Here is a 72089-nt window from a genome sequence, read left to right on the forward strand (position 1 = left end):
AATGATTAAAAGCTGACTGTCTCTGCACCTTATCCCTTATTTTGAACATTAACCAATGGAAGAAGACCTGGATATCTWATGATATTTTGTATGAAGACATCAGTGAGCAAAATACAGAAATGGCCTTTCAGAACAGGGACCAGAATATGGAATTGCCTTTTCCAATMTCGGTGCCCTGAATTAACATACAGAATCATGCCTATGGTTGGACTTCTGCTTTTTCCTTTCATTCAGGTAATCTCCATTTCTTCCCCAGAGACTTTCAGAAAAATGGAGGGTATCATCTCCTCTCCTCACATAACCTATTATAATCCAACTTATTACCACATTAGTTACTGATTCAGCACCCTTTGGGGAGGTAGCAGCTGGTAGGTTTGAAACCCATTGGATAAAGAGGAAATTGGTCTGATTTTTGATTTCTCTATTATCTATTCCAATTAAAAAGGCTGTAGCATGGTCATTGATTCAAATCAGAAGTTCACATTTTCTTTATACAATCTAGCGTATCTATCATTATTACAAAAGCCATTTTATCCCTGACTGGTGTGAATCTCCAGTTAGCATCCCATTGTGAAGTATGCCTCAGCCAAACTCACTGTTCCAAAGAGGTGATTTTCGTGAAACATCCAAACTGTTCATTCATTGCAACACTCTTCATAACTATCAAATGCTATATTTRTCATTTGAGGCCAAATTAATGCATAGTGCTGAAAAGAGGCAAAGGGGTATGCAATGATGTTAAAAGATCTCAAATAGAAGAAAATACTGTATTTCAGAAAAATTAAAAGCTATTGTATATTGTATTTTGTATTATATTGAATATTGTATATTTCATTTTAAGTGCGACAGCATAAATATTTTCATGTCARTTACTGAAGACATTTAATTGAGCATACACTGGCAGACATTCGAATCTTAACAGTTATTTTAGCAAATAATATTAAATAACAAAAATTGTCTATTCGAACTTTTTCTTGATTTTKTAAGTTTACAAATATTTTAATAATTTGGAAATATTATAGTCCTCTGACTGTGTAGTCCTGTAGCAGTAATTTGTATAAAGATGATCCAAGGTAAAAGAGATAGTCCCAAATCACACTTATAAAACATTTTAAGGCTTATAATTTTTAAAATAATATTTATAACATATGTAAGTATTCCTTTTTCCCATTTTTTTCAACTTAATGATGACTTATTTATACCTGAGGACACATAATGATGGCTCATAAAAATCTAGCTAGGTACTCTTCCTCTGAATTAATTTCAGAATAATTTAGAAAGATTACAAAAGTAAAAATAAAATTTAGTTCAGTAATTATAGAATAAATTGTCACTCTATATATCTATACATCTTATTATACCTCACACGTGAAAATTTCTGTCCCTGGTTTACACAGAGAGAAATAGAGGCATAGGCTGATGACTCAGACTTGCTGAACCTGACACAATAAATGAAGGAGTGGAAGCTKATGTTCTCATTCCATTACTGCTACCCTGTCCACTTTGTCTTCCTGACAGAAATGAAACCATGTAATTAGATTCCGGTTGAAATTGTGGACAGCAGCTTATACTTGTGAGGAAGCGCTGGGTCTGACCTYAGTATAAATACCTAAGAACTTTTATGGATGGGTTTGGATCTGAAGTTAAACTTTGAGGTTTTCACCTAACTTCTAGTTTCAGTGACAGGAAATCCTAGAAACAGACTGGCACTTGTGCCTCATCGGAATGATCTCTCACTGATACCTTTTTCCATAGTGTTGTTTAAGACTTAGACTGTCAAGCACATTCACATGAGTTCATGTGAATGTTCACATTTGCATGGAYGAGCCATGCAAAATTCATCCTATACAGGTGTTATTCTGGGGGACCTTTTCTGGTGTAGTAGGCAGGAGCAAGGGCAATGTCAGTTCTTAYAGAGAAGATAATGAAAAATGGCTGAGCCTTTGAAACTCGTTTGCTTGGAGAGAACATGATATGTGGGACAGATTTAAAACAAATTTTGTGTCTCTAAGAAAAATACTCTTCTAGTGGAAAATGTGCATGACCAAGGAAAACCTTCTAAGTACATGCAGCTGAAGGAGTTAAAAGGAAAGCAGAGACTTTTATTGCCAGAGGAGAAATCAATGCACAGAAGAGGAATGCCTAGAGTAGGCAGTGTGAAAAAAAGTTTAGGCACCAAAGAGGTAACGGTCACATTACAATTTATTCCTTTATCTAAAGTAGGGCTGTAATTTATTCTTCTAACTCAGCAAAGCCCAAATATTTGGCTTTTAAAACTGTAGTACAAGGCATTTTTTAGAGATGTGTTGAATAACCTGAGGATGCATAGTGGAAARGGGGCACCTTCACTGGTTTAGTTTGTTCAGTACCCTCTACGTAATCAGTACTGATGTCCATTGCTTATGCCACCAAAAAGTTGAAGATGGCTRTATGACTAAAGCAATTAAAAAAAAGCATTAAAGAGAGTCTGTTTATAGATTACCTAGCAAATAAAATATTGTGATTAGTAATTAAAGATAGCCCAAAGGAAAAATTGCAAAGGCCTGATGTCCTTGTATTGCTGGTACCTACTGGAAATGGGGTGTTGCTTTATCGCTCTGTCTCTGCTGTTGTATCTAGTGCATTCTAGCAGAAAGGTGACCCCCTTCAGTGATGTTGTACRTATAGGTGGTGGAAACAATCTGAGATGCTTCAACTTTGAAAGATTAAAAATATTACTGCTMTTATTACTTTTGTCATTGATAGCCAATCCTAGATAGATTCAACATGCTTTGGAAAACATGAAGAGAGAGGAAAATTGTTGTTCTGAGTGCCCAGCTTTGCACTATTTACAGTGCTAAGGGGTTGATCTTTGCCCAGACCTACAGGAAATCTGAAGTAAATGGAATCATAACAAGCTGAAGCTGGGTTTTTTTATAGATCTACGGGAAAAATAGAATGAAAGAAAAAAAAAACAAAACACCATACCTAGTATGATGCATGTAATTTCTTTTAAACATAACTAGGGCCACTTTATGTGCTTTTGGAATAACTCACAGTGAATCAGACTACAAGGATTAGGCATCTTGGATCCATGGTTCATGAATATTAATGTACATTGATGAGGCATACAGAGATGCAGGCATCCTTGTCTCCTGAGAAGTAATCCAGAGTTATGTGGTTCTTGGCTGTAGCATAACAGTTAAAATTACAGTCTGAGTTCCTTCCCCAAGTTGATTTAAGTAGCCAGTAGTGTCTTTTCCTATTTGTATTATCTAAATGTCACTCTCTTGCTCACTTTTCAGATGTTCGGTGCATTACTTCTTCACCTAGCGTTTTGAAAGAAATCGAGTATTTTTTTCATGCTTGTCATGATAGGCCTCTCAGAATTACCAGAACATAAACACTGATTAATAATAATGATCGTGCAAGATCTGAAATACTGCTGAAACTTTTTACTCTGTTACTAAATTGGGATACAGCTGTAAATGAAGTTGTCAGTATTTCTTACTGTGGGCCAGCTTAGACATAGTAAGTGAGCCTTAGTTAACCAATGCTTTTAGAACAGCATACACARCTCATTTCTGTTCACATTTCTCTGCTTGAGGTGTATTTTTCAAGTACCTATGCAGATAGCTGGWGAGTATTTGAGGTGAGTACTAAAATGGGTCAAAATAGCAGTTCCTCGAATGTGAAGATGTACTCCATGGTTTCTATTGAACTAGATTTGTGACAGGGAGCAGTTGTGCCAGGTGACAGGTGATCAAAGCTGAATGATTTCAACTGTGCCAGGCTTTTTTATTTGCYTCCCTTAGTTGTATAATGTGGGTTAGACAGCTGAAACCCCATACTAGCTGGCTAGCTGACATCCCAGGCCCTCTTTTTTGAGCTATTGATAAGTAAACAGGCTAGCTAAGTGTATTTTAAGTGAATTAATAAAATGTATGCATAGGTGTCAGCTTACTTTCTACAATCTAATTGTAATACAATTGGAATCAGTGGAATGACAATAAGAGAAACTGAATAACACATTTCCTTTTCCAGATACACTCCCCTGGCCATCAGTAAAGTGACGGATAATTCTTGACAGTGGGGAAAGACGAGTCTTTGTGTCGCAGACAAAAATACTTTTCTGATCTGCATTTAGGACATTATAACATAAGGGGAAAAAATTCTCCCRAAGATCACACATGGCTTTCCAGCAGCTTCAAAGCACTGAGACTGATGTGAAGGCAACAGACTTTGAAGGCTCGTCAGGAAAGCCTGGATGTGCCTTCTGCTCACTCTAGTGCGGTGGTTCTTTCCACAGAGTCCCCAAAARGGAACCACAGTTCTCCATTCATTCCCTGCAGAGCATTCCAGCATTATGCTGTTTTTGAGCCCTCACATTTGGCATAGAAATTGTGTCAGTAGGTGGAGAAAAATCAAGAAGAGACCAAGCATGTTTCTGAAGCTGTTCAAATATGTACCAGTCCTTTGAGTTCATCCCACATGTAGTCCTGAGTAGCACAAAGATAATGTAATCTCATGTTCCTGCTGTCCTGCTACTGTCCCCCTCCTTTGATAAGTATAGCAGAATGAAGAATTTGGCTCAGAGGTTTTATGAGTGTCAGATGCGTGTGGCTAGTTGTAAGAAAGAAAAGGGAAGGTAAAAAGCAGAAAGCCTGTACAAAATCCTTGAGTAAAAAAGCTATAGTTCTGAACTGAATACTGCAATTGTAATGGCAGATGCAGCTAGGATTTGTGTGGTACCCTACAAAACTCAGCGTTGAATATAGATTTGAATGGAATTTACCTTTATCTCACCTGCAGTGAATGAATAATATTTCATTTCACCCTTCATTCAGCAATTTGGCAGTTGTGCATCCTTTCAGTAAGGTAACATAAAAAAGCTTTACAGTTCTGATCTTTGTAGAACTGTTTATTTTAATCCAGTCAATATAATTGGTAAATTTTCACCGGGGGGGGGGGGGGGGGGAACACTTTTGTAGGTTCAGGAATTAGGAATCTGAGAATATTCTATTTCTGAACAAGATTAAATGGTAAAGATATAACTGATGGTTAAGCATGCAGACAAAATCCTTTCAGTAATTACAGCTTTTCTGGAAGTGACAGACTTTTGTAATTTAGGCCTTAGACAGTAATTACAAAACAGCTGCTATTTTAGGCACAGTCTGAAGCACACCCATGCTTCTTCTTTTGGAATTCAAAATAAATAGAAAAACACTGTTGGAATAGAGAGATCAATGGCAGACTCATGGCAGAGAGATTAATTAAAGTCACTTTTCTAAAAGTAACGTGGCATCATGTGTAGACACGTGTTACTATGACAGTGCTGTATGTACTATTGTAATAAGCTCCATCTGGGTTCACTGTCATGATRTCTTTTTGTTGGAATTATTTTTTAAGCTTTGTGTTGAATCTTTTGGGTCAAAAAGCTCAGATTTCCTTTCTAGACTGTTGCATAAGAACCACTGTGTCAGTGGTTGACTTGGCAGAATCTGGGTAAATTTCTTCTTGCTAGCATATGGTAAAGGCTGTTACTGTAGTTTTACAGTAGTAACTTAGAAGAGTCCATACAAGACACGTGCTGCAGCTTAAGAGCAAGGTAACATCATATGCTGCTCCTGCACCTCGGCTCCTGCGACATTCAAAGTGGTGTGCATCCTTAAGAATAATAAAGGATGTGTAGTAATCAGTTGTCTTTTAGTGCTGCCTCGTTTGTTGAGGCAGCAGGAAGGCTTTGGTAAATAAAACTGGGAATTTCTCAAAGTGAAAGGATTATCTCCTAGCTAAAGACAGTAACCTGTGTGCTTTGCGGCTGCAGCCTGCTATTGCACAGGTGTATTTTTCCTCTGCAGCAGCACATTTTGTACCTATTGCTTTGAGTATGAGACATGAAAAGTGAAGCTTGTATTTTGGAGAGCCACGTAAGATACCTCTCTCAAAAAGTGCTATCAAAATTTATTATGAACTTAAAGGCCAGGTTGTTCTTGAGCTGTTCAGGATAATTGTTCAATCAGCTAATGTGGAATTGTCTTTAAATATCATCTGTTGGTTTGTTCTGCCTGTGAAAGAACTGAGAGAAAACCAGTCCAGCATGCAAACCTCTAAGGAGATTCGCAGGTTTTCTTCCATTCTTGTATCTTGCTTGTAGCCACCTGCCTGATTGTCCTCTGCTGATCTGAGTGATGTACAAAGAAAATACTGAAGTGCAAGTTTTTTATAGTAATGTGGTTCTATCTGCTGTATCCTGACAACAGGAGASAAAATTAGCTAATACATTTATTTTTGTGAGTAGCTAGCAAATATTACTACTAAATGCATGATGCTTTGCATTACTCATACACTGAAAACTTGCTTGTCTTACCCTCTAAAATACACTTTCCACTCAAGCATCTTAAACAARTAATGGTATGGAAATTTCAGATTCTTTACTTTGCCTAAAGTTATTACCCTTACCGGAAGAGTTCTTAGAAGGCACYGGATGTGGCAGAGAGGAAAGAAAATTAATATAGAACAAGTGTTGTGTCAGTTCGCCTCAAATGTTTGGTAACACTGTTTCTAAAGACAACTATCTCACCTGTCCTTCCCTTGCTCTGTGAGAGCAAACATTACTGTATTCCTGAACYCTCCTTTGGATAAATGTCAGGATGCTCATATGTTATGGTCTGAAATACTTTATTAATGTATTAATGTACCTTTTTAGATTTCACATGTATTGACRTATGTCTGATGTTTTAGGAACAGACATAAGTAGCTATTGATTTTGTGATTTGCTGCAACCTTGGATTTTGCAGCATTCATCAAAAGTGGATCGAGTATGATATTASTATTAATTCTTTACATTTCAATCTGGCAATTTATTCTACCATGTTCTGATGTTCTGAAGCAGTGCTTGTGGCCTTACGCTTTTGATCTGTCACTGGAAGACAAAATACACACCTTTCTAATGAAAGTATTATTGCTGTGAAGTAATAGCAGACCAAGTGTGAGTAACAGTTGGAACAGATTATTACTAATTTTGTCTGTTGGAGCTGATCTTGCTGGCAAAACTGCAGGAGAAATCTACATGTTTGGGAAATTATTCTTACATATGAAGAATGAGAATCACTGTCTAGTAAAATCACTGATGGGAAAAGCACTGAGAGAAGGATGATAATRGAAAGGTTTTGAAGAAAGGAGAAGCAGAAAAGACATATCTGAAGTGGAAAAAATGAGGKCGAGAAGAGTAGAAAATTAAAAAAATATTACGAATACATTTAGATGCAACTTAGGTCTTATTTCTACTTGGAATGGAATTTCCAAGCCAATGCATCTTAGAAAATTACTTGAAATCTTCATTTCAAGTAGTGAAATAATGGGAAAAATGGAGACTAAGGACAAGAAACCTTAACTTCTGCTACTGATAGCAAGAAAAACATCTGTAATAGTAATATATTTGTTTCCAGTTGTTGCTGGAACTGTGTAGTAGTGAGCCAAGTCCCAGATAAAGAGTAGATTTCTGCAATCTTTACTGCATAGTACCAATTTAGGAAGTCTTCCACTACTTATGATAGCCTAAACGTAATTTATTTACTGACCAAAAATGTGYCTACTGTTCTAATTGATGAAGTCCTGCAATTGACATAAGACTTCCACGTCTTTGGAAGTAKCTTTCCAGTATCTCCCAAATTCCTTTCTAATCCAAATTAAAAGCTTTTTTTATTTTTAAGATGTTGGTAATGAAATACAAACTGAAACAGAATATCTTCTAAAGATCTTTTGAACTTTACAATTATGTATGTTGCTGCTGCAAGGAAGTGCAATGCTTGAGTGCTGAGCCAGTGTCAGATGCACCAGTGCAGCCGACCTGACGTTAGAAGCTGGTGAGATTCCTCATGGGTAACTAACCACAGAGAACCAGGACCAGACTTAGCAAAGATTTTTAGAATAGTTAATATTCTTTCTCTGAAACGTGGTATACGTTAGAGCATTTCAAACTGAAAATAAAATGCTATCATGTTTGGAGAGCTGGGGTTTTGAACTGAGCAAATACATGTACTGAGATCAGAAGATTGTTTTTTGGGAGGAGGAGAACGATTTCTACTAGAACTGTGCCTATTCTGAACTGAGTTTTAATAAGATTGAAGGGCTGACTGTGGAATTTGGAATAGTTTGTTTAAGCTAAATTATGCGATTATTCATCAATTGCTATTTAGTGATGTTACTTAGTACTGATTTGAATGATCACCTTAAAAAAAAAGCCATTCAAAAGGCCTCTTTGAGAAACTATTGTGTTTTAAGTGATTTTTTTTTTAATTATATATCCTTTTTGGAGTTACTAGCTGAAATCTAATAATCTATTGTTTTAAAAATAATTGTGTCAGTTACTTACCAGGATATGAGTGATGTGGTTACAGTAGCACTCTAGAAGAATTCTGCCTGCTAAACTGAAAATTACAAAAAATATATAAAGATCGGTGTAGGATGTTGTCATTATTAAGGGTGGTTCCTCACACAAAGGTATTTTTATTAGCTATTTTTCTCTTTGGATAAGAATCTAACACTAGCTGGCTTATTGACATTTCTGAAACTTTAAAATTATTTAATATTGAAGTTGCTTTGGTTATGTTCTTTGGACTAGCCTCTCTGTTTAGGCGCTTATATGTTATGGAACGTTTGCAGATTTTCCCACTTGTGTTTGTCTTGGAACACAAATTCAGTGAATGTTATTTGCAATTATCAACTGGGTTAAGGCCATGACCTTTCTGATGGTGTGGTACACCAGATTGAAGCGTGTAGTAAACTAGCTTGGAAATAAGAAGTGCTTAAGTATAGCCAGCAAATTATTGGATGCTGTTAAAATGGCAAGCACTGATCAGGGTGGTGGWAAGATGTGTTAACTGAAATAAGCTTTGTCACTAGTAAGGAACAACTTTAGCTCTCAGTTCTGAGTGCTGGAACTTCCTATTTGCAGAAGTAGGATTGTGAGGGCAGGATATAGCCCTAATCAATCTGTAATTTTGTTTCACGGCAGAGAGTAGCTTTTTTTGTTGTTTTTGTTTGGAATTTCCACCAAGAGTCTTAGAATAATTTGCATGTTGCTTATATCAGAAACTGCTGCTAGGGCGTACCACAGCCATTTCTAGCTTACTCACAACATTGTCAGATGCGAATGGAATTACTCTGTGGTAAGTATATACAACAATGTATAACTCACTTTGCTGGAGAAGTTGCAAAGTTCACTGACCTTATCATGGCTTTGGATGCAGAGGTTTTGTGACTCCATGATTTATTAAAAAGACTCTACCAATTGGCATTTCTATTAGTTTAACTTGTAAGGATGTAAGCTGGACAGAATTAATGTATGGCTTTTTTTCCGCTGATCCCATCTAGAAGCTGTTGATACAGTGTGAATCAAAGTGTAAAGTAACTTTTTGGAACTGGCTAACTTAGAGAAAGCTACTTTCTGAGTTACTGATTTCTTACTGTAATGGTTTGTGTCTTAGGTTATTCAGGAACATTGTTCTGCACTGTCCATGCTCTTCTATCGCTTCAGGTTCTTTTTAGAATTGGTCGATAGGAAGAGGGTCTTCCCTCTGTGGAAACTTGTAGTCAGCTGCCAGAAAAGCTTGCTGGCAACGAGGTATCTCRCTGAATTTTTATTTCACTGGATATTAACCACGCAGGATCACTTGGCTTCTCGGGTTCAGTAGTATGTAGGAYGTCTTATGTGTTGTTGACTAGACCTTTGCCATGTTGATTTTCAGCCACCTGCTTGTTACTTTCAGTTCCTTAACAGTCTTACAGGCAAAGGCTGTTGCACTCGGATGCTCAGCTGCCCTGGTTAATAGAGTTCCATCTCTCTTGTTATATTTTACCAGGTCAGCTTTCTGGAGCACATACTTTCCTTTTTTGTGTCTGCATAGAAAGCAGAAAAACAGTCTATTTACAGTCTATAGGTWTCACCATGTTTGAAGATAATATCAAATTCAAAGCTACAAGGCTGTTTTCATTTCTTCTGTGATCTCAAATAGTCCCAAGAAGAGAACAGAACTGTGTTGGAGTCTTCTTTAGTTGCGTGAAATTATTGTATATCTGCGATCCTTTCTTAATACAGTAGATACAAGCAAGCTGGATCTTCCAAATGAGAAAAGGCTGAAGTTATCCTTAAAGAGCCAGAAAAAAACTCTTCCTTAATTAGATGTCATGCRTGTGTAGGACCTTTGCTGATGGATATCCAGTTTCAGTAGCTGTGAAACAAGAGAAGAGCATAGCCATTTAGGTGCGGTTTGGGTGCAGTTTTGTCGTCGCACTTCTCTACATGCTTTTCCATTTGTTTCTGGCCTCTGCCAGTGGACTCCTAGGAATTTCCCTGAGGTACATGTTAGGTGTTCACAGGAGGAATGCTAATTTTATTAATCTGCCATCTAAACACTAATTCTGTTAATTTACCACACTGTCACTCAGGGGAAGCACTTCTGAAGCCTCTTTATGCTGTTCTTAATATTAAATATATGCAATTCATGTTTGATATCTCTAAAAATCTTTCTCTATGATTATGGACATAGAATGAAACAAGGGGGGAGTCTCTCTATTCAGAAACTCAGATCTTGGGGTTTAAGTGCTGTAAAGGAACAGTCACATTAAGCATGTCTCTCTGGTCACATTTATTTTATCAGAACAACATCTATGGAGAAGAGTTGAGTTAAAACACTTCCAAAATGTTTTGTGGGACTTCTTTGAATAGTGACTTAAACTTTTATATATTAAATTCAAAATAGTAAAAATTACAATGGCACATTTTCTTACAGAGTTTTTATTAAGAACAAAATTACTTGTTCAGACTAGATCTATATAAATAAATCACAGTACATTTTTTACTTGTGTTTAGAAGATTGTAATRCATATTATAAAATTAAGAAACTCTTTTATCCCTCAAACCATCACTGCAAAAGGAATCATGCATATTTCTACTAAACAAACCAAATGCCCAGATAATTGAGAGAGCCTTGATACAGATGTGGCCCTACTCCAAAATCAGACATGAAACAGAGAGATATGAGGACTATTTATTGAACAAGAAAGAATAAAGCATAGTACAATGTTCATGTGATATAAAAAAAGTATACCAAAACAACACAGCTCTGTTCACGCAACTTTGCAATGGATATTAAAAATGACAGCTGGCCTGCATGCAACTAAATAAAACATTGCAGATTTACAAGGCTACATTTCAGCAAAGGAAGGAAGAACTAAAAAAGCCAGACAAAACAAACAAACAAACAACCCAGATGCTTACAAGTCCTCTTGTCATCTTCCCCTCCATGCCAGGTGTGCTGTGTTCAGTCATTAGTTGAGGTATATCCTGATGATACCTTTCCTGAGTAGTGTCTCATCACTGCCACCTGGATTAGTGCATTTCATGGACCTTGAAGGAGATGGAGGTCCTTTCAGAGAGCTGCAGGACCCTAGAGTACTTGCAGCTGTAGTTCTTTGCCCAACCCACAATTTTGGCAATTAACTTTTAATGAAGCTCTTGAAACTACTCAGCCTGGAATGTGCAGTGCCATTACAAGATAGTTCACACCTTGCACAGCTTGGTTCCTATGCTCTTAGGCTGTCACTTCAGAGCAGAATTATAGGTGTAAGCAAGGCCTTTCACTAATTACAGCAASAATCAAGGTGAAGTTAGCATTTTAAAAAAATACTTTTTACAAATTCTGTTCTGCTGCTGTTTTCCCCATTGCAGAGTGCTTTTATTAAATCCCACAGTATTGTAGATTACTTTCCCTACATACTTTTTGCCTCCTAGATCAAAAAAAAAAAAGTTATCATTTTTGTTATTGTTTTTCTTGCTTGATAATGGGCTGTAATCATTTGACAATACGTTATTCTAAACAGAAGAAACCTTTAATTGATGGCATTTTCAGACTTGGTCACCTATTGTATGTTTTTCATTTCTTTCTGTTCAAATGAATATATAAAGCCTTAACAGTAATATAATTTCAGATAGATTTCTAACTGGGTCAGACAGACTTTCCAGACAGTTTCCAATCCTTTCCCCTTTATTGTTTGCTACTTTTAAGCCAAAAGAGAGTTTGCAGCTATTTTGTTTTTATGRCAAGTAGGTCCCCTCAGTGCTCTAATGTTGCCAAGTGATAAAAGGGTAAATGTGTCTCTTGTACCTCTTGCTTTAGGTCTTCAGTGTTGATATAACTACATGTAATGCTTGGTGTAAAAAAAGGTTTCTGAGTTTGCTGAAGAATGACTGCCCTTTATTAGCTCTCCCCTCAAGCCCAGAAGAGTGGACTAAAATAGTCATGCACTTTTTATTTTGTCCTTTTCTCTTGTTTCATCCAGGACTGAATCAGCTCTGGCTCAGTTTAGCTGTATGCTATTCAGTTCTGTTAGTGGTAGTTAAATTGGACCACTGTTTAATACCTTTTTTGTAATTACTGCTTTTTCTGTTTTATGAATCAGCTGGGGTAGAATGCTGAACTGCGCACTGACTGGTAGGATCAGTCTGAGCTGTGAGTCTTTTTTAATATATGCCTGGTTTCTGTTCTGCCCAGACTGAGGTGCATGATCCACTGCTGGGATTACGTGCAGGGAAAAATGAAACAAAACAAAACAGAAACATTTTGTGTTTTCAGTGAAAATGGATGAAGAAATATTTCCATACTCAGTTGCAGAAGGGTGGTGCTGTGAGTRTTTTAGCATAAGAATTTCACAGAACTGCCCATTATAATCTGCCTCAGTCAGTCAGTACCTTGGAAGACTTTCTCATTGACACTCATTGCTTTTTCATAAAAGAACATCTGAAGTGGTGGTTTGTTCTGGAAAACTACAAGTAACAGTTTAACAGCACATATTTAATGAGAAACAGGATTAAAATCTTGCTAGATGCATTTCTAAGGGATTTCCTTTTCTATTTCAGAATTGCTATAGTAGTCATGCAGTATAACTGTACATTCACAGGAAATAAGAAAACAAGTAAGGGCAGGGGATTTGGAATTATTTTTATGAGCTCTACTACTAAATCATGTCTGGGAAACGTAGTTCAGAAAAGAGAGAGTGGACATGGTCGGGGTCATGATTATTTCTCTGTCTCCAGTTGCTTTTGTAGCAATAGATCCTCTGTTTCTTCCAATGTGCTGCTGCATTATTGCACTAAAATGCAAAGACAGTAGCAATGTATTGGCCCACCAGAACCCCAACATGTACATTTGTTAGCAAATATAGCACTGGTTAAGTGGATCATAAAGATGAAGAATGAAATATGCCAATATAGAAAATAACTATCATCCCACATGTGCTGCTATTATAAGGCAAATATTTTAAAAAGCATATTGTAGTGCCACAGCCTGAGTAATGGTTTGCAAATTGTGAACTAGAAAGCAAGTAGTTTGAGAATTTAGTAAAAATTAAGGTTTCTTCCTAGTACATAAGCCTTTGAGGTACACTGGCTTCCACCTTAAATGCTCCTTGAACACAGATTTCTTCTTTTTAATAGAAGTGGATTCAGAATCATTCTCATGCTGCCAGCACCTTGAGCATTAAATAAATTGAAGATGGTAATAAAAYCAAAAACACTAGCATTTATAATGATATTACTTTTTTTGTTCATGCCCCTTTGAGTTGCTAGGGACAAATCTTAGAAAGACTTCTATGCTCATTTATGGAGAGGAAATGAGCCTGCTGCATAGGGGTTTTCCTTTTTTACAGAAGCTATACTCCTAACATTGCCCTAGAAATAGCAGTTTCAGTGGGAAAGCATGCAGCTGCCTGCTTTGCATTCCAAGCAGGGATGAGTGTATCATGATTTGTCCAGGGAATCAAAGAATTCTACTCCAAAAGAGAAAATTTACCCTCTTTGCTTATGCATATCTCCACACGTCGACTCCCGAGAATTGTGTCTGAGTAGAGTGCTCAATTTGCCTGAAGTGAGGTTCATGCATGAACAGATATGAGCACTGTACTGTACTATTGGCCTGCTGATACAAAGCAATCTATCAGCTTCAGTTGAAAATCTAGAGAAATATTTTATATTTGTATATAAATATTACTGTATAAATATTTTTTATTTATACAATTTATATCTGTATTTTTGTTTATTTTCTGGACATGCCCAATTTTCTTTCTGGAAATTTTGCTTGGGCAGGCTTTGAAGCATTATTATGCATGGTAATTTCAGACTGTTCCAGACAGCTGCTGAGTCTGGAAATCCTGGATTCTTCACAATATGTGCTATATGCTATGGCTGCATAGCTTGAGGTTTTGGGAAAACATTAGATTTACAGGACCTATTCTTTATAGCTCCAGTACACATTTACAACAGATCCAACACTCTCTAAAAGTCAAGCTGTGCTTCACCCATTAGCAGCTCTGATTTTCTGGGAGATCCTCAACTGATTAAAACTATTTTTTTCTCAGATTTTGGATCAAATTTTCAAGTGTTTTCTCCAGTCTGTGTTTGCATGTTTGTGTCAGCTCAATTGTAAATCCAAAATGCTTGGTGAGCATTCATAACAACATGAAAGAAGGGTGTGTGTGTGTGTGTGTGCGTGCGTGTGTGCGCATGCACGTGCGTGTGTGTGTTATAAAGACAAGGGTTCCATACCTGTAAATTTATTTCAGGCAAAATAACTTGTATGAACTACACATACTTTGCAYGTGCATTTAGCTATTAAAGATCGCAATGTAAAAAACTTGAATCAAATTCTCCCTGCAGAAGTTTGAAGGCAAGTTAACTCCACGYGTGGCTAAATAACAATCAAAAATTATTCTAGCAGCTCTTGTTCCAGGACATAGATTTTTTCATGTGAAAGAGTTTAGTGCTTTGATATATTTGTTTCACGGTCAGAGTTTGCCAACAGTTACAATATATTGTCATGTAAGATGGCCATATTAGTTCTACTATAAATAATAAATAAGATCCTCACAGGCATCATGTATTTGGAACAGCATTTTAAAATGACAGTTTGTGCCTGTGCACACTTATGTGCATGATGGAGCATAGCTACCTGTGATATGTTTTCAACTTTTTGCAGTCTCCTGGATACAACTAAGAAATGTCACTGGAAAATTATCTACATTTTGATTGAGGACTAACAACCTCTATGTTATACAGATGGTTATCGTCTTTCTAAAAAAACATACTGTCATTACAAATGCCATATGTATCTTGTTCTCACCCACAGAATATAGCTTTTCACTTTTCCAGTTTTGAAGGATTTCTACATGGAACCATGTTTTCATGTAAGATGAAAGGAGGCACCAGCTGAGACTGAGGACACAACCCATCATCAAAAACAAATGTCCGATGACAATCATTCTTGAAAAAATCCRTTTACCAAGCTGTCTGTTACAATACTGAATCTTTTTTGCAAAGATGAGAGCCAAATTTTTTACTGTTTCAGCTAYTTGTTGGTTTTCATTGCTATTGTATTGCTTGTAAAATCTTGGTTAGTTTAATGAACAGAACTTATGACTTGATTTTGGGCAATGCTTATGACCACACAAATATCTATAGGTAGCAGTACAGTCAGCTGATGAATTAATGCTACAAGTGAATAACATTGCACTATTTGAAACCAATAGCTCTTCACACAGTAGAATACTGAGGGTCCTATTCAGCAAATATTCAGCGTCCTATGACTGTGGCCACAGAGGTTCCAGAAGCTCTCGCTGAGTCTAATCCTGATTCAGGAACCAAAATGATATGCTGTGTATATATTTCTCTGCACAGCTTGGATGGGCTGGACACCCTCCCCCACTTGATTCCTGGGAAGGAAAAAAATATGTCTGTTTAGCTCCGTTTCATGCRAAGTGATTCACAGTAATGACATCTAAAGAAGTTAGCCAGGCATGTATGAAAAGAACAGGATGCCTGTAGAAAGGGAAGAGCTGTCAAAACTTAATTGTGGGCTCTGGCTGTAATAAAATATATTAGAGGAGTGAAACAGGTTGGATATAAGGATGTAGCCAACTTCTAAGAGACACTTCTCATATTCTGGGAAATAGTAACCATTGCAGTACTCTTCACGTGCTTCGTCAAGCCACTGCTATCACTGCTTGGCTGCAGCTGACAGCTATGTGACGCGTTTTCTAAGCCCAGCTGCCAAATGCTCGTTTCAAATGTGGCACCTCAGCCAGCAGCTAGCTTCTCATTGAGGACATGAACATATGGACAGAGCCACCCCACTCTGCTGGAACTGTTCTTTCTGTTATAATCTTCTACCCTCTTCCTTGGCAGCGTGTGTGTGTGCGTGTGTGTGTGTGTGTGTGTGTGTGTGTGTGTGTGTTGGCACCACCCATGTTCTGAAGAGGCACGGTGCCCTCCAGCTGCAATAGAGTTTGTGAGCACTTGAAGGTCTCTGTGCTGAAGACTGTACTGCTGTGGCTGCCAGGCACCAGTAAATGTAATTGTGTATGGAGACACAGCACTGCTGTGGTATTTTTGCCATTTTGCAGCATCTTCCCATTTCTTGWCGTTTTTTGAACCACTGCTAGTGTTTACAACAAAGTAAATAAAGTCCTCAATTGCATTCTAGTAACATGACTACACTCTGATGCATACAGTATACTCATAGAGGCTGCCCACTACTAGCTTCTGTATCTTAAATGTTTATGGCATTATTCCTGGCTTGGTATGACAGTTTTCTCTATATTTCAGCAGAGGGGTGACATTGGGGCTGTTCATAAATATAGTAGTTTCTTCTGAGTGGGGTTACTATCTGACGTTAGCCAGTGATAGTAAATCATGGTAACTCTTAGGCAGCAATTTAGTTAGATCTCTGATGAATTTTTGTGTCTCATGCATCAGAGTTAGCATCCTCTGTATTGGGAAGGGAGCAAGGTTTAGACAGAGGGATTAAAAGGATGTCTTTACCCCACTGGACTCTGTGGAATAGCCCCTGAGGATATGGTTAAGAAAGAGTTCAACAGGAATGCCAGATTTCTGCTGAATAGGTTATAAGGGTGAGGAAGCCTCTTCGGCAGCCATCCAAGCGCAGAAGACCTGCATAACATTTCTGCTGAACAGGGCCCTAAAGACAAAAAACAAAACAAAACAAAACAAAAAACATAGGATGCTTGAAAAGCTTTTCTGATTGTGTGGCTTCTTATTAACGCCTCAGATCTCCAGAGACACTTAAACATGTTTTTTTCCAGTGCAGTTAGACATTCCTTGAGATGTGCCAGTGGCATAGATATAGTGTTAGTAGAAGTCCAATTAGTTTGCTTTATATAAAAGCAATAGATCTTTATTTGGTCATTCCTTAAACAAGGCCCATTAATTTATATCAATTATCCGTGAAAGTTACCCAAGATCCTATTTATAAAACAAAAACAAATCCTTTATCCAGTGTATAATGTTTGAGTTTTCATGTGTATGTTAAAGATAGAAAGACACATTTTCTGTCCCCCTAAAATTGAAAGGAGCAGACTTTACTTTCATGTTATGTTTGACTTTTAATACTGGTGTTTCCAAGCCCTTTTCTAGGATTTAGTGTGTATGTGTGGATCTGGTTTTTGTTCATAAGATTTTATCCAGCTTTTAATGCCATATGGAAGAATTTTCTCAATTTTAGTAAAGAGGAAGCAAGAAATAAGTCTTACCTCTGCAAGAGGATGCCAGTGAGCAATGGGTTTCCGAGGGTACGAAAGCATTTCATTCCAGTGGTCGCGACCTAGACTTTCTGCATCGTTGCCTACTTGACACACTCCAATGACCTCATTGTGACCTACACTGTGAAAATGTTCCATAATATTTTTTTCTTACAATTTACTTTTAGAACCGTAGCCCTTACATATTTTATTAAAGACATTAATCAAGGCTCTTTATAATTTTATATGATTTTATAAAATTATAAAAATGATAATTATATATATAATAATTTCATATAAATTATATATAAATATAGTATTTACCTATATAATATTTWTATATAAATTATAATTTAATAATTTTATAATGAACTATAAAATATATACATTTGCTCTTTGCATTTTCCAKCTACTCAAGATAATTTAATATTTTCCCCATCATAGCATACACTGTGTGTCTGCATGCAGTTGTGTGTCTTATTTTTGTGCTGAAGAATGTACAAAGTTCTTCATTAATGYTCTGTAATTAGTTGCAAGTATGAGTAAATTCTAAGGCACAGTTTTAGAAATGCAAGTGTGTCTCGAAGGAGTTAGAACACTTGTACACAAATAGGAAATCAGTGTGTGGACAGTTATGGTTATATGTGTGGAAAATCTGATTATATGCATTATATATCTGCACATTASTTATGTCAGTTATAGGTGCAAATCTGTATTTTAAAATTGAGAAGGAAGTTCTGCCTGAAAATTCAAGAAATTTTAGTCTTCTACCAAAATCATCATGACAAAATATTTTGTTTCCCACATAGTGGGGAAAATAATAACTTTGTTCCTGGTGCCGATTTAAGCCAATAGATATTGTTATTTTACAGCTACAGGTATCTCACCGGTCATAATCCATAACAGCTATCGACAAGTTAATTTGGTCAATATTTTCTGGAGGGACATCAAAGACTATGGCTTCATTGTAAACAGGATTAAGGGTATTCCTCTTGGTGGAAGTTTTCCTTTTCTTTAGTCGCCTTCCTTCACACATTAAAGAAACCTTCACATAGGGATCTGTGTGAATCATAATAAGAACATTTGTTTTCTTTTGTTGTTTTTTAAGCAAGCACAAACAGAAAGTAAAGGGGGTCATCTGCTTGTATGCCCATACCTGCTTGCAGAATTAGGCACTTGTACCTGGGTGGAATCTGAGTTTCTTTTTTACAGTGGACTGCCTGGGAGGCAGTGGACATTCTGGTTGAATGCTTATTATAAACAATTTAGGTTCAAGAAGCTCCTTGTTGTGTCCTGACTTCTCAAAGGTGTTAAAATATCCACCAAACTGTTATATACGACTGTTTTATAAATAGTCTTGGTATCAGCCTGTTTAGGACACCCTGATTATATCTACAGATTTGTAGGACATACAGAAGATGACAGTATCATACACATTAGGATTGGCTGATATATGGTTGAATACAGTTACAATTTCAAAGTGTAACAATTAAATGGCTTATATTTCCCAAGAGAATCATAATTATTTTTGAAGATTTGAATGTAGTTAAAAGAATATTTCTTTGTAGTTCCTTTCTGCAAGCTCTACAACTCCATGCTAGCTGAGTACTGAAGTCTATGAGTGCTTATTTCAATTAATTTCTTGTTTTTATTATTAAATCTTGAAACGGTTGCTGAAAACAGATGATAACTGTTTTGTCCATAGGCCAGCAAAGCAGAATTGGCTCAGTGACTCTTGGAGACTATCCAGGGTCAGTCTGCCTCTGTGTCATAGCCGTAACAACTTTCTGCTGTGAAACCAAATTCCTGATGTTATGAACACAAGTTGTCCAATTCTTGCTGTTCTGAACCGTGGTGRTTTTAGAAATAATAACCTTGCTGTCTTTCTAAGAGCAAATTATTTTAAGCTCTTTGCAGTGGCACAAACTAAAATATATTACTTACTTCTCAGAAACTCCTGTACTCAGGTGACTCAAGAGCTTGCACTGTAAGGACCCTTCCTCTCAAAAACCTTCTAGGTGTTGATGGAACTACAGCTGTAACTCAGGAGGGAAACAGGTCATAAATTGGGTTGAGCATTAAATAAATTCCTACCTGATGCTCCTGTGATATCCATTGCCTTTAAATTTCTTGCTTTTATTATTGTAATAGTTAGTCTACCAGCTGTTGGAAGGTAGCAGAGTGAAAACATCAGGTCACCAAGATCCACATTATCCTATTGCAAGGAAAGAGAGACAATGGGAAACTGTAATAAGAATTTTTCCTATTCATCCGCCTGAAAGGCAAGAGCAGTTGAAGACAAAATATGCCTTTGGGGATCTACAGTTATCCAAGCAAAGGCTGAATTCTCATTCTGAAGCATATTGCAGAAAAAATAAACACTCATCTGCATAGAAAGTTCGAGTTGCTATGTTTGATGCTGGAACATCAACATTGTAAGTATAAGTGTGGTTATAATTTTTTAGCTGTCAGTCATTGGAGATAAAACATATCCAAGTAATGAGGTACAGTGTGCAGCATTGAAAGACCTTTGTTCTGTAGTATCTTTTGTAGTGATTTGGATGTAATGTTGCTAGATTGGAGCAGACCTCTGTGCCTTTCCTTCCAGTCTGCAGAAGAATAACCATACTGTGTTCCACAGAGAGAACATTGGTTAGGCAGAAGAAAGCTTTATGCAACTCTCAAGCTTGCACAAACTCGGGTGTGATATTGGGGGTGAAATTGCTGTGCCAATAGGGCAGTCTCTACCAGAAGTAGAATAACTTTACTTTCAGTACCTTAAACAGACAAGTAAGCTCCCTCAAGCTTTTCTGCCTGCTTGGATGTTAGAATGACTATCAACCCCTTCCTGTGTCAATCAACTTTCATGTTTGGTTAGCTATAAAACTATAAATAGAATCCGAGTTTCAGAAAGTTAGCAAAAAATGAGCAAGTCCTGTTTGCAAAATCTCTCTCTTTTTAAGGAAGTCTAGCTCTTTTATGAAAAGGGATAAAGGATTGCATCAAATGAGTTCTAGGATTAGATTTGCATTTTTTGCCTGAACAGTGAGGCTGGTGCTTTCATAGACCTACCTCCTGTAATCCCAAAATTTCATTTTGGAGCGAAAAGAGTTCTTCTGTCTAGCAAATTCAAAGTTAGATTTTGGGTTTTATAGGGAAGGGAAATATAGCTGTTTTGGAATATGTGCATCTTAGTTTGTGGAACACTTTCTTTCCCAGCTTATCTCCTTCTGTGTCAGTTTGGGAGAATGTCAGCAAAATTGTCCCCTCAGTGTGGGGAAAGCAGGCCCAGCAGCACTGATTTATGTGCTAACTTCCCTAGATCTTTTTGAATCAGGAGCTGGGAATGCCCCAAGTGTGATGAACACAGCTGTCCTCAGGTTTTATGTGTCCTCTAGAGAAAGACTGTCATTTGGTGTGGGGAAAATAGCTACAGCATATGAAGTGTCAGGGAGTCATCACTGACATTGTCACTAGACAATGTCAGCATAGCAGAAAATTAAGTTCTGTGTCTTAATGCTTTCTTTTTTCCACTCTAGTATGTAGCACAATCTTTGCTCATCAGTTGTGTAAGTCAAAGTCACATCAAACCAGGCCTTCCTTGGCATAAAATAACAGGGTGAATTAGTGTTTTGAGGAAAACTGCTGATTATGACTAAGTGACAAGAAATCAACTGAATTGCTGCAACTATACAATGTAATTGTATCAATATTCTGAAATGYTGCATTTTGTTTCAAAGTCACTAGTGATACACATTACTTCTGTTGGTGAAGAACAGCCAAAAGATGGGTAGACACAGTTCCCTGAATGGCATTTCACCTGTATGGACCGTGACCATTAGACTGGGGGAAGTTTCTTTATTTCTGTTGTTGAAATTGTTCTACTTTGGAATAACTGGTATTTGTTAGATTAAGTAGATACCGCCTCAAGAGTCTGGGTTTTGGCAGTAGGAAAGCCTGCATTTCAGTCATTCCTCTAATAAATAATTAAATCTCAAAGAGAGATAAAAAAAAAAGCCTCAGAAAGAGTTAATGAGAAAGGGCCTCTAGCCTTGCAGCAAGAATGTTCTTCTCTAGAGTAGGAGACATGGGATTTGAAGAGTTCTCCCACATCCCCGTCGAGTAATTTATTAGTGGGGGAAAAGGAGATGACAGATTCCTTCCAACTAATGTTTTCTGAGAATGGATGGGAGAAGTGTCCCACYGACTGCAAACTGAGAAAAAGTTGGTTGCTGTAATTCTTAAATTTGTTTTGTAAATTTAACTTTTTGATCCATTGAAAATATTTGCATTTTTATTTATGTTCCTTATATAAAACTCAATTCTGCAGCAAAGCCTAACAGGAAGTAGCTAGATGAAAATGGCTGTATTTTTAAATATATTTGCATAAATTTTTGACCCTTGTCCTGTATTTAAACACTTTTATACAGAAATACTGAGTACTTTTTAACAGTGATGGTTCCCTCTAAGCTGTTGGTTCTCAGCATCTACCCAAACTCTAAGCACTCCTTCAATTTTTGACTATGTTAGTCTATGGAACTTGACACAGTCTATGGAGAGAATGAATATCAGAATGGGGACACTGCTCTACCTTGACCCCTTTGCTTATTTTGTGGTGCTATCCTTACTGTTAAGCTCTCCTCCTCTTGACTAGAGATCACGCAGACTAAATCACAGGTAGAAAATTGTTTTAGTGATCTCTAAATATGGAACAAATGAGGGTCAATGCAAAAAAAAATCAGAGAGTCTTTAGAAGCTGTGCTGGTATAAGCTTTTATCCAGTGCGTACATGCCTGTTACCCTTTTCTCCTTCCCCCCCCATCTCCCACACCAAGAAATAAAAGGTGGTAGATGACATAAAAGCTAAGTAAAAATAACTGAGAACAACTCCTAATAGCGTAGTGCTTGTCTCGGAGTAGGATGAACTAGCTACTGCTTAGACCAATGCGCAGAATATATATGGTCACTATATATGGTTTCATGAGTTAGCAGGGGAGACATCCAGAAAAGAAATAATTGCTGTCTCATAGAGTTGTAGAATAATATGTATTGGAAAGTATCTCTAGAGGTTACTTGATTCAATTCCTTCCTCAAGGTGAGGGTCTTTGCTTTAGTTCCCCTTAGCTCATGTAAAGGGAAAATATCGTGTGCATTCAACCAGAGAAATAGATCTTTTCCTTATGCTGCTGTTGGAGAGAGCAGCTGTCAAAGAAGTAAAAAGCTGGTGATACGAGCGCTTTGTCAGTAATAACTAGCTTTTAACCCTGACACAACTCTGTCAACTATCATTCCTTGCACTCTAAAGATCAGTGTTTTGTGGTGGCTGTAAAACTAATAAAGCTTGTGACAATCTCAGGATAGCTGATACAACTCACTCAGTTTAGTGTCTCTTCATGGATCATATTTGGAAGCATACCTGCTGCAACACTGACTCATTTTGACTGGGGGAGGATCAAAGTGCTGTTTGAGAAGGCGATGCTCTCAGAAGKCCTACAGACTAAAGTGGTGTGAACATATCCACAGGAAGTTTTTCTTGGCTAACATCTGCTCACTGGCTAACATTGGCTCAACTTTAGAGGAAGCACAATTGATCTAAGACATTTTCCCAGTGGTCATATAAGCTGGGGAAAAAGAAGCAAAAATTCATGCGTCTTTCCCATTGTGATGAAAAACCTTCCAAAATTTAGGTGTAATTCCCCAGTTCTGGGGTACTAAGATTCGAAGCTGTAGGATTCTCTGTCTTGTGCTCCGAACCATATAACTCTGTGGGGAACAGAATTTTATAAGCCATTTACAGAAATTACTGGGTGTAGCCATATTTTTGCAATTTTGAGAATTTGTCACTCTGGCAGATTTTAACCGAGAGATTGTTTTTCATGAACTGGTCACAAACTTTCAGATGAATATAGCGCTGTTGAATCACTCCATTTTTTCCTGACCAGAAAGAAGCCCACAAAGCATCTATTGTTTTAACTGTGTATATTGTAATTCTTAGATTTTTTCAACTATGGCAAAGTAATTTTATATTCAACTCCAATGCTCCACTTGTTGACTGTGTAATTCATTATGTGAGTACTATAGATGCTTTACTGTAACAACAGAATACAAGAATTTCCCTAATTTCTCCCAGACTTTATCATCCTGAATAAGCATTTTAAAAACTTATCAATTCTTGTCAAAAAGTTAATGGTAGGTAAATGAATTACTATACCGTTGTTTCGAATACATATTCCAAGAAAAAATGTTATACCTCTGCATAAATGAACTAGCTAGAAGAGAAGAGATCACATGTACTGAATGCAGTGTTAAGAATTATCCCATAAAATATTTAGCAATAAGTTTTGCTTTGTGTTTGCTAAGTGATCTTTACCTGCACTGCTATGTATTTTTTAATCAAATGCCACAGTGACAAAATGGCCTCATTAATACTTTTTCAAAATTGTATCTGCCATCATGCATCATAAATTGGAAGTAAAGGCTGTAATCTCCTCAGTCTTTTCCCGTTCTAGAAGTTGTAGGTGTTTTAACAACAGGTTGCAGATGATTGTGCCTGCTCGGAAGTCAGTCCGTGCCAGTAGTGATCTAACCACGATGATCTCAGAATGCAATGGAAGCAAAGCTTGCAGGCAGCAGCTGGAAAGGGATCAACCTTTTGGCATGCAAATCCTTCTTTGAGTCTAAAGCAGAGGACCTGTCTTCTCACACTTTTCTTTTGATTTAAAGGGAATTAGCTACTATGCCATAACACTAGTTACCTGGTAAACGTTATTTTCTTTACACCGAAAAGAAAGAAGTGAGAAGTGAGCCTTTGTGGTGTCCTGGCCATTTCCCCCAGCTTAGCACTATTTCCTTTTATTGAAGGGTGAGCTTTTTACTGTTGTAACATTGTAAACTTTGCTTTTGGGGCTTCAAGGTTCAGCTTATGAGGAATGTTCTTCAAAGGATGCCACAAAACGTGACAGAACCACCGAATTTACACAGTGTGTACATCTGTGCAGGTAAATGTCAGTGGAACAAACAGCATGTTCTGACTGGTGATCAGTGATGTTGCAGCTGTGACCATTGCATTCACCAAGCACAGATCTTACTGTAAATTCAGTTTCGTGACAGAAGAAGCTCTGTGTAAGAGACCATAAGAAGGATTATGGCACATTTTCGCTAGTTTAAAATCCCTGAGCCACATGGCCTGAGCCATGGATAACTGCTAAAAGTGTGCTGTAACTATCAAGAAATCGTTTTAAGGAACAGAATTAACAAGCATAGTTGGTAAGATTTTCTGCAAGGATTACGTTCCTGTTTGAACAATATGCTTGACATAATGTGGGTATAGAAATATTTCACTACTGGAGACCTTTTTTCATTCCTGCTTTGAAAAGGATTTCATAATATTGTAGGTTATCAAGTCATCCATTTGTATGTTCCAAATTTGTGGCTAATTTTGTTTAGTGTGCATAGTAATACCATCCTGTCTATGTTACAGTGCAACCAGGCTAATCCTAATATAACTGGATCAAAAAGCTGTTAATAGTGTTAATAATTTCAAAGGAAAGATTCAAAAGATAATTAAATTACAGTAATTATTTATTCGTATAACCATGTCCTCCATCATTTTACAGCAGCAAGCTGTATAAGAAGAATATAAGACTGAATATGCTGTGATAGACATGCCTAATGTCCAGGCTGCCTTCCCGTTGTCCTTAAAAAGAGTCTATGATCAGAGGAAACAAACAGCTGCCTCCATTTTTAATCTGTAGCCTCCTCATTCCTACATTCCAGAAAAGGTTGATGTCTGGCTTGCTTCTGCAGTGCCCCAGGCTTCAGCACATCCAGAGGTTTGGAGTGATGACTGAGTGCGTGGGTATTGTTAGTTACACCTTGTGGTGAGCTGTTCAACCTGGTATCTGCTTCTGATCATCCTGCCTAGATTTGTCTCTGAGCCCTTGTTCTGTTAATGCAACCCTTTATTCATTAGAAGAGCATAAAGTTTTTTTTTTCCCTGAAAAGTTGTCCAGTGTTACCTGGGAGAGATAGATATTTTTCTGTAGTCAATAATGGGTAGTCAGTCAGCTGGGATTTTCAACTAAAGGTATAAGCCACAAGGTTTGCCTGAAAACTGCATCTCCAGAAAGGGAAAGAGTCCCATACTGGATGCTGAAGGAAAATCCCTTTCATTACTGTTAAGAAGTGTAGAGATACAGCCTCCCTCCCACTTAGTTTCCTCCTTGTTCCATTTATGGTGGAAATATTTGATATATCATAAAAGTCTTATTATTGAGTCATTTTCAGTGGCTTCTACTGAAATGGTTATTGTTCCTGCTAAAACCAGAGAATATTTTTGGTTATCTCCATGTAAAACTAATAGAGTGATAATGTATCTTTTAAAATGCTGATTTCCACTGTTAATAGCTTGTTTGCCTACAGTCACATGCTATTTATAGGTGTTAAAATTACTAATTTTCTTGGAGATTATCCTGCAGGATAAAACATTCCCTAGTATTGTGTCAACAGCTCCATGCTGGTGCTTAGGTGAGTATAGCTCAGCATACTGAACAGGGAGGTGTGTAATCTTAAAGAGAACTGTGACAGTGGACCCTTTCGTGGCTTCACTTTTGACTCCCTGGAGGCTGTGTTAAGAAGCTCAGGTTGGATCAAACCTTCTCAGTGAAATCTGTAAATTGCCAGTAGTTCTGACAAACAGAGATGCCATTTAGGATCAGAGAGCCCCTGTAAATAGTTAGGGTCATCCCTTCTCATAAACATGTTTAGATGCAGAGGACAGATGTGTAAAGTCATGCAAAACAGGCAGCAAGGGATGGAAGAAAACATAACAAATGATAGCTTACAACCTCTCATTTTGCCTGTGGCCTAGGAAACAACATGCCATCCTTGAGTTAGGAACCATAAATTCTGGACCTGTTTCTTCGGAAACTTGCRTGTTATATTTCTGGAGCACACAAGCTGTGTTAGGCCTGCTAGCAAGCAGTTTCTGCACTGCCCTTACTTATTTTAAATGCATTTGCCAGGTTCCTCAGTTCCCTATGAATAAAATGACAGCCACTACTTTATGGTATGTCGCAAAAATAAAGTTAATTATGGATTGTGAAGTGCTCGGTTGTATTTTTATGCACCTCATATACATACCATTAAGGGGGACACTGGCAGGGAGTCATATACTTGCTTATTTGTTTTAAAGTTGCTAATCATTAAATATTTTTTTAAGGTACTAGCAATTTTGAGCTACATGTATGAGACATGCACATCAAGAAAAACTCTTTAGAAATGTTTGATTTTAATTGGATTTKTACATGACTAGAAGAGTGCCAGCTGCATTCTCATTACAGAATGATTCACATTTTAAGCTGACTAGAGAAAATATAAGTGAAAAATTCTATTTTCATGACATCTGAAATCAAAGAAATGAACTGTACCAAGATAAGCATTTATTAATGCCTCAATCAAAACTATTTCTACAGAGGTATGTTTGAGTAAARGTTGTGAAAATGGGAATGCCCTATCTTTTGTAATTATTCTTTCAATACATCAACCTCAGACTATATTTGATGTTGTAAATTACTTTGCAAATTGTATTATTTTCTCAGTATGAGTCTCTTTTTTGCATTTCATGAACTGTATTTTTTTTAAGTGAAAACATTACATAAAGAAGCTTTTAGAACCATGTATGCTAAAATGAGTCTGATTTCTCTTATTAGAAAAAGAACATTAAAAAACATAATTCTGAAACTTCACTACAGTGAAGAAATTATTAAAAARGGTAGAAATGCTTAAATGTAACTCACTCTGGACTTTATACGGCTTTGGATGTACAATGTGATTTTCATGTCAGGTCATAGACTGGCTATCAGCTTGCATGCCTATACAACTGTACAAAGTGTATATACAGAAGCTTATCTGATGGGAAGGGCAAAGAGGCAAAATGAGAAAGGGCACCTTTGAATGACCGGTATTCTCCCATGGGGTTGTCTKTGGCACAGCAATTGTTACTCAGCACACATTGATAAAAATACTGGACATGAGAGATTCTTGCATGACTAGCATAATGAAAAGGAACCTCAGATAAAGAATTTAAGCAAAAAAAGACTTACAAGAGAGAAAGAAAAGYACCTAGGGCTGCCTGCTGACCAAAAGGAGGAGATTCACATTCTACTTAAAAATATATATATTTTCCTCTAACGCAGACAAGTTCAACATCAACTTTGCTGCATTAACTGTTTAACTTTATTTGTCTGTCAGAATTTGTATTCCTGATGATGATACCACAATACCTTCTACTACCTTTCGTCAGAGTATTCTGGAGCATCTTACAGTCAGACTGTAAGATGCTGACAGACCAATTCTGAATACTACATCTTTGTGCTGTACTTCCTAGGGACTGAAAGGAGTCTTTCCTGCAAACTAAGTGGTAGAAAGCCATCACATTTATCAGCTCAGGGAGTGTTTTCTCTTATTTTAACTTTTTCATAGTTTTGCTTAGCATCTTGGTAACTTCTACTTTAAGACAATATCAACAGTAAAGCATCYAGCAGATAGTATATTCTTGGCTATTTTTTGTCAGGTTTAAAACAGTATTTTCAACAAGCTTGGCTTTTTGGACTTTACAACAGTGTTATTGTTCTTACTTCTTTTTCAGTTTGTCTGTCTTCTGCATCAAGCCTCTGAACATGAGGCTGTTTGCATCACAGCAGGGTGGGGGATCTGCACTGTGCCTTTTCTTCCTTTCTCAATTCTGAACCCATCTGTTGGCCAGTGCTAAATGTTGGACGCTCTTGTTTGCTAAAACTCCCAACACGCCAACAAAGTGGATATTCTAAGAAGGTACATTTTTCTTGTACAGAACAGGAAAGTGAGAGACAGAAAGAATTTGATATATTGTTCAAAGCTGTTGGTTGGATCAGGATCAGAGGGCCCAGGAAGATTTCCTTTTCCATCTCATAGAGAAAACAAAGTATAGTTATGCTATGGAGTCTATAATTCTGTGTCTTCACTTCAGAGCCTGGAGATCTTTTGAAGCAGGTTTTTGGTTTTTTTCTCCTGTTCCCATCATCCCATGTCATGACTACTTTTCTTTAAGGAGGATCACTGCAGTCCAGATAATAGGATTCTCCAGATAATAGGATTCTCCAGATAGGACTGTATTGTGCCAGTCAGTCAAGGTATCTTAGGATGTGCGTAACTGGGGTCAAAGGATTTGCCTTTCTTGTTCATATATGGTTCAGAACAAATGTAATTAATGTCTTTGGGAGGAACATACACAWAACTTCCTCTTGCCACAATGTCCTTAGTAAATCAAAGACAAAGGTCTTTTGCTGTAGGCAGTCAATGCACTTCTCTCTCTAAAGAAGCAACATCTGCATTGACATAATTTATATTCTATAACTAGGATGGCAGTGATTAATAGATTGCCTTTCCAGTCAGTTAGCTGCATATTGTCTTCTGTTTGTTATCTGAACGCGTTTGTTCTTACTGAGCCATTTAAGATATTACTGGCAAATTATTCTGTGGTAAGACCCTTATTTTAAAAAGCCTCCATTCAGTAGAGATAAACTATATAYACATACCTAGTTTTAAACATATGCTTAAATCTTCTAGATTTTAATGGATTTGAATACTTAAATAGATTTTCGGTTCTACAGCCCAGAGATTAAAATGCTTTGCTGAAGCCCATAGGCTTAAGAGTGAATATAACAAATTWTCCTATAGATATTGAGACAGAGGTTATGTCTTAATTTGTTCCCAGCTGAACTGACGAACTGGGGAGATAGTCTAAATTGAGCTAATGAAAATTTGTAGAGAAACGATTGAAAAAGCTTGAAATATTTGTTCTGTTTGTGTGTGTGTGTGACAGTGTTAGAAGGTAATGTCACAGGAAAAACAGTATAAGGCATTATGAAAATGAAACTTCTGAAGAAAGATAATAAAGTAATTTCTAATGTCCTCATCAATTACTAAGAGGAGGAAAGAGTGTGTATATAGAGTTGTTTTTGAAGGCTTGCCAGATGGCCTTGCTGATCGAGAAGTCAATTAAAAAAAATTTAAGTTCGTCCTTGCTAGTTAAACAGTTTTACTGAACACTTTTTTGCTATCTAGAATTATTTTTTTATGTAACTCTTCTGTGACTTGTTGCTTTTCTACAAAAACACAAAGCACAATGTGGATTTAATGAAACAAAAACTACCTTCTTCCCTCTGCCCTGACTATTTTTTTCCAGGCACTACAATGTATCCTTTATCATTTTGATCATTATGGAGAAGAGAGGGGAAAAGAAGAAAGTGCAAGAAACACTTTAGAGTTAAAGAAAATGATTTTATCTTCCTGATGTAGTATTTAGAAATGAAAATGTCATAGCATGTAAGATGTGAATTTACAAGTGAGGTACTGTGGRTAGATGATTGTTCCTTCATTTCTTCTAGTATATCCAACAATGTCAGTGTTTACAAGTTACTATCCTTGGTACTGTGCTTCAAAAGTCCTCAAAATTGAAGTTCCTTGAGTGTGGATTGAATGATTTCATAATGCTGAAGTCTTCAAAGGGAAGACTTTAGGACAGAGTTGACTGAAACATTTCTCTCTGCAGACAAGCAGTAGTGCTTTAGAAATGCTGACAAGCTTGGGAACAGGAGTGAAATTAAATTGTTCTATTTAGGAATAGGTGTTTGGAGAGCAACTGTATGAAAGGAAATGCAAAAGAGAACTTCATCTGGGAAAAATAAGAATTTTGATGTTAGGTGAAGTTGGTAAAAATGGAAGAACAAGTAGGTCAGGCAGACAGCAGATGCCTCTGTTTCACAAAGCAACCTGCTGGTACAATCTGCAACAAKGAGCAGGAGTTTCCCAAAGTGAGAACCAAAGCTTTGAATGAATGCCATCAGTATTTGTCATGTCAAAACTAGTAATATTTTAACTGACCGTACCTGATTTGGATTAGACCTACATTTTTTGTGAAATACCAAGATTGAAAAAAAAAAACAGCTAAAAGACAGGTTACTGCCATTGTTGTGCCCAGTATCTTACAAAATGAGTTAAGCTGRTTGGGACAACCCTATTGACTTCAAAGAAAACTCTTGATGAACATTATGCAGATGGAAAGAGAAAAGGAAGTACACCCTTAGGGCTGCCGTGGTAAATGCTGGCCTGTTAGCAGGGGAAACTAAATTACATGTTAAACGGTCACTATCTCTAGGCAGGCATGAGCTTGAAGAAAGTCAAGCAGCAAATCCATTCTAATGCATAAAATCATTTCCACTGTGAGTAATTTGTCAGTTCCCTCTTTTTTCCATTCTGACATAAGTTGAAAGTAATGTTTAATTATCTGGCCTTTCTGTTTCTCTTTTTCTGTTCCTTTATGGTTTCTCAATGTCCCTCTAATAAGGAAAATTGCAAATATGTCCAAGAAAAATAGCAAGGGAGGAAACTAGTTTTCAAAAAAAGTTAACTAATCAAACTATTTTAATCAGAAATGTCTTGCCTGTTAGTATTTCTTCCTTTGTTTTAAAATGAAGATGCCAATTTAAATTACCTTTGTTTGCAAATGAATGTGGTGGCCTTTAATTCTGTCTCTGGAAAAATCTCTGTAACCTTGAGTTACAGTGGTTGCACGTGAACTTACGGATCTACTAAACTATCAGAAAATGCTGTAATTTCTAGTCCCTGTCAATGATGTGTTCCTGTGCAGGGACTGAAAGCAATCAGTCTGTCAGGGCCCTGGGGGCCCTGCCCCTGCCTGGCCACAGCTTCCCTGAGCCCCACTCCAACCCCCACCAGCGGGCAACCTGCGCTGCCTCCCCGCAGCCTGGGGCTGCCCCATCTGCCCTGCTCCCTGGCGGGACCAAGGATGGGCCCTGGCAGCGAGGCCCTGCCCTGCTGACTGTGCCGTGGCCCTCGGCCCCTGCTCCCTGTCCCCCAGGGGAGTGGCCAGCCCTTGCTGCTCCCCGCCACAGGCTTAATTAAGGATAAAGTCTACTGGAGGGGCAAGAGAAAAAAAAAGAATATATATATATATATATATATAGGCATGCTGCTAAACTGAAATTAAATTAAAGCTCTGGCCTCCTAACAGTTCCTCACCTTTCCTTAGCACTGAATGTCATTCTCAATACTGGCATTTTGTGTTGTATAATGCAGCTGTGTTTTGCGTCGTGAATACTAATCATATCATTTTGAAAAGGAGAGAAATGAAATAGGTAAYGCTGAAGAAACATGGAGAGAGTCACAGTAACAGAAAAAAACAGAGATGTCCTTTTCGATCTCTGTAAGCGCCTTGGGTAAGGATGTATTCATTGTATTAGGTGTTCTGACTTCCTTTCTACCCAGACTTATCACAGRTTCTACTCTAAATGGGTAACAGAGACAGGTCATTTTTATAAAAAAAMTGGATCTACTTTTAGTCTAAGTAAAATTTTGCTCTACAAATCATTCTCTTTTTAAACGACTTAGCAGGAAAAGGTCAGAGAAGGGTCAAAATAATGTAGTATAGAAAGCTAGCGTCAAACTTACTTAATGTTGTAGTAATGTGTCATTCTTACTATTCCAGAGATTTTTGTCTGAGATATGGTTAACTTTTTAAATCAGATACCTCTTACTGGGCTTTAGCCATCTGTTGTGTAATTGCATCTCTGTTCTCATTTCAAAAAAGAAGATASAGTGGTCTGGAAAAGTTAGGAGAAGATCATTTTGCTGAGGGCTCGAGTTTAATAAAGCTAGAGAAGCATGTGCTCACTGTTGTACAGACAGCGAAGAAGCACTTTGCCTCTAGATTTTGRCTATTTGAATGCAATGGAATCCTTTCACAGGCCACTAAAGTAACTATTAGTGAACAGTATACTGTCATTAATCCAAACTCCATCTAATCTTTTTAAAATTCTTGTGATATCTGGAAATCAAATAAAACTCAATAAAATCTGTGGTGTGGCCTTTCTGTTTCTCTTTTTCTGTTMCTTTATGGTTTCTCAAAGTAATGAGAAGAGCAGTACCTCAATTATTAAGGTATACCTAAGGTAGGCTTTTCAATACTAATATTTTCCACACGTATCTCCCTTTAAGTTTAGTACCCATATAGCAGGTGGGGAAAGAGGCATGGCTTTATGAATCATTTCTTTAATTTTTTTTGAAAGTTACACAGAGATTTTCTTCATTGTTATTAACTCTTTCAAATAAGCACCTTTCATGTATTTCATAATTTTAAAACCAAAGATAAAGTACCTTTCCATTGAAGTTTCTCTATTTGTTTTGTTTCTCTAGAGACAGTTTTTTTGTTTCTCGTCCCCCTCTCAGCCTCCTACCCCTCTTTCAGGAATTAGTCAGAATGCTTCATGCTTTTCTGGTAGAAACTAACTTTTTCCTAGAACTTCCTGATGTTTAAATCCTGTTACCTCTGAAATTGATATAGTTACTATTAAGTGGTGTAATTAAATGCAAAAAGGCGACTTGTGACCTGTTATGTGTATAAGCAACAACACTGGTGCCATGCCAGACTCAATCCACAAAAGGTATCTATCTATACAAGAGAAATAGTGAAAATCATTACAGCTTAAAAACATGTCTAAGAGCATTCTACATAACCTTCCATTAAGTTGAAAGCACRACTAGATTTAACAACATGCATTTACTAGCAAGATTTCTCTATAAAATCACCCACTTTTAAGAACAGTAAAGCGATTTCCATGAAAAGTTTCATTTACTTCTTATTGATTTATTTAAATGGGTCATCTGGAAAAGAAAATCACTACAAATTTCAAACTGAAGCAGTCAAGGTAAAGAGACTACTTCACTAGTAGCATTATGCTGTTAACGGATTGGGTTAAAAGGTGTGCAGTCGTACTGCTTTGATTGTTCTTGCATAACCATTCCATTTTAATTGCAAGCTAAATGGAAGAAAAATGTAGTCATGGACTCGAAGGCTAACCCTACAAAAACATATCTATTAAATATGGGAAAACTGACAAAACTCCTAAATCTTCCATACTGCAAAACTGTTTCATTTTTTTACTTACAAATTTCTCTGATTTTGAAATACAAATGGAATTAAAATAATAGAGGAAGGAAGAATGAGAATGTCAATAAAATTAGAATGTCATTCCAAAAGTGAAAAATAGGACTGCTTTCATCACTTATTTATCAAAGCATGCTAATACGAAACTTCATATTTGAATTAGGAGAGAACTTGGGTCTATGGGGGTTATTTGGTGGAGGGGCTCTTTTGGGGGGGCTGGATGTGAGAGACGAGAGATAAGGGAGGCTGTTCTTTCTCCCCCTAGAACTGCTCCTGACATTTGCACAACAGATGCTGTGGAAAATTTGCTAATGCATCATGTGCCCTTATGCTGTTGGGTATATAACCCTCGCAGGACACACCTCCCTGACTGACCTTCAGAGTCAATGATGCGCTGTGCTGACCAAACAACGAGGGGTTACTTTTAACACTTCTCTTAGGCAAAGCCAAAAATATTTCAGTGTTTCTCAGTATTTTAGCTAGTGATACTGCTTGAAAAGCCAGTGTCATAGAAATTCAGCTATCCTCTTTTCTTCTGAGACAGTTCTAGATTATCACCATTACGATACTAAGCTRCTCAGATGCAAAGGAGGAGAGGTTATGCTGCCACTGTATATCATTCACCTCCCTTACAAATGAATAGAATATTTTAGTCTCCAAACCTGTTAGGCAGTTTACTGATCTAGCACTACATCTGTTTAGGAACTGTAAAGAAAAACAGCTTTAAAATAAAACTGAAGAACATGAGGAAGCTAAAGAAAGGGAAAGGGAAAGAGAAATCTATTACAGAAAATGCAGACTCTGAAATCAAGTGCATCATCAGGTGTCTGCAGTGTGAGCAGGGGAAAATGTGATTGTGTGGAGTGTGATAACAGTTCATTTTCTGTAATACTTGTTCTCTATCAGATGTACTTGTGGATCTCCATTATAGTTAGACCGGTATTTTAGGACTATTTTAGTGAGTATTTTTTATCTTTTAAAGAATGCACAGAGGGCAATATAAGATGTCAGGTGAAAAGAATGCAGCAAACATGGATGGAAGAGCTTGACTATTTTAAGTCCATAAAAGTGARTCAACAGAATTTCCTTCTCTTAAAAAACTTTTTCTAGTATGGTTTACATTTGTACTCAGTTTAGAAGGTACTTAGAGAAAAAAAGGGATTTCTTTTTATGGCTTTCTGATTGGCCTCATGTACATTGGGGAGTCAGGGTGAGCTGCTCAGACTTCGACATGGTTGTTTATATGTAGAATGACTGACTGATGTTATTATATACGTACTACCCTATGAGTAGGAAAAAAAGTTACATTTTTAGAAAGCCTTGAAGTGACTTTGAAAGCAGTGTCTTGCAGTCGCTTAGGAGCCTTCTTATTTTCTCTTTTTAGCAGCTTATAATATAAAAAATCTAGTAGTTTCAAAATGAAGAAAAAGTTGGAAGTTGACTTGTCCTAAAGAATGGCTTCACTTGAGGATTGTTGCTCACTGAGAATGATCGACGATTTTGGATACTCAGTTTGACACCTTAAAAGGGCCTGATTTCAAATTTTTGGAAGGGAGTATGATTTTAAAAGAATCTAGTATAGTTATCKGTGAGCATCCCAGCTCATAATTTCCAGAGCAAGGCTGTCCGAATGGAAGGATAATATCCCTTTTTTGTTCTGGTCTAGTGCTGAAAGATTTCCTGAAATAAATGATTGGTAAGAACAGCAGAGTAGTGGGATGGAAGAGAGTATCTACCACTGTATTTACTGTTCTGTTTTTAAAAAATACATATATTTTGTTGAAAAGCATCATGGTTGTAGACAGTGTGAAAAGCTTTTTCATATGTTGTTTTATAATAAAAACTTCGTGTTGAATGCACTTTTCTTGCTGCTTTCCCAAGACTGTTGACACTCTTCATACTCAGTAAAGTGAAGGATTTGGAGAAGTTGCTGGCAAATGGGAAACTACTGAAGGAATGGGTGAGGGGTGCTCACTGCAGAACAGCCTTGAGGAAAAATAGTCTGTTCTGTTTTCATTATATTAGGGCTGCTGCCAGCAGGTCCAAACTTGATGTAGATGTAGAACCCAGCTCATTTCTGACATAGGGATTTCTATCTGTACCAAATTTGATAGCTGACATATATGTCATCTAGTTAGTGGGGGGAAAAGGAAATAAAAGAGTTAAGTCTTTGTTGAGCAGGTCATTATTGTCATGCTGAGAGTATTTGAAGGATTGTAACTGGATTGTTTTGCTATTCTGCTGAATTTCTTGTTGTACCCCACAGCTGATTTACTTACATTATTCCATGTGGCTCTTTGTACTGTTAACAAGATACTGTTACCAAGCTGTAGCAAGAGGATATGCATGAAATCTCTGCTCCAGTGGGAATTCTTACCCTGACTTCACTGGAGACAAGACTCATCCTGAGGACTGCTCATTTTTACCTACATAAAATGCTGTGGTGCCAGTAGAATGGAGTTTATTGTTTAGATTAGCATCTACTGTACGATTTGTGCTCAGACATTGAAAGGTGTTCATTATTTTAAAGTGATTTGTTTCTTCCTGATGCTCATAAATAACTCTCTAAGGGACTGGAAGCCAAAGCCTTCTGTTTTCTTCCCATCCTTCTTGTACACGCTCCCCCCCCCCCTTTCCTGCATACGTATTTATTTAATTGTTCAGGCTGTTCAGAAGAGTTGCATAATGTGGATCAGATTAAACCACAGCTGGCTTTTACAAATATTGATAGAACCTCAGCATGCTTTTAAAAGAAAACATGGAAAGAATTCTATGAATTCTGAGAACAAATATGCAAAATATAGTATGGGAATTATTAATTCTTTTATTTTTCTGTGTTAAATTTCTTAGCGTTCAGGTTGCAGTTTCTGCATTAAGAGAAAATATTAGATATTGTATGTATTGCTAAGCTCTTATTCACTACTGCTTTTAAAATAATGTTACTACAGGGAAGGGAATAGGAAATCTTAGGTAGGAGATGTGGTGGATTTCAGCCACTTGTACCGTGGCTGTTAGCAACTGGTTGTCTGACAAGCCAGGTTACATTTGCTGATGTTATGATAAACTGCTATTTTTAAGATGCCAGATTTGGCCCAAGAAACTGAGAGTGGAATTTATCCCAATAGTTCATACAATCAGCTGTGACAAGCTCCAGTTGTTTTCTGCTCCCTGTCCATCATAAGCAAGACGTTATCACTTGTCAGAAATCTTCTTCCAGGTGGTATATGTAGCTTTAGTGTTGTGTCTGTCTGATGAAAGGCATAGTGAATSACTGAGCGCTCAGTAAGATGAGCTCTATCTATTGACTACTGTTTTCTTAAGTAAATAGAGCAAGGTGTTGCTCTATTTAATGAAGCAATGAAGTGCCAAAAAATACGAAGCTGTATGGATCTCAAATGTCATGATACCACAAATGTTGCTAATATAGTCTTTTCATTTGAGCCTGTCACTTCACCAAATTACATKATGTGAAATACTCATTCTAATTCTTTGCTAGGGAGCCATAGGAAGTCTCAGACACTATAAATGACTGTATGCTTCATTCTACCCACGTGAATGGTTCCAGTGACATCTGTGGGACTAACTGCAGAAGTTAATATATGCATAATTCTAGAATTTGAGTTTGCATTGTAAATTGCCTTTCCATGTTTGTGGGGGACGGGGTAGAATTGTGAGGTCTCTGTGGGTCATTTAAACCTAGTCAAGCAAGCACAAAATGATGTTCCTAATGGCCTGTTGGATTTCTGCAGGAAACACTTCATAAGTCATTCCTCATACACATATATCTTTCTGAGTGTTCAGAGAAATGTGTATGCATGAGGAGAAATTAAATTAAAAACTGAGTGAAAGTCTGCACTGTAAAAAAGATCTGTGAAGAAAGAAAGATTTGTATTGTAAAAAGATAGTAATCTTGGGACTGATAAATCTTGATGAAAAAGCTTTTCAGGTTGTAGGTACCTCCATTTTTATATTGTTTCTTAGCTCCACTCCCAGGCAAACAGGCTCATTTGCCATGAAAGAATGATGCCTTTGTGTCCCTCTTCCCCGGTATAGTTTGGCTGCCAAGTAAATTACTTTTGCAAAGTGGAAGACACGAACAGTGTAGCTGCAGTAATCTGAGCAAGGTTCTCTACAGAACCTTAATGCTCTGAAGGGCCTGAAGTTGAAAAGGGAAAAGTTGTCATGTGCTTCTAAGAGGCCTTCCAGGGGCAATTCCAAATTGGAATTTCCATTAGGTATTTCTTTCAGATATCCATTTGGATAGCCATTTCCAATTGGGATATTCATTTGGGTAGCTAAATCTCAGTAAAGGGTACTGTGGGTCTTTTTAAATTTCCACTCCATTTATGTCAATCCAGTTAATCCATCTTTTATTTCTTTCAAAGTGCACCGTCAGCTGCTAAAAGCCTCCTAATTTACAAAAGCCATAAATAGGTGGCACCTGACACAATTCTTTAACAACATGGCTGAGGACGTAGATCATGTATCTGCAGCATCCTCTATTGATGCTATTTGGTAACTTAAACTTTGTCCATTATGGATATGTCTATTTAAGGAGTAGTACAAAGCTATTTTTTTTCCTCATAAAGGCTTCATCTGAGCATTTCTGAGTGTTCCAGCAATATACCCTTCTCTGCCAGTCAGCTCAAATCTTAACTGCAACTAATGTTTCTTCTAATATTTTCTCCCCACAATTGCGGCAGGCAATTGTGAAGAGAGCCCTTGTGTGATTTTTTTTAACAAATAGGATAGTCTCATCTTAAGTTCAGCAATCTCTGTAATTCAGCCTATGAGCATAAAACTGTGCTTCCAAAGCACTCTAGCAATTCCTAGTCCAGGAGTTCCTTCTGTATYGACAGTGTTTTTGTCCTCAGTAACAGAAGTCCAGTAAGATACTGTGAGACATGTTATGTCCTCTGGCAAGAGTTTAAAGGGGACAAATGAATCTCACCTCTTGGGGAGAAGAGGTGGCACCTTCTTTTCTGTGTAGTCACCCAGGGGCACAGACATACTAGGAAAGCTGAAGCTGAGATTGTATCCCAACAGGCACTTGTTTCAGCATGCATTAGGTGCTTCCCAAGTAGCTAGGCTGTCTCGAGGGGAGGCGGGGTGTAGAAAACTCGGGTAGTGACCATGTCAGCCATTCCAAGTTAATCTGTCACTGCTTAGGATCCAAAATCCTATGAGTCAAAGTCTGGTGTCTGTCCTCTTTCCAGGGTGGTCAAAATATCCCATATGTATTAGTAAGAGTTTGGAGCACAGGCACAGTTAAGCCCTAAGTTAATAATACACAATAACAAAAAAGTCCACTTACTGCTTAATATAAGACTATGACACATAGGGGAAAGTAATGTGAGAACTGGGAAAAAAGACTACACAGAGGAAAACTATAAAACTCTAAAATAGCCTATTTGTTGAAGAAGGGTGCCTGGTATCTGTGGGGATTAAAGATTAAAAATGGCTTGAGGCACTTCACATAAGCACAGTATGTGCAGTTCAGAGGGAAGAATACTTTCAAGTTTGGCTCTAAATATTGAAGCTAAATTTATGAAGTGGGGTTTTTTCAGAAATTTTGATGAATTCACAGGCTATTTAAATGCTTTCCATGACTCTACAAAATAAAAAGACAAAGCAAGTATTCCCAAACTGTTCAATAATTAAACACTGGTTCAAAGAGGTTTTTTCCCTACCTGGCTAAATACATATTTAAGTTTAAAGTAACATAACCCTGTAGGAAATGGGTATGATACAGTCTGATCTCTGATCATATGCAGAATGGTTGCAGCTGAGATCACCTTAGCTATTTTAGAGTGCTCTAAAGTGGGAGTGTGCTTTATTCATCCTGAAGAATTGCTGCCTGTGAATTGTAAAATATTAGACCAATGTATTTGTTTGCTACTCCCACTAACAAAATTGCATGGTATAATTTAAGGATATGYTTGACTGACAAGGTTTACATTTTGACTTTATGTGCCGTGTGTATGTTACTGCGAGTTGTTTCACTGAAGGATAAGGCTATCTCTCACAGAAATTCTTTTTTCTCTAGAAAAAAGAATTGGCAGTGGAGGGCAAGAATAGAGAGCAAGGGGAAGGGGGAGATGTAGTACAGGGGTGGCTGCAGACTCCACTAGTAATCTAAAAACCAGGAATTTAGGATTCTATTTAGCTTTTTTCAGCACATAGCTAATATGTTGAGGAAAGTGTTCTTCATACACTACTGCTGTTCTGAGGTTGACGCTGAGCAGTAAAGTACATAAAATAAAGACAGAAGAGGGCGCTCAAGAATATGCAGCATTGATTGGTGGAGGAAGAATGTGTGTGGAAACCAGGATATTCATTTCATAAAGAATTCTGMGTTATTTTTATTTTGAAACAGAATATCCCTCAACTGGCTTGAAACATTTTTGCTTTGCTAGAAAAGACAAGTGTTTTGTTCCTATTTTAACTTTCAAAATATTTTAAATTTTGCAATAGATAGGCATTCCAAATGAGAAATCAAAACATTCTGAAAATTCAGTCTTGTCAAAATAATGGCTTTTTAAAAACTATTTTGTCTTTTTGTCTAAAATATTATTTCACTGAAATGGGCCCACTTCTACACACACACACACACACACACACACACACAAACACACATATATATATATAGGAGCAGACTATCCAGACAAAAAAACTTATTTGGAAATTTTGATGGTGGTGTCCTTCCTGGGTTACAGACACTTCATGTTGTACATACATATTTGGTCTTCAACTAATCCCAAAACTCCAATAAATGCCACTGAAACCTCAGTTTAAATTACAACATACACCCTGCTTCTGAACATGTCTGTTGAGGTAAAAAGTTATGTGATCACTTGCACTGAACATTCATCATTATATTTAGTGCCAAGTTTGGAGTGCTTCCGCTGGTGACTCGGGACCTGCCTACCGGCATATGAAACCAGTGTTTTTCAAAGCACCTGACTGCAACTTCAAACCATTCAGAATTTATATTCATTGTCTTTCTCACAGTTAGCAGTTTCTCCAACCATAATGAGACATCCACTGTCTATAAGTTTTCTGAAAACACGTGCCAATACTTAGCTCTATCCCATACAATTTACAGTTTAGGCTTCAGTCTAGGCAGTCATTTAGGCACGTATACAAGTCCACTTTTATTTACTGCAGCAGTTAAGAGGTCCTTATAAGCTACTGCACTGTAAATGGGTTTATAGCTTTCTTCATGACTGTATAAGGTAATTATAACTGTATCTGTCATTACTTTAGCCTTGCTGAGTGCTGTTTCCTAATCATTTAAATCTATGTTATTTCTGATAAATCTTCTACGAGGTGATTAGCAAAGTCATCAGATAAAAAGTAAAACACAGAAGGMCAAAAGGTGCAATGCAGTTTTGGAAATTAACCTGTTTAAATAGGTGGTTATTACAAAATGTGAAAACTGTAGGAAAAAACATTGACTAAAGCAGTTATCTAATGTACGATGACTACCGTAACTGCTGTGTTGATGCTCAAGATTAATTAATTTTTTTTGCATCCTCATTGTGGTGGTCCACAGAAATCTACAGGGTTAAAGATCTATGACTTTTCAGCATATTTTGGCTGTGAAATGATTCATTACACATAGACTTTTTCTGTGAATTTGATTAAGTAAGACTAATCGAAAAAAAAANAAAAGAAACGGTGACCTTCAAGGCTTAAGAGAAGATGAATATCCAGCAATCAGCCACAGAATCACAGAACAGGTAAGGTTCCTCTGGGGGACCTCTAGTCCAAAGTCCAAGAGGAAGGGACYTCTGGAGGTCATCTAGTCCAACCTCCCTGCTCAAGCAGCATCACCTAGAGGGTGTTAGACAGGATTGCATCCAGGTGGGTTTTGARTATCTCCAGAAAATGAGACTCCACAACCTGTCTGGGCAACTTGTTCCAGTACTCTGAAGCCMCTTGAACGCAGTTATGCTTTCTGTGTTTTTTGAGTACTACTTAGTTTTGGTTGTGTTTTTTTAATATATCTAAAGTGTAAGTAACATGAATCTTACCTTTTGTGTTTACTGACTTAATTTGTTTTGCCATGAAATAACYGCTGTTCCTTAAGCTACTGGCATGCTTTTAAGTGGACAAGATATGTTGGTTTRCAAATCTCACTCTTCCAGGGAGATTTGCATTTCCAAAATAATTAAATGGGTACTAGTCCATAGCAACGACTGATTGCCTCCCTGATGCCAAGGGCTATCAGGTTTTAAATAAACAGAATGTCAGTTTAATTCTGGATATGTCTTCAGTATTGGAAGAAGTCAACTCATGTTCCCCATTTGCTGCTACAGTCCTAAAAAGTAGACATGGCACTTAACATTGACAGTTTGAATCTGGAGTCATACCTAAAGCCAGAGACTTTGTTTGTTTCTGTTCCTTCTCAAACTATTGACTCAAAAAACTTCATTTAACTATTCTAAACAATTTAAATCTTCTTCTGAGATCTCCTTCTCAACCCCGTCACTTTTTTTAAACCCAGTAACTTGCCCAAATAGGAAACTTAGAAGTTTTGGCTAAAACATCTTGGCGAGCTACCCATTTTGAAAATCAGAGTAGGTGGACTTAATTGATTTACTGCCAGTGGCAGTATATGTAAATTATAGAAGATATGGTTTAAGGCTGATGCCTTAACCAGGAGTCTGCAGCTTCTGTATCCAGTCTCATCTCTGCTACTAAGTAGTGCAGTGTCATGACCAAGTCACATTCCCTTTGTCTGGGTCTGCTCTGCTGTCCACGAGTATTGACTTACTTCTTTCAGAAAAGAAAGTTTATTYTGCTTAGAGCTTTGAGAGTGCACTGAGCATTATGTCCTACGCCTACACATGTGCATTTGGCACACACTGAGGTGTTCACAGCCTGTTAGCAGAAGTGGTCATGAGTGATGTAACCTTCAGAGAACCTTTTTTTCAGTTGGAGGACAAAATAGAGTTTTGAACTGCAGAAAGTCTGGCAGGCTTACTGAGGTTTCAAATTTTTAGACTTTTATTATGCTTTCCATAAACAACTGACTGAAATAATTTAATCTCTTTGTCTCTCTTTTACACGTATTGTGGTTGGCATTAACATCTCTGAAGCAGGGAACTTGAAACTTCCTTCTGGTAGTGTTATGATTCCAATTGCATCTCAGTTATACAACATACACGCCTAAAAATACAACTCCTCCTATCTTTCTTTCTCAGGCAAATTTGACAGTAGGAACAGTGAACAATCAGTATTTCTTGAATGTATCATTTCAAATACTTACCACCATCCTACTTTTAACTCCCTTCCTGTCAAACCACTAGCTTGTATATCAATGTACAACTTTTAACTTCATTCTTTTTTTAAACTGTGGTTTGTTTACCACTTCTGTGCATAAGGAATCCAGCACTGTATCAAGCACTCTTGTTTTCTTTTTTGCCCACTACTGGTATGTCTGAAGCTTGAAGATTCTAAAAAACAGATGCAATCCATTTTTTGGCTTTGCATCCTTTACTATATGCTGGCTCTTTCTGGATGTCAGAGTAAACAACTTCACATACAGTTTTTGCTTCTTTATAGTTTTGAACTCCCTACAGGTCTTTTTGAGATTCTCAGTGAACCATCCGCAATCTCTTAATTCTGTGACATCTTGCTTTTCAAATTCTGTCTATTGCTCAGTGTTAAGTCTTCTTTCTGTAATCTTTTTGAAGTATTTYTCTCTTCTATTTCCCCCCTCCTTTTGTACCCTGATATTTTTTTTAAAAAAATTGATGGGTAGATGCAACACTCTTCAAGGCTTATCAACAACAGCAAAGCACTTCAAAATATTCAAAAACTCAAAAGCAGAGTAAACTTTTGAATCCTTTCTACTATTTCTATTGTTTGCAGATGAAGAATAAACCATTGTTTTAATCTGACCAACAGCCTTCAATTTTACCAGAGTTTCGTTTCACTTCACACCTTCACAAGAGGTGGATACAGCAAAAAGCCTCAAGGGAACCACAAGATAAGRATAGATTATAGCAATCAGTATGGTAACTATGATTAACAGAACATTAGGTTCATAATAACTGCTAAGTCTTGCTTTAAATATCCTAGCAGAGGAGAATGTTATAGAACGAGTTATAAAGACAGATTACTCTGGGATGTTCAGCCTGGCATGAGATGACAGAAAAATGTCAATGTGGTGTTAGGAATAAGAGGTTTTAAAACGCATATATTTTGATCAGTTTAGCCATTCAGATAAAGAACACTTTCAGAGCCAACATCAGTTTTCACTAATGCCTAGACTTCAACTATAATTCTTTCTGGAAGCTGAAAAGATACCATCAGTATCAAAAGGCTTGWGGGATCTCCAGCTATACAGTGTAATAAGATGCACAAACAATTAAAATGAATGCACTCCTCTTTAGAAAAACAGAAATATGACAAAATTGTCACGTGTACTTATGCAGTGTGTTACCTTGGTTTATTCYTCCTGTGTTGTACTCTGCAATGATCTACATCTAATGATACTTCCCAGCTTCAGTAATTTTGCCTAGCATTTTTTTATTTTGGAATTATTATTTGAAACACAAAGACATTCAAGGATAAAATGATTGAAAAGCTGCTACAGTTATAGTTTCGTTTTGCAACCATAAAGTGCCTTACGACACTCAAAACTTTGCTAAATTTTATGTCAGAGATTCTCTAATATCACCTAATGGCCTGCTTTGGAATGCAGCCAGAGGAGTATTTAACAGCTTCACTGAGTAGCCAGTAGGATTCAGCTTCTGTGGTCAGTCTGTAAGATATCTAAACTATGCAGCCAAGAAAGCTAACTTGAAAGTAGTGGAACTTTCTTAATGATTCTTGGAAGGATTGTCATAATTTCACTGAGTTAGTTCTAACCTTTAGAATTTTGGAAATGTTAATTAGGAAGCTGAGTGCTACATAATTTCATTTATCTGATACTTTTTTCTCAAAACTCACATTAGTCAAAATTAGACTGTCTCCTACTGTGAGTCATTTGCTTTGAAAAGGTCTCTGTTAGCTGAAAACCCAGTGACAAGTCTAGATTCCAGGTCATGTGTTGTATTTGGATAAACAGGATTCCACTTCACACMGGAGTTGCTACTGACAGGAATTATTAATTCAGCAAGTTGTTAAGTGGCCCATATTTCAGWCCTAATATCTTTAATTTCAGAGATTTTAGAAAATCTGAACACAAAACTGTATGTCATGCTGCTTTTGAAGTTTGAAAGGGGAAGTGACTAAAAAAATGTATCAGTCTTTTGCCTAGTGCTGAAGAATGGAAAAAAGAATGGCAGATACCAAAGTCTACTCCAGTGTGCAGGAGCATTCAACTTCCACTTGGTTGTAAAACTGARAAGTTGAATCTAGGACACTTAATGCTGCACAAAGCATTACTGAGGGAATTACTACAATCTGCTCTTACAGATTCTTGCTTCTCATTTGCGATTAACAAGGAAGAACTTTTCAAAGAAAGTCAGCCTCATCCACCTCTGGCACTGAGTGTCCATGTCCCCGCACCTGTTACCCTCAAAGAGAACTGCAAATGCTGCTGCTGAAGTTCCACTGTAGTGTAAAATGGTGCATGCSACAGGTACACAGCATGTTCCAGACAAACACTGATTAAGAAACTGAGAAGTGACCTTAAAATAAGGACAAAATCAAKTCTCAAAAAGAAATTCCAAACAAAGAAAATGGATTTAATCCCTTTGGTCTGTAATATGGCATGCTCCAGATCACAGAGGTATAAGGTGATGGTCTGAATTTTGGAAAAAAAAAATTTCTTAGGGTACACTTACCTTTACAACAGCTTCTTACACTCAGCTAAATATGTGCTTAAATGCTTTCCTGTACTGAGGTCTAACTAACTTAGATTTGATCTTACTGCTAATGTTTGGTTTGACTCTAAAAATTGCACTCTGTTTGAGTATAGTTTTGACATAGCAAATGAARTATTTACTGACTCCTGGCGCCAGCAGCTTCACCTTTGTGGGTTTCTGTAGTGCATTATTCTTACTGAAGGTCTATTCTCCATAGGATGTGCATGATTCATTTTTACTAGCATTACAAGGAGACTGGTCCATGTTTTGAGAAGAAAGTGCTTTGTTTCCAAAAGTAATTGTTGAGTTTTTGTAACTGGTACCCTAATGAGATTCCTATGTAGAACTTGATATTACAGACTTYGGGGACAGCAGAAATATAAACATATTTTACAAATTTCCAATTTCGCTATGTAATAAAAGCTATGCCAATYGAAGAATCAAGCCAATGACTAATGACTTATGACTAATTTCATTCATGGAACATGTACTAAGGTAGTTGTTACATAGCTTTGGGTTTTTATAAGCTGGTTTATGACCCTTGTGTTTTGCACAGTAATGTCTGTTTGCCTGAATTATATCAGGGTGTTASCTCACTTTGTGAGAATATAGCCTTTTCAAGGATGAAGAACACTGCAAAGGAAATCTTGAGCTGCAGATGTACCTGAATAGTATGCTGTAATTTATGAGGAAAATAATGCAAAACACAGAAAAATAGGATAAATTAAAAAAAGAGTATTTCCTTAAGTAAGTTTCAGATTAAGTAAGATTTGGAGAAAGATGCTCTCTATGTTTTCTACCGTATCAGCAGGGCAATGGCTAAACTTGCTACCTCCTATGTAAGCCATTCTTTAATATATCAAAGGAAGGAAAAGTGAGGACTGAAAAGGTAGCAACAAATTCCTGGGGTTAAGGTCAACTCTTGAGAAAGAGACRATAGAATATATTTCTTCAAAAATCTACAAGAGAATTCTGCTTATAAACAGATAAAAGAAATTATAATCAGAAACAATCTCACAAAGAAAAATTATAATACTTACATTGGTGACATATTCAATATCCTTCCAAATATTACATTCCCTGGGAAAATCTGCTAAATCTAAAAAATTATCCACTATCACTTGGCCAATCAAGTCATGCCTGGAGAATCTGTCAAAGTCATATACAGAGAAATGGAGTTTCCGTGTGTTCAGGTCATTGTATGGGACAGTAAATAAAAAAACTTCATCAAATACTGGATTTAGGGTCTTTCTGTGTACTTTAGTCTGGTGTTTTGTTTTCCTGTCAGGAAGCAGATATATCTTCACRTATGGATCTGAAGTTCCAGAGAAGTCCTTTGCAGGCAGGTTGATAGCCTTGTGGATCTTCACTATCAGCTGCTCTAAATCACAATCATATTTCAGAATAAAGTTCAGTTTTCCACATGCCTTGCTATTACTTCTCCGGCCATCATCTGTGTCCACCGATCTTTGTTTATACAGCTCTGGCTTAATGCGGCCAATCCCTGTCAGTTGCTCCTGTTTCTGAACCTGTTGGATGTTGAAGTCAGGGTTGGAGAGGTTGAGCTGTCTTCGGATTGAATTATGCCTTAAGTGAAAATGAAAGAATTTAAATGGTTTTGTTATATGATATCTGTGCACACACACACTTAAGGTCCTGACTTCATTTGACATATTTTTGGTTTATATACTTGCATAAAGTGATAAAACACAGTATGGGGACAATGGGRAGAGCTTACCTTCAGCATTAGCCTACTAATATGGCATTAATTTTCGGTTCCTACATCTCAAGATAGTGGTATGCACTCTCCAAACTTGGCTGAAAATTGTAACAAAATCAGATTCATGGTGATTGCAGACCTAAATGATCTGCCTTATTGGCATGTATAATTAGTGTAACAGTTATTATCTGTTACCATYTTCAACTGCATCCTTTGGATTATTGCCTGTGAAGTAAGTTACATTATGTACATGGCAGCTTGATCYGGCCTATTATGCCAGCTGAGCTTGCTGATTTCTGGTTTTAAGATACAGATGAACAAAGATCACTTCCTGACACTTCTGTGTTTTAATTACTTGTTGATTATTACTACTACTTCATTTACAAGTGAGCTGTTCTGATTTGAAATAGTTTGTTGACCACTCCATCAGTTGTTCTGTTTTTTCTCTCTCATAACTGCTAGCTGATGTAATAAGCTCTGGAGTACTTTGGCTGAAAGCTCCTTTAGTTTCATTGCTCCTAGGAGAGAAAGTTGCTTTTAGCTTCGGTCCAGTGAGATTTATTTCTGGAGTCACTCAGTTATTGTGATTRAAATTTCCACCTGATGAGATGATAGCAGAAATCAAATTTGCAATCCCTGTAGGGGTAGTAAGATGTGAAAGTTGGACTAGGTAAAATCCTAATCTTATATGAATTGGATTTTACTTTGTCCTATTCGTATTCTGTAATCATTCAGTGTACTGGAGTACCATGGACTGTGGGTGAACATAAAAAGAGCACCTGGAAGATATTTAGTACAGGATTAGTCCAAAACTAAATATGTTGAATATAATCAGCAATAGTTCCTCTGCTATCATCACCCATTTCTTATAAATGCATGTTTATATATGCTTAAACAAGAACAGCCTCTTGAAAACTATCCTTATTTTTCTCTCCTACTGCATAATAAATACATAATTATGTAGTTACACATTAGTCATTTCCATGACAAAATATTATCATGTCAAAAGAAAATAGATTTATATCACTTAACCCTAAGAACTTTAGAACACTAAGGTTCTTGTAGTAACGAGAGCTGCAGAATATCCTAGGGAGGAATAAAAAAGAGAACACTGGAGACAGTGCTTCCWTGTTAAAATCTTAGCAAGAATTGTAGCAGAGGCTTTGTCACCAGAAAGGAAAGCTGCAGTTGTCTACTTGTTTATGYAAGGAAGGAGCAGAGGCAAAAGGTGAGCAAAAGCAGGTGCAGTATGAGGAAGATGGACCCCTCCTTCTCAGTGAAAGAGTCTTCTGGAGAAGACCTGGGCAAAAGTATGGGGCAATAAAAGAGCAGGCTAAAGAACAGAGCATATCTCAGCAAATAGTAAAGCGTGGCGACCTGGACAAGAGTTGTACCCTTGTGAAGAGAGAGACAGTGTATCATCTGTTGGAGAGGGCCAGACCAGGAACACTTGCCAGAAGAAAGAACTGCTGAGATTTACAGGAGTGAAGACATGGTTCATGCCCTCTAGAGAAGATACCAAGGCAAATTCTTTTACAGATTAGCATTGCTACCATTTCTTGTGAGTTGATACAGCRTGATGATCCTATGCATTTGTCATTTGATTAACTGAAGTATCAGAACTGCTGCCCTGCCCTACTGTGGCAGAGAAAGCCTGTATCTGACTCAGTGCTTTTGGAATATCAAAGGTACATATGAGAGCTCTTGATATTAGATGTTGGATGTGAATCTTCGATTTTTGATCTTATGATTACTTATTTCCAAGCAGTTTGCAAACAAAGCAGTACCAGCCCTGTATGCTACTTCTGATGTGTTAGTCATGAGTTGAAATTCAACCTTGCATGAGCTGGGTGCAAAATACGGTGTCATTGATCAGGCTTGGGTATGTGTAATTACAGCTTTGACCTCCTCATTGATTCCTACAACAAAATAAGCCTTGGCCATTCTTACACTGATCTAAGGAATAAAGGTACTTAGAGCTTTTGATGCATAGCATTCATGCTGTTTTGGGGACTTCTCAAATTCTTTCTGCTGGTAATTACTGAACTAATTTCTGGCTGCTAGCTGTTGTCATTTTACCCATGTTGGAGTATGCCTGAACATAAAAGTCTTGGCTAAACTTGCTCGCTCAAATGGCCAGAAAARGGGCTAGTAAAGAACAACTGGGCTAGTGTTTACTTTCTCCAGCTGAAGTACATCTGCTTTGACCCAGAAATCCACTAACCAGCTCTTCACATGCTGATCCTTTTTCTCACTGTATAAAGCATAATCCTTTTATCACCTGCCACTTCCCACACTCTCACCCTCCATCTTTCCTGTTCCCTCCCAGAGAGATTCTCCAGTTCCCTTGGAGCCTTTATCAATTCTTGTTCAGTCCTTTTTACCCCACAGTCATGACTGTGTCTAAAGTCTATCACTTTTAATCCCATTTCTAACTYTTGGAAGTGTTTCATTAGCTTGCCCTACTTTTCTTCTTTGGCTGCTTTAAAAATCTTTGAGGACATATTACTGACTGCTCAGTGTCAGTGTTAAGTGCAAATGAACATGCTTTACAACCTAAATCTAGGCTGTTCTGGTGCCTAAAGGGACATACAGCATCCTATCTTGTCCAGCTTCTGAGAGGTACAAATGAGACAGCACTTGATAGAACAACAGAATACATTATGATCCAGTTCTTTTAATGTAGGATGTTTGGGCACCAAATAACTCCACCTAATTTTAAAATATATATATATTTAACAAGTAAATTATACATTTGTAGTAGATTGGTATACTAGACAATCGAGCTGATATTTGGCTGCATCTGTATTTTTAAATATTATAGAGAAATTAGAGCTACTGACCGAGCAGAAGAGGTTGGTTCTGTGATCTGACGATGCATTCGCACATTGTGCACACAATTCTCTTTTGTTCCCGCCTGAGCATCCAGTGCAATATCAGGAGAAGTGTGGCTAATCTTCATGGAGGACTCTGGATATGCTGTAGGCTGGCCCAGATAATCCTCACTGTACTCATGGTCATTGATCTCTGCATCTGTATAGTTCAGCGATTCTTGTTTGTTGTCTTTGTTCCCAAATGGCAGCCCACGCTCTCGCCAAGGGATCCAGCAAAGCTTCCAGGACACAAACAAAGAGACCCCAAACAGAGCAAGACCACAGGCTGTGACAACTAAGGAGAGCAAGCTTATTGAGATATCTGCAAAGAAAAAAAACACAGGTGTGTCACATCTTTAGTGCTTCTTGTCTGGAACTCTCCATCTCCAAAGTGGCATACAATATGGAAAGTAAAATTCTGTGAATTGCAAATCTACAAGAATTAAATTTTGGTACTTACAACAGTCATGTAATGGAAAAATATTAAATATTCTGTTCTTCTCTCCTCTCCTCCCCATCCCTGGCATAAAAATTTAACCTTGTTTGCAATTAAATATAAGGTTGATCGTGATGCACACAGAACTTAGCTGATACTCTTTTCCCTCCAAAAGCTGGGAGGTATGAAAGGTCATCCTAAATATGAAAAGAGCTGCCTACTTCTTCACTCAACTTCCTACTAACAAAAGAGCATTCTCTACAACACGTTTTGCTTTTTCTTTATTTTCCTACCATCTAGTGCAGTTCGTTCAAACTCTTTTATCAGATCTCATCCTCTTCTCTTCCAGAGATTGTATTATACAACCACGAACAAGTGCACATATGCACACACACCTGTCAGGGAATCTTTTTAGATACTCAATCTTGAATCATTTCTATTGAATAAAATATCTTGTYACACTAGTTTAATTGTACTCCTTCTAATCATGCACTCATCTTTGCAAATGATTTTTTACTATCTGCACATGTCTTGCTGTTCATCGTTTACTCTGGATACAGATGTCTGTTCGGAATAGAGACTTTTTTTTTTAACCCAAAGACTCCTTGGTCTGTTTCCAAAATCCTGGTATAAAAGGAGTATGGAGATGGATTTTCTTTTATTTTTCCTCACATCCCTAACGTTATCCAACTCCATAATCATATCAACACAAATAAATTATGACTTGGAGATGTTTTTCTCTATTTTGCTTTAAGGTCCACCTTGGGAAAATGACTCAATGAAACATCTGTTTCTATGGTTATAGCATTTTTGAAATAAGTTTCTCTATGGATTACACAATAGATCATGCCTAAAACGTAATTAGTAAGAAGTCCTATTGCCTCAAATTACAAACACAACCTTATCAAAGCAATTTTTCCTCATTGCTTTGTAGGTTCAAAATGTTAGGATGCATCTCTCTAGCTAACAGCTAGCTTAAATTTTCAAAGGATGGCATAAGGTTGAAAAATACAGCTCCTACTAGTACAGTTAATTTAAGTATGACAATTCAGATGAAACAGCCTCAGTCAATTTAGAAAAAGAGTATTTTTTTTAGAAGTGAAAAACTCAATAGCTTCTGGCCCTGCTGTGAGTCTCATTCTCAGTAGTCAGATAGATAAAACTTCTGCAGAGGGGAGGAATAACACTACAATCAATTTCACACAGGAACTGTCAGACTTACTTTGCATGCTGAAAACCAATTTTAAACAATTTTAACCAGCATGGCCCATTCTTTCATTCTCCCAGTTGTGTGAAAAGAAAGCTCATTAACTGTGGGTACATCACACCAGCTGCCTAGAATTACAGCAAAGAGTTTCAGAGCTGAAATTAATTAAGGAAATTCTTCTCATGTACAAAAAGCAATTTGGGAGAAAGCAGAATGGTTGTTCTCGATATTTTTGGAATATTTACTGGTAAACAAGTCTGGCAATGGAGGCAGATACAACTCCTAATCAGAGATGTGCAGCACAGAAAGTGTTCCTTAAAAAGCCAGTTCACTCTGCTTTCACAAGAATTAGTGCAATATATTCTCTAGATCAATATTTGACATTGGGCTAAACTGCAACCTGAATCAGAGTGCTGGTAAACACTATAAGCAAGGCTGAGCAGTTTACAGGTAGGCATGGATTTGGGGAACAGTAGGGAATAGTACTAAGTGCTGAGCAATTCAGAAGGAATAGGGTTTTTTTCAGTAGCACTACAATATGTTAATTTATTGTGCATATTTCACCATGTTTTTTGATGATCATCTGTACTCACTTTTAGCATTTGACCAGTTCCATTAGTGACTAACTGACATTTGTACTGTGCATTGAATTGATAGGAGCTTTTGGGAGCTCTCTGCAAGGGAGAAATCTCATGAAGGCAAGGAAGGCCCCTGTGCCATAGGTACTTGCATTGATCTCATTCCTAGTGCAACCATGATGTCAAGCTGAGTGTCCTGAGGTCACTGGGAAGTGAGACAGATTTCACTATACTATGTTGATATAAATCCAAGTCAAARTTTCTTAACTGTAGCTTCTTGATCATGGCTACAGCACAGCCTGAGCTTCCAAATTCCACTGTGTCAGAATATCTGGACAAGATTACAGTAGRTTGAAAATAGGGATTTTTTTTCCATTAAAGATGAGTCCCAGTATTAAACAATACACATTTTAAAAACAAGTTGAAGCATCCAGTCTATTCATTTGCATATGCATACAGTTCAATTTTATGAGCACAGCCTTTGCAAGGTGCTTTTATGCACCAATAAAGGAGGCCATTTGATAGACTGAAAATAAAAGTTCAGATCTTCAAGACGGCATGTTTCACATCTGCAAATTTACAATCACACAGACCATTTCCACCAGTCTTTTCTGACATCCTCATTTTGAAATAGAGAGCATACAAAGCTTAATATTTTAAAGCTGAGTCTAATTGTTTAAAATCTTAGCAGGCAATTCTGCACRTGGTACTTCCCTAAAGCCAGAGTCAGCTGGGAGCTAGAACCTGTCTATTCTTCAGAGAGATTCTTTTGCATCTTAATCTTGTATTGCAATCTTGAAAACTTCTCAAAGTGATCACTCTTTGTGGAGCATAGCTATAAATGTCCCAGAAGTTTGGGACACAATTCCCTATTTTCAAAATATGACAAGACAGTTTTTACAAAACAGTAAGTATTTGAAGACAGTGAAAGGACAGAATGGCCAAAGTCTCCTTCAAACTGCACAGCTGCAGTAGCTATTTGCCTCTTACAGCTACMTCACTGTATGTCCTAGATCCTCTTTGTTTACTTCTTTCCTAAAGCAAGTAGACAATGGATTGGGCTTTAGTTTCAAATACTGTAGTCACTGACAAAGCCTGYAAAGTTAAAACCTCATGATGAAGCAAGTAGTTCACAACTGGCATAGGAATGTGTAAATTACTCTCTTTTAGGACAGTCTCTGGGGGCTACTCTAAGTGGTGCAACTTTTATACAATCTCCTACCCAAAGCTAAGTCTAAAATAATCAGTCAGACCAAGAAAACAGAGGTGCTTTTAAGGGTGCTAAGCAGGGTTTGTTAGAGGGGCAATATGAATACTAATTATAAAAAATACAACCCAGCAGTCAGATGTATTAGGATATGACAGAAATCTTACTGACTGGGACATTTACAGCTAGGCAAGATAATGAATCAGCAATTTACTGTTGGGCCCAGCCWGCATCCACAAAAGGTTGGCTATCCAGTGCCAGTTTCTTTCCATCTCTAATACYTCTTCTTTGAGGTGCTTTGAGGAGACCAGCAGAATTGCCCTTTCCAAATGTTCCAAGTTGCTCACTATCTGTAAAAAGGAAGGTCAAGTGGCTGAAACATGTTGCCTTATTCACTGAGTTTTAAGAAACTATAATGAACTAGGTTATCTGCTCACATTAAAGATCATTTTTCTTTTTATGTGGAGAAAATATTTTCTGAAGGCTGAGTAAAAATAAAAACCTGTGGGAAAACATTTTTCTCCAAGGTGCATTTGCCCATGTCTTCAGAATACAAGAACAAATTTACAGCAAATACCTCTTTCCATCTCTGCTCCTCTTCATCTCCAGAGAGCAAAAGAAATGTTCCAGGCTGCTACAGACTGTCAGTAGCAGGTAATTCTGGAAATCCTGTAGGTCTCTTTTCTAAAGAGAAGATTTTCTAAGATAAAACTGCAGAACATATATGAAGACATAGAAACTGAGAGAGGCAAATGTAGAAGATGAAGAGAAATCTAAGATGGAACAGCTTAAAACTGTAAAGACTGAAGAAAAACAAAGCACTGAAGCAGAATTGAGCAAAACTTAACAGTCAGACTGCTCTTCTGCTTTATCTTTCTTAGGAAGCAAAATGATTATTTTAAGGGTGTGATGCTTTTGGAGGCCTTCCTAATTTGGGCAMATCCAAATATAAAGGATAACCTCAACTTGCTTATTTTGCAAATTTGCATATATTGAATAATGGATGCTTTGGGTAAGAACAGATCATATTTGGATTCCTGCTTCCTTGGATGTAATTGTAGAGTCATGCAGGACATYCCTTAAAAGAAATCTGTAAAAAAGAATTACTAGAAAGAACTCTCTGAAGTTTGCACATGAAATATATAATTTCATGTTGTACTTACTTTTGAATGTTAAATTGAAACTAGACAGCTTAAGGGGTTTTTCTTCTTGCATTTAACTAGTTTCCCAGAGAGGAAAGCTGTATTGTTCTTCGGTACTGCAGATGTGCTCTATTTATGACAAACRAAGCAAATATTAAACTGTGTAGTAGTGTCAGATGTCATACCCCTATCCCAGATCCCAGTTCATTTACTGCCCTAYCAATAAAATAACCATGGGATCACTACTCCCTGAATTCTAAATGTCTGTCCGAGTTCACAGAGGTGATGCGAACTGTTGTCAGTGGCTGCTGAAGAAAAATATATTAACATACCCTAATTGGGCAGAGTTAACTGTAGAAATGTGTTCATACCACAAAGAAAAGGGGCAAGCTAAACAAATCAGTTACTATGAAAGGTCAGACATTTCTGAGAACTTGTTGGATTCATAGGGGAAACATCTTCAGAAGGAGACAGACAAAGGACAAAGACAGAAGCTAGAAATAACTTCACGTATGATTAACTTCTAATTTTGCCAGTCCCTGTATTACGTTCCTGACAACAGTACTCATAGCTCTGTACTATAGAGACAGCCATTGTGCTAGCTCACCGTGATCAGCTCAGATAAAAAAATAAATACTAAAGAATAGTATAAATAACTAATTCATTAAGACTAGAAATTCTAGAAATTACCAAWATTAAGATATTTCAGCCTTTTATGGAAAAATAGGCTTTTTTTTTTTTTGCTGTCACTCCTTCATAACAAACAATCTTTCAGAAGGACTACTCAGTCAGAAATGAGTCTGCTTTTTATTCATCTTGACATAAAGGTCAAGGTATGAGTGCTTCAGTGTATCAGGTTTTTAATGCTGATAGTAACTTATCTGAATACACTATCTTCACATGTATGTGAAGGTTTCAAAAGCTGCAAGGGGCCTCACAGTGCATTTAGCACCTAAGAAAGGCAYGAAATGTTTTTATCTTAGATATTTAAGAAACAAAAGAAGCCTTTTTACATGAATAAGGAAACATCCACTTGTGAGCACCAGAGACTGTAAGGTTACTGGAAAGATCAGAAATTTTTATATTTTTTTCAGAAATTCACTTACAGCAATGACAGTCTGTTGAACCATATTTACAAGTATTTACCACTGTGAAAAAGTGTTACTTTGATGTATCTAACAAAAATCAACAATTAAAAAAATAAAGAGTTCATATTTTCAAAGTGTCCTGAAAGTTTTGATTTAGACTCTTAATGGGTCTAAACAATTTGTAYGCTTCTTTTTTCAAACACCGCGTATGTGAAGTCAGGCATATSGCATCCTATCAGTTTAGATTCTGTTTGTATGTTCAAAGATTTTRCCTTTCCCTTTTCTCTCATGCATGTACTCACACCTGCATTTCCAAGTCTAAGACTTACATATCTCAATATGAGCAGAAAGCTAAGATTCTGGTGCTAAGTAAATATTAAATACATAAAGTGGCCGCTGACATAAACTCAATAAATGATGTTCTCTCTGGGGCCTTGATGGTATTTAAGAAACAGTTATTTTAGCACACAAACAGGATTATGACCACTGAACATACACAGTTTTTCAAATCATCTGGTTATAAATGGGTTAATTAAATAATTGAGTTCTGAGAAAGCTGTCATCTCCTTAATAATGAGCCCACATGCACCTACTTTCTGTTACACAGTAGGCATATTGCCACCACATTTGAAGTACAAACTGACATAATGAACAGACTTTGGAAGAGAAGGTGGCACAGACAACTGAGAAGTCATGTCATCATACACTGCAGCTTAAAGGGAATGCTAAGCATAAATTACAAAGTTGTAAAAAAGAAAAAATACTGGCAGATCACAGTGAAAACTTAAACCACGTAAGTAAATATAGTCATGCTGTTAGTGGAAGGCCTAAGCAATAGCATTTCTCTAAAATCATGTTTTCACAGTAAAGATTTGCAGTAGTGTTCCATACAATAATATCATCTTTTTGGGACATGTATATGTAATTGCTATAAAAAGTAATAGCCTCTTCTGACATGTAATTTTGCAGGTTTCAATCCTGTTATGCTCTATTCTAAAGCAAATCCTGCATTAATCTTTTATTATCAAAGAACCATTTTACGTATTATGTAAGAACATTAATCTGATAATTAAGTGAATGGAGRATATCAAAATAATCAACTGAATTAAAAGCAAGCTCCAAAACAGCTTGAATGTGCTGGAAATCAATCCATTATATACTTACTTAGGCTTAYGTTTCCACTTGCAGATGGTAAAACAAATACCAATCTCTGTTTACATTGTGTATTCTGATAGGTGACATTTCTAATATTTTAGATGCATCTTTATTGTCATTATTTGTCATATCTTGTCTCTTGGAGAAATTTTGTATCTTGTGCTAACAGCATGTAGAATCTACACTCATTCTACTGGATTTGCATTTTCATTAATTGAGTTAACTTGACTAGATCTGCTTCTTATCTCCTGAAATTATTCTCTCCAGAAAAATTAGAACAGCTCAGCCTTTAATATAAGGAACTACAGAATATCCTCTCTGCTTTACAAGGAAYGAGCAAATGTTTATTATTAACTGTTCCTTGATCAACCCACTAAATGGAAAGAGCAGGTGTTATTAGCCCAAACTGAAAAACAGACCTGTGCTCCAACATCCAAATTGTAGCCACTATCAGAGGGCAACGTAGCTCCCCTTTCCTGTAAAGGAAAATTTTGCAGATTCCTGTTCTTTTTCTTCTGTGTGTTCTTTGCTCTCCTAGATTGCTTCTTGGCAAAGCTCTCTCTTTTTCTGAGGTTTCGAGACAGACCACATCAGCTTTGGAGCTCTGACTGTTTAAACTGAAAAAATTGTCAGGCTACACTGGCAGCAGAAGAACCTGTGTGAGGAATTTAGTGTTTCTTCCACTTTTTCTTACAGAATATGTAGAGGAGACGTATTGATTTTCAGATTTACTGTATAATTCCTTATACAACAAAAAAACCCAAGTCTCACAGATAACACAAACGTAATTCGTTTCAGTACTTTTAGCCCTAGTCTTCCTAAATAACATACACGGCATCTCTATTAGTGAGTTAGCATTGGGACCCAGGGGAAGGGGGAGAGGAGGATTCTTTTGGTGCAGTTTTGCTTTGCATCTACAGTTGGAGTCTGGCTGTGCTCACCTGAGTGCACCACTGATGTGTCTGAGGTAGTTTCTCTCCTGGCTGCACTGCGATGTAGGGTCCTCCTGCAGTTTGCACTCCAGGCTTGCCTGATGCATGCCTGGAACTGGGAACTGGCAACCGGCACGGACTTCCCTGCTGGTGAAGGCACAACACGCACAAACAGTCCTGTAATCATAATTGTGCGCGGCTACCCAAACTGCTGTCCTTCTGCCTTTTGTGCCACACTGCTTGGTAACGTAAATGTACCTGTACTGTCTTTACGTGTGAATTATGGAAATAAGTAGAATACGTAGTGCAAGACTACAAGTTTTCTATGTGAGCTATGTCAAAATTTTAGTATTTTTTTTCTGAAAAAAAACCTCAAAGATCTCCTTATTTTGAATGTTCTTATAAGCAATTAACTTTCTCCAACTTTGAGGTCCCAGCAGCAAAGTAGTAATGTACTGTATGCTTTAGAATAAATACAGTACAGCAATTACAGTTAATTGCAAATGAGATTCTCCATTAGGCCTAAGATGAAACAAAGGACACAAGCAATTTAACAGATTGCACTTTCAGTGCCAGAATCAATTAATACTTTCCAAATCCTATAAACATTAACGGTAATTAGTAAGCTGCATGTCACTGAGTGTCTTTGACTGATGTCCAGCATGTACAATCTTGTTATGCTTAGCTGTTAGAGAAGACATACTAACAACTGTTCTAACAGGCAGTCTACAGCATACATTTTTTGTGAGAGAATTACAAATCTGCATGTGTACATACTGCTGCTGCCAGGGGGGCTCAAGCCTGTGTAGGCCAGCCTCTGGATGCCACTGATAGCAGGAATTCTGACTAATAATTAATTACTAGGCAATGCTAACCAAAACAGAATGAAGCTGAATATGAAGTAGTATTCATAGCACTGAGCATAGTATTCCGTTTGGTTCACTATTAGATGATGTTAGTATCAGGGGATTACAGATCACTTCAGGGGTTACTCTGCAGTGAAATACCACCAGTTGCAGCGTATCTTACTTCTTCTAAAACATAATTTAAAACGTATTAAGTTCAGTCAAGCAATAAATAAGAAAAAGAAGATAAATAACCTTTCCAGGAAGAGAAATTATAATCATGGTATACAGCATAGCTTTTTTCTAAGGACTAGTTCAATTGTAGTTGCTTTCTCCAGTGGCCAGCTGGAGATCAGCCCTCCGTGTTATACACCCGTCTCTCAATGGGAGTGCACATAAACAAACGGGCTGTAGCCAAGGGGCCGCCAACTTCGCAGCRGTCTTCTCTCGACTCATGGCTGCTCTTCTTCAGGCCTCTTCCAAGGGGGCTCCAGAAGTGCAGCAGGAGAACAACTGCTATCCCTCACTCCCTTACAGTTAYGAATTGTGCATGTGTGCGGAATTACAAATAGGGCATAAGGAAGAAAATGTTGGCAGAAGCCCTATGTTCTCAGAAACCATAATACCACAGCAACGGGATACTAAAATACCAAAATAAGCGAAACTCCCTATGCACTGTGCGGAAACACTGAGCCACAGCTTTTCTATCTTTTCTCCTTCCCAAGGAAGCACTCTGCTGGATTACTCTTAGATCTGAGGATTTTTTTTTTTTAAGAACTCCAAGACTGCTACTTCTAAGGAGAGGGGAAAAATCATATAATACAATGGTATAAAAGTGATGGTAAGTTTCTAGCTGCTGTTTTTCCATTTTCTTCTCTCTACATTTTTTATTCTTGCCCAGAAAATACAGTAGGAATGGTGGTTTCCTCTCAGGAGAGACCTTGCTAACTGGAATGCTGGTGATGGAGTTCGTTATTTTTTCAGCTGATTCACCAGTATGATTTTAGGGCAAGTTTTTTGAACACTTAGTGCTTTTTTTCTTTGTAATTCAAGATGCATAGGTAGATAAGGCACTCACCAGTTTTCACTTCTTGTCCTGATCCTGTATGGCCAGTAATAATAACCACCCACAAATCCTATGGTTTGATTTTATTAGAAAAAGATATACATAAAACTACATTACACRAACATTATTTTAAGCTTTCTCTTTAGAATCACGTGCTTGCATAAATCCCTCCTTCAGGAAATGAATCTGATCTTATTTCCTTTAAATTAAAACTCTTTTGACCCTTGGGTTGACATTTAACAAGCTACATATGCCTCAGCAAGTTAGCCAAGATTACCTTTTGCACTATGAATTTCTAAATCTGCTGGCAGTGCACAGCATTGGGGGGAAAGTGACTGCATTCTTACATTTTCATGGAAGAGTTTGTGAATCTCTTGTTACAGCACACATTCGTTATTCAAGTAAGACAAAGGGAATAAATGCGATAACGATACATGATTGTTCAGATCATTATAATACTTGGACAAGTAATTTCAACAGAAATAGTCACTTCTTATTTTCTGTAACCACTATAAGGCTAGGATTTGCAAAAATACTTGAAGGACTTAAGTATCAAACTCCCACACAATGTCAGTAGGGTGTGAGTAGATTCACTCGTGCATTTCTTTGAAAATTTTACTCTCAAAGATTATTCAGAGTTAAAAAAAAACAGTACAGAAATCATGAGGTCAAATTTGGTGGCTCTGTTTTAGCAGCTTTTGAAATCAGAGCTTCAGCAGAATTAAAATTTACCCCCAAATCAGTTAAAATCAGCTGAACATAGGGAAAGGGTGTATTCTCTTGAATGACTAAAAAGTGCCGTTTGGAAAAACAAAATGTTTCTCTTGTAAGGATAAAATTATAATTGTGCCTTTTTTTAATTAAAGTCAATATATCATTAAATCCAATTAACTTAAAACAAAAAAACCTTAAAGAGATGCATGTTCCAAATTTCTAGACTTCTGAAAATCAGGCTATTAGCAGATTGCTCAGTAGACAATGAGTTGTGTAACTATTAAAGAGTTTCTGTAAAGGACTTTCATATAAGGAATGATGGTTCACCTTAGAAGTTATTTAAAAATGAAAAAAAACACGTTGAGGTCTGCTAACAAAATAAATAAGTAAATATGCTTAAAAAACAGTAAAAATCCACTGTTTAATCATGGTGGGAGGAGGCACGTTAAAAAACCTTTCTCACAATGAAAGATATTTTTATTGCATATTCCCGCTACAATAATGTAAAAAGGATTAGCATTATTGTAGTCCTCATGCTAAGATGTGCATTTACAAAACTAACCAGACCATGACAGTTAATGTTTCAAACCCTTATGCTGAAAAAGAGGTACTAAACTGCAAAATGCTGAGCTATCCAAAAGATATCTAAAAGTTAACCTGTTACTACTGTTGCACAGTGAGAAACAGGCTAGAGACTGGGGTAGGATTTAGTCTGCAAACATAAATTGAAGCTTACAAAGAGATAGCAAGAATAAATTCCATATCTAAACATTAAGATTAAGCCCAGCACAGAAACAGAGGGATTGAAATCCTGCTTGAGCTTTTATTCCTGTTTGGATATATATCCCATCAAATCTCTGCATCTCAATTATTGCTTCCTTGATGATAACACAGGCACATCTTTATTTACTAACCTACAAAGGAAAAAAAATTGTTTATTATTTATAAGAGAAAAGTGCTGAGACACCCCAACAGAGCAGAGACTCTTGTCTGATCGCTATTAAAATACAAAGAGCCATATTCAGGAAAACAACTTTCAACCCAAGTCCTTGGGCCTACTGTTTTCTCATGGCTGCTTGCTAGGCTGTTTTCTGCTCGGTGCTTTACTGTCATCACATTTCAAACATGCCCATGGATTACATACAAGGGATTAGCTGGAATTTTGACCGCACATCAGTATAAAAAAGGCAACATGACTGGCAGCATAAAAGCAGCATAGAGGGACTTCTGGCAGATCATATACTAAGTCACCTGCACAATTAATGCAAAAAAAAAAAAAAACACATTGTTTTCTTAGTACCCAATTAGTATCCTATCCAGTCAACATACTACCATCTCTAAACAGCATCAGTGAATCAAACAGGTTTGTGTTGACACAATATAGAGTAATATTTGATTCACAACCATTTGCAGACAGGCATTTCTCTGTATGTTCACAATTCCGATTCCAAATAGCTTTAGCTAAGTCTTTCCATTATCTTAAATGAACATGTCAGTATCATTCCATTAATTCATTTGCTGAGTCAGGAAATACTTTTTTAAAGCTTTTTTTTTWAAAAGACTATTAAGTAAAAGGGTAAACAGCATTTAGGTTTCTTAAAGTCAACTATATTAATATTTCTCTCAGAAATACTTAATGGCTTAGTGCGTATCTTTCTGTTTGCTGTCATTTACTGGGAACAATACTGCCTCAAACACTGTAAAAATAGGGTCTTTCTCCGTTAGTCCAGGGCTAGTTATGTAATACTTCTGTACGTAACATTTTTCTAGTCCTGTTCAAAGAAAATCATCTTCAGTTAGTGGCAACATTCCCATATTAATAACCCTGGCATGTACTGTATTATTTACAGTGAATCCAAGATCTTATATGGATACAGACTTTGAGGTGATGTTTTTTCTAACACCAGTTATATTATGCATGGCAGGTATTCTGGTGTATTTAATGCAGCTGTGCTTCAGAGTGCTGGGACTGCTACAGAAGAATTAAGAATTGTAAAAAGTGGTTATTACAGCTTTGGATATTTTATACTCTTGGAGTCCATGAACTTGTGTATTTCCCTGATGCAGCTGTCTGCTCTTGCTGTCATGCATTTCACTACCTTCCTTTACTGATTGGTTTATCACATCTAGTTTGCTGATGCATCATTGATATAGCATTTTAAGGCAATAATTTTATAGCTTTCTGATCTGTTTTGCTTACTGATAGAATAAAAAAGGATTTTATGTGCCTCATATAGTACGACTTGATGCAGCAGTGGTAACAGGAGGAGGGAAAGTAGCAGAGGATGGAGCTTCTTTGCTCTTCCATCTCTCCTACAGCRTATCTTCTACTAGATACTGATAAAAGCATTGGAAAAAGGGAAGGGAGAATAGGGAGAGAAAAGCACAGGGAAGAGGGAGAGGGTGGAACAGTGATGAATTTATTCTTGGCAAAAAAATCTTACCAAGTCAGCAAGACCATCCTGAGAAAAAGCCCAGGTGGGCGACAAGCAGGGATGCTTCTCCAGAGAAAAGGGCCTGGTGAAATAAAAGGCAGTACTGATTTGTGGTCCTGAAWTCCCTGATTTCCCCCCGCCCCTTCCCCCCTAGCTCTCACGATTTTGAATGAAACATTAGTACTGCTTCAGATGCTTCTTCCCTCCAAGGCCAATCGGCTGCTCGGCAGGGCGTGAAGCGATTGTTCATTTGAACAGCTAACGAGGAAGCGGAAGCACAGGGCTAATTCTAAGACTCTTCCAGCACAGCTGAAGCTTGTATTTGCCTTGACACAAGGGGAATGACCTGAAGAGCCTCTATGCACTTTGGAATAAGAGAAGTGGTACTGCATTAATTCTGAGTAAACAAGCTTGACATGTAGGAAGAAATAATCTTTCACTAGACAACCATGAACAGTTAACATAGTTTTGAGATTTGAGTAGAGACCTTGTCCTGCTTAGTACCATGGCAACAACCACCACTGGAAATCTTCCTCAGGAGAGGGGTACAGAAAATGGAGGAAAAACAGCCAAAACATTGGGTATGTAAAATATTTTGACAAAATTCCTGTTCCATCTTCTTTTAATGTATTTCTTTTAGAGCCTTCAGAAGTAATAATAAATCCTGATATTGTATTTCAGTTGTTGCTGAAGGTGAAAAAGCACTTCTCCCCTGTGAGGCGGAGGAAAAAAGTTGAGGTGGCTGAAGCTGTTGCTGGTCTGCTGTTGCTATTAAAGTCTGTTCTGGTTTCTAGCTCCCAAGAAAGGCACAAAAGAAGAGACAGAACTACATCAAAGGAGGAACGTGCAGTTTTGTTCACAGTGCAGAGTCTCACTTGCAATACTACAGCCACAGAAGGACACATACAACAGTTATTATCAACTCTCTCTGGCAAACCTGTATCTATGCAATACTATTTTGGGCACAGCTTTTAACTATTTTATAGTCACTGTCTCATGGCAGCTGTATGAAAGAAATCATCTTGACTAGCCAAACCGCTCTTTATAACACAACAGAACAAGGGACATAGGAGAATGAATGAGGTAGGCATGAACAAGACCTATTAGCTTGAGAATGAGAGCAGATAAAAATGTTACAGCTTCTACATTTAGGAGAAGCTGGCAGGAACAGTGAACTGTATAGGAAATAGCTGAGGTGACAGCTTTTCCTCATTAGATGAARCTATAACAGTAAAGCTTTCTCTTTCCTGTTTAGCCATATCCCTAGTGACTGTGTCAAATTATACTTTCTCGGGCAGGCTTGTCAAACTAAGAACCCTCTTACAAAAGTAATAATGGGACCCCAAGATAGCCAAAGCTTTTAGCTTTTTTTACAGTGACCTCCCAAAAGATCAAAAGGCTTTTAAATTCAGAAAAAAAGCAAATTTCCCTATAAAATAGGGAAATAAAACTAGAAATACAATTTTACAAGAGAAAGTGCAAAGTGAGTAGGGTTAACAGAAAGAAAAATGTACATTTTGTACATATGTACAACTTTCCCTGCCTACTATGTCCCTGTAGGCAGGTCCTCAAACCCAGGCCTCAGTCGGTTTACTCCATTTTCTGCCTGCCAGCAAATCTGCTCAGTGCTCTTTGGTCCCTTAGGAACAGGAGTGAYGCCTGTCCCCTCCGAGGCCTGGCTGCCTGTTCTGCTCTGCTCCTCGAGCCAGTCTYGCGAGCTGCCCAAGCGGCAGGCTGCCTGCCCGGGGCTGCAGCACTCTTGCCTGCTGCACCTGGAGGTTTCCGGACCCCTGGCTGAGGGGACTCGGTGGCTACGCCGGTAACAGAACCCATTCCCACCAAGGTCCGTTTCACCTCTTCTTCTTCATGGAACTGACAACAAACAAATCAAAGGGGAACAACCTCTTACCTTCCTGTTTAGCACTTAAGCCTAATTTCTAGTCCCTATTTTCCAGTTCCATACTGATTTTYTTCACAAGATAAGATGATCTCATCACAGTCCTTAATTGGGATGGAGAAAACTTCTGCTTTGATTCATTCAATCTACCATTAGCATTTGATAATTAAAAACAAGGCGGGGGGAGGGTGGACCTGGAAAAGATAAAGACTGAGCTGGACTTTTGATAGCATGGATGCTTTAGAKGCATCTGCAGTAAGACGAGCTTTTCTTGGTGGCATGCTCTGCTGCTAAGAGGAGGACAATCACAAAATTAAACTGAACTCCAATACTCTTGGAGCTGCTAGTTTAGATTTTTGTCTTGTATTGTCCCAAGCACAYTGTTAAAGCTTAAAGAAATAGTACTGGTAACAGGAGAAGTGTTCTGTTCAGAGCTTSTTGTATTTTGAATCTGTTTTGCTGTGTTTGGTTGCTAACAGCCCTAAAAGCCCTTTTCAGAAGATAACTGTCGTAATGCCATTGCTGCATATCCAACATAAGCCGGATTCTGTTAAGGGGACTGGAATCGCACTCAGCTAGAACCTACTCAATACCTGCTGTGTGTCTCTGTAGCCAAACTCAGAAATGTTCTGCTCCCTTATGCTGTGCAAAGACTTCAGCATAACGAATACTCGAGAACACCCTATTTATGGTAGGCATTCCAAGAAATCTAGATTAGAAATATAGAAATTCAGAATAACTAGTTACTAGTAACTATTAACATCCATAATGTTCTCCAGGGAAAAKAAAAGAAACTTCTCTTTCAAATGGCTAAAGCATCTGGTACAAATGGAAATATAGCACTCTTTGGTCTCACTGATAACTAGCGTTATACCATCCTTTTTTTTTTGTAGAATAATTTGTATTGAGTTACAAGTTAATAATTAGTTATACATTTTGATTGATGTAAAAAACTCTTCCAATAATATCTTAATATTTATTAATGAAACCACTAACTGTATAGACATGAACCTCTTCCAAATGACAAAACTAGAAAAGGTTTTAGAAGAAAACTCTGAATAGAAATTTATATCGCTGTGGCCAGTTGCCTGTTGAGATAATTGGTATGTAAGATGGGTCAAATATATCGACTGAACAGCAGTGTGATTACATTCTCAAATTATACTAAATTTGAGGAGATAACAAGCAATACTGCTGAGGTATAAAATACTAAGAGGCATAAAAAGATTAGAAATGAGGGCAGTAAATAAAATGAGAAACTGCTTGAGAAACGTAGCGGGGACATCCAGATGAAAAAGTCAAAATCTAGGAAGCAAATGAAGAGACCAGACACAATGTAACCTAGGTAAGAACAATGAAGACTGGTTTACAAAAAGATATTTTAAGAGGTAAATATCAGTGTTTGGCTAATAATTGCACATACACACAAAAAGTCCATCTGTTGGGGAAAAAGTATTTGGGGAGTCTTATAAACAGAGTAGATAGATAAACAGATAAAAGTAATAAATTTTGAACAAACTCCCTCATGAAAATGTAGCAGACTGAGAAAACATTCCCAAGGGAAGTTTTGAAGACTTTATCACTTTGGACATGTAAGGATACTGCAAGGAATGATCCCATTTCAAATCCTAATTCCTATTATTTTACATGCACTTTGAAAGTTTTAACTCTGAAATTGTTAGTATCTGACTTTTTTTTTTTTTTTTTTAAGTATGTTGCATTTACATTAACAATCCAAAAGATTTTTCTGACTTGTACTCTTTCAACATTTATCTTCAATATACACACATCAACTGTATCTTGACTAAAGACCTATATGTCCATATGCCAGTTCTGACTCCATCCACTTCTGAATTCTATCTAACCATAGTAAGATAAATTCCTGTAGTGCATGTGTCTGCTGAAGGAAGCCAAACTGATTTTACTTGATTAAAGAATGTTTAAAATCCAAAAAATGCAGCAAATTAAAACACACAAGATTCAGTGTGATTACAATAATTAATACAACTAATGTGCAAACCACCAGCTATTATGCATAACATTTTTTAATGTTATAGAATTTCTCTGTTCTTTATACTCATTATTTAAAAGCACTATAGAATATGCARAGACGACTTATCTTGTAACTTCAGGAATTAAAGATTTTATAAGCTGGAACTGACAGCATTCTTTATAAAAAAAAAAATCCTTCCATCTGTAATTAATTATTCTGATGAGCTCTTGAACTAAAATTGCTGCCTTGTAAACTCGCRTATTTTGTTAACAATCTGACAGGGACATAAAGCTTTAGACTAAAATAATCTTTATCTCTTCAGTCTACATAAAGCCACAAAAGAGCTTAAATTAATGACAAAATGCAGCAAAAATGCAGAACATAGGAAGTCCTTAAGTACAGCTTTGCACTAAACYAACAATGATCATTATTTTCAGTAGTGAAGAACGAAAATCTGGAAATGAGATTTTAAAYGTAAATTAAAGAGTAAATTGCAAAAATATAATGTTCTCTAATGTTCCAATAAGGAAAAGGCCAGAAGTAATAGCTTTCAGTTAAGAGTTTGTCTCAACTATGTATTAAGAATATGATTGTGACCATATTACTCAATCTGTAGCAGTCACCTGCCAAAGGAATCACTGCTGCCACAACATGACAGAGGAGATGGGAAGGAGCTGTAACTGCTTCCCTCCTGTCTATCATAGASATGAAGGAGGAACAGGAAGAGCTTTGGCTCCATCCCTTCTTCCCAACCCAGAAGCAATTCTGAGAAAACAAATCCCTAACTCCTGAGTGTCAGAGCAGTCCTCTAGGTCTGCTGTGTCAACAGAGCTCTGCCTATATGTAAAGCCCTAGCAGACCACTAGGGTACAAAGAGGAGTCATGGATAGAATTAAAAAGGGAAAAATTAATCTCTCTCTCAGTCATCCGATAGTGTGAAATACTTGCCCAAGGAAAGTAATGGAAGATTCATTGACAGATGTTGCATTTTGATGACCTGATTAAAAAAAACTAATCAAAGTAAGGAAGGAGCAACAAATACCACAAATATATGAGAATGTACTATTCAGTGCTAAAATGCACTTGAATCTGTTGATCAACAGCAATGACATTTGTGACACAGGTGGAGGTTACCAAGCAGTTTAGTTCTTGTTTATTTTCTGCAGCCAGTTCAAGGATGCAGATCCTGCTAATGCTTCACAAGAGGAAAAATTGCAGTATACGTTCACATGCCATACTGGCGTGCAACCTCAATAAAACCTGAGTAATACTGAATTTAACTTGGTTTGCTGTTCATAAAGCTGTTTGTTATGGCAGCCATCATTTTGGAGTTAGATTCCTCTTAATTATCAGTGTAATTAAACTCTCACAAATTAGTTTGGAAAACAAATTTCCAAAAAGGTATCCAGAGGGAAATGTGGCTGATGAGTTGTGCTAGGGTCACCCAAATTAATGCAGAAATGTAACCATTCAGAAATTTGCCAATATTGAACCGCAGCATTATTGTAACACATGTTCATATATTTTTGAGGAATTAATAGCCCATAAATCCACTAAAATAACAACTCTACTTAAGTGATTGAAGTTTTGTGTCTCCAAACTTAAATTGCTRCCTGCAAAAATTCAACTTACTGATATTTCTTAGGAAACTATAATTAGCAAACTCTCCCTCCTGTCCTACATACCTAAGAGGAATACACAGATCCTGTTGAAATAGGAGAATTATGASAAACAAAGCTTTAGCAGCAAATATAGACATATGTACAAGGGCTAAATTCCACGTACTGTTGTGTAAGAAAGGCTATATGGTATTTAGGTACCCTAATTTTTAAGGGRTTGTTGTTTCTGTGATTACTTTTTAGGCAGTTTTCAATTATGTACATCTCAGTTACTGACAATTCAAAATAACCATCTGCTTTAACATTCAGGGCACATTTGTAAGAAACTTACATAAGCTGTGGGATGTCCCTGGATAACTGACTTCTCATTTAGTTGGTATGTTATTCTGACTTTTAGGTTTACTTCACAAATCTGCTTGTAAGGACTTCYGTAAATAATTATTGTTTATATAAAATATATATACACTATATAGAGAGYGCATATTAGTAAATATACTTTCTTTAAAACACAAACAAGTATAGTTGACACAGTCAACTGAAAAAATGTAAAATGACTTCAGTAGTGCAACGATCTGTCCTTTCATGTTTGAGCAGTATTTGACTATGCTACAACCTGATTGAGACTCAGGATCACAGCTGTATAATAGAAGCAATCTTTCCTGTCTTCCTTTTCTCTATTTGTTAAGTAYAAATTATAACTGAAACATCTATACATCTCTAGGTTACTTGTAAAAAGAACAGATTTGTATTCTGGGGAAATTTTACCGACACATTAAAGTAAAATCTTTATCTAGAGAGATTATTGTTTCATTTTCATTCATATTTTATCTACTTTTTTGAGGTTGCAGAGAAATAATTGTAGTTTGAGAGTTGTTGCAMACACACACGTCATTGCTTTTCTTTCAGCGTAGTTTGTTCACTTTTGCCCTTTAAATAGGTAACTGTAAAACTGGAAAACAGATTTCCCAAGAAATCCAAATACTAAAATTGTGCATAAGAATTAAGTAAAGTTGGAAGTATACTTTTTAAAACAATGATGAGTAAGAGTCTTAAATTAATTCTACTACAAGAATGTAACTTTACCTTCAATATCCATCACRTTTCTGTGCCTACTTTTTTTGGTTTCTTGACTACATTCAACTRTCTTTAATTTGATTAAATACTAAAAATCTGTCCTTCTATCGCTATGTAGTATTGATCTCCTACTAATGACCTGTAGCATATTTTATGTCTAATACCTCTCACTAAGCCCACAATATTCATTATGTATTCAATTTTAGCATATACTGGTCAATTGTAAAGTACCATAATTAAGAACAACATAATAGTTTATTGGCTTATCCTCAAGATGTGCAATCCAATACAAGAGACAAGAATAGGAAGCTTTASTTTTTGTTTCAACTCTCATTATTCTGCTCACTGTGACATTAATGAAAAWTCATCATGATTAATGGCCTACCGTCTTTATATATCCCTTCCCTTCATAAACATCTTTCTTCTTATCCACTCTGCAGGTTCCTAAAAAGTTTCCTGTGACCTTTTCAATTTTTTTATTGTAAATTTTTAGCATTGCATCCTTTTTAATTAAAGGAAGAAAAATTCCTTCTGTTGAATGTGCTAAGGATATGTAATACTGTGTGAGGTAGTCTCAGTGTGCAACTCTCCTTTATGCTTGTCCTTCACATAACTTACGGATAATTCAGCAAGTACCAGCAAACATAAAACTACACACTGAGCACTGCTGCTATACCTTGCATCCTACAGAAGGTACTCAGCCAGCAGAAGCAGTTGCAGAGTTGGGAAACCACTACAACAAAAGGCAACGCAGAAATGCAGCAGCTCTGCACAGAGCAATAGCAGCTAACCACTGCCATCCTTGGGAAATTGCTCTGTGATGAACCCTTGTAAAAATAGTAAAAATAAACAAGTGCTACAACATCAAGTAGTGGCAAAAACTTTTAGAGTGATTTCTGAAATATCATTTGACTCTGATGTAGCCAAGTTATTTATAATGCAAGTGTAATCCACAGTCATTTACCAGCTTGTAGACTTGAGAACATAATACTAGTTTTAATCAACAAAAGAAGGTTACTTACTTTTCCTCTCTCCTACACCAAACTTGTAACTATCCTATATGAAAAACGTCTAATTCTTCCTCTTGATTATTTTTTTCTTYAAAGTGTCCATCTGTCTAACCATCCAAAGTCACATGTATGAAAATGTATGTCCCTTCTGGCAGTTTTCATTCRTTGCTTCATCAAGCTTTTCAATTAAAAAGTTGCAAGGTGAATCTACTAGAGGAATAGTCCACAAGGAAATGACTTCATCTTCCTGTTTTAACAAGGGTCTCTWCATTAATATTTCCTTCCTTCATATTTTTGATTACAAGTTCATATAATTCTTCCAGTAAAACAACTTCCATTCCTCATCTGCAAAATTTCTTTTGAYTTTATCTGGTGTCATGGGGTACTATTATTTGATTTTGAGTGATTGTTTTCAAATGCCTGTATGACTAATGGTTTCCACCTATGTATCTCTATCAGGTCCATATAAATTTTCCCCAATTAATATACTATATATCTAATGTGCTTAGAGTTTCTATGGCAATTTATCCTCATAAACTCCCTCTATGATATACAAATATTATAAACATTTTACAAATAGGAAATGGAGGAGTGGAACAAAGATCCAGCTTATTAAGGTATCTAAATGCTTAAGGATGTAGACAGATGCCTACTGGGATTTTCAAAGGTGCTCTGACATGTAGCTCTCATTGGAGTAATTCAAGATTTTTCATTAAGTACCTAATAAGCATTTTTAGTTTTCTGAATACCTTTRTCATCTGACTTATCCCTGTCACCTTTAAATCCAGTGGCTGAGTGCATTAAACCAGGAGCTGATTAGCCCTGAACTAATGCCRTAAGCACTTGTGCAATACTTCCCACAACAGGGCAAATTACACAAAAGATAAAGATTCTGTGCATATTGCAAGCATCTAGTCTACCCTCCAATCTGAGTGGCACCCCAAACATTCAGATGGAAGACAGATACACACAGAGCCTCAGATGCCAGACAAGAAATGAGCTGTTCTCCAGAGATCTTGCTGCTCTGCACTGGGACTGAGGAGGGCATGAGGCCAAGTCTGTGGACAAACCCTGATATCTGGCTCAAGCAACCCCCTCAGTTCACTTCTTCCCTAAGGTTTTGAATTTTCTGGTAGCCACTGCACCTGTACAGCCCTACTCTTACTCACATAATACAGCCCACATAGACGATACATAACACGTTTGGTTTGGGCCATTCCTCTATTTACTGTGTAGATGGCTTTAGGTGACTATGCACTTTATTGGCAAAAGCTTACATGTACAAATGCCRTCACATATGTTTGCTAGCTGCATTCTTCTCAGCTGTAACAATGCTGTATGCATTTTCAGATTGTTCCTTTGCCTGGCCTAAGAGAAAGTTGTTTGGTTTGAATAACACAAGTCATCTTCACAGAAGAAAAAACATTATGTTGTAAAAACTAAAGCATCTTTTTCTTAATTCTGCCAAGAACATGCTATCTTTCACCACAGGTTTTCTTCATATCCCATGTTGGGCCACCAAGTGCTAGAAAGGGGATGGATCAGGGCGTATTAATGCCGTTTCACTATTAAGTCAGTGAAACTTGCTATGTAAATCAAGCTGGATTTGGTCCACATACTACCCTGTCATTGCGACTTGTATTACTACTTCGATTTGTAAGTCAAGAAAACTGCCTTCTTATAGCCTATACCACCAAAT

The 72089-nt window shown here is 37.1% G+C and overlaps 1 protein-coding gene across 4 annotated transcripts; it reads right to left on the bottom strand.

Moving 5' to 3' along the window:
• Nucleotides 1-11021: 11021 nt before the first annotated feature.
• On the bottom strand, nucleotides 11022-54642 carry SYT9 (synaptotagmin 9). 4 transcript variants are annotated; one of them, XM_085300843.1, is made up of 8 exons: nucleotides 54584-54642; nucleotides 49963-50314; nucleotides 46440-46986; nucleotides 19666-19786; nucleotides 18459-18630; nucleotides 17584-17713; nucleotides 16856-17012; nucleotides 15715-15747 (listed from the first exon to the last, which is right to left on the bottom strand). In XM_085300843.1, the coding sequence occupies exons 1-7, from the start codon at nucleotides 54633-54635 to the stop codon at nucleotides 16905-16907; spliced, it is 1482 nt and encodes a 493-aa protein (XP_085156969.1). In that variant the 5' UTR covers nucleotides 54636-54642; the 3' UTR covers nucleotides 15715-15747; nucleotides 16856-16904. The 4 variants fall into 4 exon arrangements, with proteins under 4 accessions (XP_085156970.1, XP_085156969.1, XP_085156968.1 ...); XM_085300844.1 differs by lacking the exon at nucleotides 16856-17012 and having other exon boundaries at nucleotides 11022-15747; XM_085300842.1 differs by lacking the exon at nucleotides 15715-15747 and having other exon boundaries at nucleotides 16444-17012.
• Nucleotides 54643-72089: the final 17447 nt, after the last annotated feature.

This window comes from Rhea americana, unplaced genomic scaffold (assembly GCF_003343005.1).
Source record: "Rhea americana isolate MKP2758 unplaced genomic scaffold, rheAme1 scaffold_17, whole genome shotgun sequence".
Taxonomy (NCBI): Eukaryota; Metazoa; Chordata; class Aves; order Rheiformes; family Rheidae; genus Rhea; species Rhea americana.